General features: G+C 33.1%; 2 protein-coding genes and 1 pseudogene across 2 annotated transcripts; 1 reads left to right on the top strand and 2 right to left on the bottom strand.

The window, feature by feature from the left end:
- The first annotated feature begins 34,634 nt into the window (after positions 1–34,634).
- On the top strand, positions 34,635–35,962 carry LOC125836102 (uncharacterized). The gene is made up of 2 exons (XM_049515181.1): positions 34,635–35,026; positions 35,074–35,962. The coding sequence occupies exons 1-2, from the start codon at positions 34,635–34,637 to the stop codon at positions 35,960–35,962; spliced, it is 1,281 nt and encodes a 426-aa protein (XP_049371138.1).
- A 1,778-nt stretch (positions 35,963–37,740) lies between these two features.
- Positions 37,741–39,271, bottom strand: LOC125836101 (uncharacterized; annotated as a pseudogene).
- A 17,354-nt stretch (positions 39,272–56,625) lies between these two features.
- Positions 56,626–60,938, bottom strand: LOC125836100 (2-isopropylmalate synthase A-like; the record flags this gene model as incomplete). The annotated part of the gene is made up of 10 exons (XM_049515179.1): positions 56,626–56,718; positions 57,240–57,314; positions 57,392–57,425; positions 57,863–57,966; positions 59,144–59,230; positions 59,310–59,402; positions 59,491–59,571; positions 59,915–60,128; positions 60,203–60,467; positions 60,719–60,938. Coding segments are annotated over 10 exons (1,266 nt in total), but the record flags the coding sequence as incomplete, so codon positions are not given.
- Between the last annotated feature and the right edge of the window lie 1,700 nt (positions 60,939–62,638).

The following is a 62,638-nucleotide window of genomic DNA, read 5'->3' as shown; positions in this document are numbered from 1 at the left end:
AAAATTGGTCACTGAGCGTGCCAAATTTGTTCACAACAAATTTTCTTAAGCGCTGAAAATTAACTGCAAGCAAAATAAATAAAAGAAAATGTGATTTTTATTGATGAATCTTGTGAGTACAATTATGTTCTTCTCTTGATTCTTCTCTCCTAAACTTCTTCGTGATTCGAGGGCCTTCAATAGCGTATTTCTCGAATGTAGGATGATGTAGACTTCCTTGAGATGTATTTGATCTCTGGGAACATCGGGAAGCACTTCGTCGTTGCAAGTCGATCTCCGAGAAGAACTTCGTTGACCACTCCTTTAAAGAGCTATGTAGCTGGTGTTGTAGCTTTCTCCAATTGTAGAATGCTTGTTGAAGAATTTTTCTTCCCCCTTAGAATTCATGTTCAATCTCCTATTTATAGTTGTAGGGGTGGACAAGGTTGCTTATGATGGCCAAAGGATGTCATTTTGACACTTGGCGAATTGTAACTGGTTCTTGCCCATTTGACTAGGAAACTACAACTTCATGTTGGACACATGGCATCACCTCGTGGTATTAGATGCCTAGTCACTATGACACATGGCATGGGTTTGAGCTTCAAGATAAAATGGACCTTGGACTTGAATTTAATAAAAAGGATTGATTTATTTTAAAGCCCAAATTAATAGACGAGAGGGAGTTGTTTGGATGATAAGCACCCCTCACTTCCAACCCGAAGGTTGCGAGTTCGAGTCACCAAGGGAGCAAAAAAGGGGTGGGAGCTCCTTGGGAGGGTAAAAAAAAAAAGCCCAAATTAATCATCCAACCCAAATAAACATGGATTTAATCCAAATTTCGTATGAATTAAATCTAATAAAATTTGTGTGTCTACAATGTGACACATACTTTATTCCATCATTTCTACAACATATATACATCTCACTAATAAATTTTTATTCTCAAGTAATCTATAACCTGCTTCAGCGCCAGGCTACTACCATAATATAGATGTTTATAAAAAAAAGACGGTTCTTACTCAAGCCTCGTTAGGCTTCTATATAGGCTTCTACCCTAACTGCAATTGTGGAGGCAACATGCAAATATCATATTTTTCTTTAACTCAATCAAGTAACAATATATTATGACTAATCTCAAGTGTCACATAGATCAATCAAAAGTATCTAGTTCATCAAAGTGCAATAATCAAGAACACTGTAAATCCATAGATTTATCACGCACAATAACAATTGGAACTCATGGGAACCGCCCATATTTTACAAACTCACCGAATATGACTTCGACATCAATAACACTCACCGGCAATGACATCAGCATCAATAACACTCATTGGCAATGACCTCGGTTCCAATAACACTCACTGGCAATGACTTCGGTACCAATAACACTCTTGTCGACAATGACCTCGGCAACAATAACACTCGTCGGTAATAACCCCAGCATCAATAACACTCGTCGGCAATAACCTCGACATCAATAAACATCACAAGTCTCATCACGGCTCAAAAAATCAATAAAAGTAAGCAATTTCACACCATAAGGAAGAGACAATCACCTAAGCAAATCAAGTCCACAATAATGTCATCAAAACATTTCATCAATAATCACATCAGGGTTCATAACAAGACAAATTCACAAAGTATTATGATCAACACATTGCCTTTTCATTTAACCCCTTTTATTCATTAAGATTTATCAAGTGGAACAATGAACCCATCACCTCATTCTCATTACGATCGAACACACACAATGTAGGGAAATACACGATTTTACTAGATTTATAAGGTTTAGGAGATCACTTGCCTTAATTCAATCGACTAGTCAAACCAACACTTGAGTCTTACCCATCTTACCCTTCCGAACAACGTCCAAAACCATACAATCTAATTCAATCAAGTATCCATAATAAGATTTCGAAAATAATAATATAATACCTAATTCAAACACTTTGAAAAAACGGGTCAACACAAACCAAAAACCAAATTCTAAAATTGATATTTAAATCCAAAAACATTTACTTGAAAACATTACCCAAGGCATTTGGAATTCATTGGTGAAATCATTTCGAAAAAGGACTAAAAATGAGTCCATAATCACCATTTCACTAAATTCTTGGATTCTTGAAGAAAATCTCAATTAATCATTTCAAACCTTGATTTGAACACTTAAATTCATAAATAATAATGGGTAAATGAAGATTTAAGATTAGGAATCGTCACCCAAATAGTTCTTCTCAAACATCTTGTTCAAAGGCTACAACAAAGCTCCCAAAACTCAAAAATGGTGAAATGGGATTGAAACCTCGATGTTTGAAAGATATTTTGGCTAGGGGCCCTCCGCGAACACATACCCCTGTCTGCGAAAGCAGATGAACATCTCATAACAGAGCTCCGCGAACGCACCCCTACCTCTACGGCCACGGAGGTCAACACATTGACCTCCCGCGAACACGACCAAGTCTCCGCGAACGTGGGGTCCCAATACACTACCCTCCGCAAACGTGGTCACAAGCTCCACAAACGTGGCGGGTTGACATCGGCAACACAGATCAGCAAATCAGCCAACACAAAATCCTCCGAATGTTGATCAAAGTCAATCCAAAGGCTAAAATTTCACAAATTTTCAACTTAGGTTCTCAAATCCTCAAAAAGACTCCTAATCTGAAATCGATGACTCTCTTAGACCAAATTCCACATTTGGGGACTGATGAAATCGACAGAATTTCATTCCGATACTAGAACTCCAAAAGACATCAAAAATCACTTTCTAACAACTTTATCCTTTCAAACTCAGAACTTATGAAAACCCACAACTTTTTACTCAAAGTTCCAAACCAACTTTCACAAATTAATCAGAAATAACTCAGGATCAACATCGGGAGGGGGGAAATAGTAAACTATCAAAAATGACCAATCAAATCATTACATTCACTTGGGACCAACAATGGTTTTTGAATGTCGAACATGTCCAGAATGTAGGCTTGGAGCGTGACACATACTTTATTCCATCATTTCTATAACATATATACGTCTCACTAATCAAATATTATCCTCAAGTAATCCATAACCTGCCTCAGCACCAGGCTACAGCCTTAATATAGATGCTTATAAAAGGAGATGGTTCTTACTCAAGCCTCTTTAGGCTTCTATAAAGGTTCCTACCCTAACTGCAATGGTGGAAGCAACATGAATATATCATATTTTTCTTTAATTCAATCCTCTTAACGCAGAACATAAATTTTTTTATAAAAAATTATTAAAAACACAACAAACCTAAGTCTAAACTCGTGGTTTAGGAGTTCAATACTAAGAACTTAAAAGATTGAATCCACCTTAGAGTGTTCAAGAAAATTTAATACATCTATTACTGTAGCACAAAACCCTCGGTCCTTGGCATGTATCTCCAAGTTGTCAAGCAATTTGAGGTTGGATAGTTTCATTTAATATGAGTGTTCTTAAATCATCATCGGTTATATTCTGAAAAATTTGATGTAGAGAAAGATAAATAGGTATAAAACAAACATATAACAACAACAATATATATAGAGTGTGATTTCATAAATGAGATCTTTGGTATTTTTGTGGAGTAAAAAGGTTATTTTTGATAGATACTCAGCTCGTCAAAAAAGAAAAGAATTCAAAGTATGAAAATAAGAATATCCAGTAATAAAAAAAAATTAAGTGTTGCACTATGAAAACATCAACAATTTAATTCACCTTTCTCCTCCCAGCCATTGACTTGTCTCCAAAAGAGGTCCTCAAGTTGTTTTTCCTCAAAATTATATCCAAGCTATGACATAATAAAATGAGTGTTAATGCACATTCATATATAACAATATCATAATTTAATTTGTTGAAATATTAGGATATGTATTATACCTCAAGCATTTTGATTTTCAATGCATAACGTCCACTGCACATAATATCAACCATAGTATCAAATTCCTAATTGAACCGTACCAACAATAACATATCCAGTGCAATTCCGTAAATGAAGTATATGGAAGGTAGAGTGTATACACAGATCTTATCCCTACCTCGTAGAGACCTTCGACTTAAGTGAAGCATTTCAAAGCAACATGTAAAAAGAAGACTGATAATAAAATAATGTGTACCTGAGTTTTCCCAATCTAATATCGTGTTCACTACCACGAATAAATCCAACATATTCAGCAGATACAAATTCATATGTACCTTTGTTCTTTAATATTCCATCCTAAATTAAGTACATAGAATAACACACACAAAAAATAAAAAAATATGAAACTTATTTAGTTGAGAACATAAAGCTATTTAATTAGAAGGAAGAATTGCAGTAATATTTTTAGTAGATTTTCTTATTTTAGGTAGAAGTTAAATTATGATTTATTTTTTTTATCAAATACTGCATGTTCTTATTTAATTCGTTATTTTTGTTGTGTCATCCATAGTTTTAATTAAATACTCCCTCTGTCCCAATTTATACGACTTACTTTTCTTTTTAGTATATATAACAATATTATTATATGCATAATTAATTTTTAACAAGTATTATATATATATACATATCATGTTTCTTGTTGTGAATATACGTTTTGTATTAATCCCAGTATAGACACCACCTAGTACTTCCTCTCCACGACATTTTATGGCCATTACTATCTATATAAAATAGAAATAACAATAATATTAATTAGCTAGAGATAGATTAATAATTTCATAGATATAAATATATTAAAGATTATTCTCCCTCACCTCTTCTAGAGAAGCATTTCCAGCTCTTTCACCAATACCATTGATGGTTACATCTACTTGTCTTACCCCTACACAAATTCCCTGTATTTCATCGAGGTATGAGAGTCAAACTAACGATATGTATTTTTAGAAATAAAGTACTTCCTCCATCCATTTTTAATTGTCATGTTGTGTTTTTCGAAAGTCAATTTGACAAATTTTCAAAATACATCGTAGAATTTGATTCTAAAAAAGAAAACCATGACAGTTAAAATTGGACAAGGGGATTAGTTAGAAGCTAACAAATACATACAGCTAAGGTGTTGGCAGTAGCAAGTCCAAGATCATTGTGAAAATGTACTGCAAGGATAGGAAGTAATTGTGTTGTGACTTCCATTATGGTAGAGGAAGTGTATGATAGGAAGTAATGGATAACACAAATTTGGAAAATTTTGGACTGATGAATAGGAGAAGAGTATATTATGGACAACGCTTTGTGATATATGAATTCTTGATAAGTTGAGGTTGATATTTCAAAGGGATAGTAATTTATATAAGAACCAGTATCAGGAGGGGACTGTAAATCATTTTTTCTCTATTATCTGCACAATGCATTTCTATTAATGGTGAGATGCATGGTTTAATTAATGAGGAAAATCAAATCTATAATAGTTATGTTGGAATTCCTCTTCATTTGTGATGCACGGAAGGTTTTTCAGTATCTACAAATTTGAGGATATGGAATTGAACTTGGCCAATCTAGAGGACATGTTAAGATTCAAATAGTTATGTTTTTAGTGGAAAAATATTTTGGAGCTATGTAATTGAAGAACTGTTTTATTTTTGCACCCGATTCGTAGGAAACAGAACACAAAGACGCCTAGAAAAGTTCGTCAGCTGTGATTCGGTTAGCAAGCAATCTTATTGTTTGAAAGAAATCACAACACAAAGTAGGAGAGTTTGACTGCAAAAACAGTGTACTCATACCCTAGGAATAAGGTATATTTTAGTGCATTATCTAAATGCATTTTAATTTTTTATACGGCATATGAACCAATTCTTATATTTGAAAATTCCAAACTCTATTGGAAACATTTCCCAAGTTGTTCTAATGTATCTGAACTGTCAAGCCCCGAGCTTACACCTTGGGCGGGATTGGCACTCGAGAACCATTGATGGCCCCAAGCGAACCCTTGGCCTGACTTACTTACTCAGCGGAAGACTATATGCAATAAGAAAGGAATTCAAATGCTAAACAACTTAACTGTCTCAAACTGAAATCATAATGTTTTGAAAATAAACATTTAACTTAGCCAAAATGGCAACTCAAATCTGAATATAAGTTAATAACAAAATGATGACGAATGATCTAACATCTGACTTACTATCTATGAAGCCTCTAAAACAACTGAGATGGATGTCGGGATAGGCCCACGACATCCTAATGAACTATCTAATACTGAAAGTAAACAAAAGGGATCCTCTGGAATGCAAAGAGGCTCACCAACAGACTCTGAACTGCTCACTGGATCAACGATACGCTGGATGCCGATCCTGGTTACGTGTGTCTGCATCATAATATGATGCAGGCAAACTGGCATCAGTACATTGAATGTACGAGTATGCGAGTTGGAATGTTAAAAAAACATAGGCTTGAAAAGAATATGAAAGGAACTGAAGAACTTACCTGGCTCAACTCAACTCAACATAACTGAACTCATTTCAATATAAAGCAGTTTAAAACAAGTGCAATATAAAGAAAAATTGTTTAAAACATGATGTCAACTCTGTGTGTATGCAAAGATACAAATAAACTGATGTATATAAAAATACAAAGTACTACTGTGGGAGTTTCTCTAACCGACAACCATCACATAAGAGCTATTGTGATGATACAACGATCTCCCTCAAGCTGCCAGCGCATCCTATACCTTGCAACAGGTATAGGACCTGAACTACTAAGTGGATCCACTAGTCTATGCGAAAAGGATTTATCTAAAAAGTATGACCCTTTTCTACTTATGATGGCTACATGGTTTATGGGGTTGTGAGTTGTCTGACTCTCCCCCATATCGGTGCTCAATACTACTCCCAAAAATATAATAATATTAGCTCTTATGTTTAAAAACATACTTCTTCTGTGATTTGAGATTAGTGCTCAAAACCTTAGCTCAAAGGCTATCTTGGAAATCAAAGTTTCCCCTCTTACTTCATTTAGAAAGCGATTACTTTTTTCTGAAAAACTATCTCGAAGGCCCTTGGGAAATCGAGGTTTCCTTTCTTGTTTAAATGTGAAAAATATTTTAAACTATTTGGGAATACATAGTCCCCATATACTTTTGAAGAAATGGACTTCAAACTTTACTCTTTACTCGTTACTCAACTTGAACTTTGAGTCTTAAAACAAAGTTAAAACATTTGGAAAAACTTTTGGAAAACTCTAAGATCTTCTCTTGACTTTGATCTTAACTGCTCTTGACTTGACTCTTAACTGGTCCTTGAATTGAATTATGGATTCAAGGATTGTGATTTGTGATTGGAAAGATCCCATGATGTTTAGGAATGATTTTAGACAGCTAAACATGAGAAAAGACCAAAAATCGATATCTGAGGGTGGGTCCGCTATGCGGAGAAGCTTTTAAAATTTAGTTTTGAAAACGACTTTTGAGGCAGAACGCTCCGTGACAGTTCCGCAACGCGAAATGAAAATTCTCAGATCTGGGGAATGGCTCCGCGATGCGGAGGCAGTGCCAAATTTTGACCGACGAAATTTCTTCTTCATTTTCCAGCTCTAAACCCCATGGGTTCTTTCACCCATTACATAGAGTCGATTAAATGTTCAAAGTACATCAGATTTTACTCAAAATCGAACCTAAAACTACAGATTCGGATCAATCAACTCCTCAACAAATTCAACGAAACAAGAATTTAATGGAACTTCAACAAATCCATCAAGAACTCAATTTCTAAGCTTTCAAGAACTTAAATTCGCTGAAATAATCATGATTGGCGCGTGGGCGAATTAACCCAACGCTATGTGATTTCACATACCTTGTAGGGATCACCCCAACAAAATCCACAAGCCAAACTCGACGATCTTGACGAATCTTGAACGTTCTTCTCCTTTCTCCTCTTTTCTCGTTTTCTTTTCTCTTCTCTCAAAACCCTAACTCTTTTTCCAAAAGCGTAAACTGACTAAGTTCAGTTTAGACCCTAAGTAATTACCAAAAATGAATTAAAATAAAAGGGTAAGGAAAATACCAAACTACCCTTCAAAAATCCGGATTTGGACTTTCCTTAATCCAACAGCCCAACTTCCAATGGGCATAGCTTACTCATACAAACTCGGAATCGCACAAACTTGGAGGCGTTGGAAAGATCATTCCAAGAAATACACACTCATCCTGATCTAGGAGTTATGGCCATTTGAAGTTAACCAAAAACTCTTTTCCTAACTTAAACAATTTTCCAGATTTTTCATTCTTTCCAAAAAATGACTATTTCCAGTTCATAGTTTCTTCCTAGCTATTTCAATTTGCGAGATGTTACATGAACCAAATCCAACTGAGAGGAAAACTCTATCATAAATATTTGGTTTTAGCTCATTAGTGTTCTGTAATTTTTCGCAAAACCAACTGAGTTGAAGTATGCCACTTTCTATTGGAAATCTCCCAAAGGCAAATATTTGAGAACATCAAGTTTAGTGAAAAACTGCTCGCAACGCTTGGTCATCTTGCAGCTGATCGAGATGTACTTTTCTAACAATCTTTTTACAGGCAAATCCCATCTTGTTTTGGTAATTTACAGTTCCTACAGACACTAGATTAGTCAAAAAAAAACTCAGCGGATAATTATCTTAAAATTTACCTCATATTTGTTGGATAGTTATCTTTAAATTTTAAAGTAATGCAGAACTCTTGTATTTATCTCTAAATGTGGCTCAAGTAGTCTAAATTTATTTTTCTACCGGAAGAAAAACCTTATATTTTGTAGATTATTGTCAAGAAAATTAAAAGAAGGTTCTATTTTCTTAAAAAAAACTTGTATGAGTTCATGAGTACATGTTTATCATTCATCTGCTCTTAACCTTTTATTTTTCTTAAGCTAGTAGTCCTTTATTTCATTTATGCAATATCATAGAAAAATGTTTGTGTTAACTTTAAAACGAATTGCGATTTTGCAGCTTTAAATATATATGAAGATTCCCATAACTTTCGGCAGTAACTTGTATTGGATCTGTTCCAGGTCCTAGAAATGGGTCTTATTGTTATCTTTTAGCAGTTTTATAGGAACTTCTTAACAACTTCAGTTATTTGATTTATTTATCTTTTTGGTAGATTAAATTTTTTTCATAGTTGTGTTGTTTCTTTTGAGAATCAGCTAAGAAATAAAAGCTGAAAGTTGCCATTAATTAGCTCTTAAATGGTTTTTGTTTAAGTTTAAGTTGTTAGAGATGACACCACTTGTATTTGTTTAATCATATCTTCAACAAACCTCCTCACATGCAATTTTAGAATTTTAGAATTGAATTTGCATTGCCTGCATTAATCGATTATAAACTGATAGAGATGTACTTTCTGTCCTCTCTAAATGAAATCTATCAATTAGTTTTGCTTTTCATAGTTAATGACTGAGCTGGTGACCTCACGACAACAAACTGCATGCTTGGAACTGTCTGAGTAGATCAGTCATATATGACGCTACTTTCTATATATTGTTTTTAATGACTATAAATGTATTTTGCTAAGGTGAGCGAGCAGCTCCCCAGTTTCAAGAGTTAGTTGCTTCATTCCACATTGTTTTTGCTCAGGTTTGCTCTATGTCTTTTTCCCTGTACGTCTTCTAGGTTTACTGATAGAAGTGCTGATGGTTTGATCTGGAATTCTGTTTCTGTGTTTGATCTTGCCTCTTAGTTTGATTTATTTCACTTATGTGCAATTTGGCGCGTAATTGGGATAATAGCGTATGTTCTATATGTATGTGTGTGAACTGAGTTTGGGACTTTTTTGTTTCTTATGCACTGCAGGAATTTGCGGTAGTGAGGTTTTCTGTGTGAAGATCAGCTCTCCTCCATGGGCTGGACACAAATTAGATTTGAATTTACTCGAAATGGTTGCTGGACCTGACTCTTAAAACACGGGAACTGCTAACTGTTGGTTCTGGAATTCAAAGAGCCTAAGCAGATAAACTAATAGGACATGATCATTTACATTAATATTATTTGATAGAGGATGTTAATTTTTTCTTCTTTATTTTCATGAAATTGATGTCCAAACAATAACGTGACTGATTTATTATATACACGAAAGCAGATTATTGGTTTTCTGTATAAGTGTTTGATTATTGCCTAATTAATTGTATTGAAATTGCAAATATAGAAAATTAAGAAGCACATATCTATACAAAAAGACATTAAGGACCAGCAAAACTAGTCCTTAAAACCTTTAAGCACCAATTGGTCTTATATGGAAGGACCAGTGAATCTAGTCCCTGAAAATCCAGATTCTTAATAGTCGCAAAATCTCTTAAATCAGGGACCAAAATTTATGGTCCCTAAAAGCATTTTGAGGACCAGTTCAAGGCTGGTCGCAAAATAAAATTAAGGACCAGCTTAGCTATTCGACCACACGTCGTCCTAAATGACTTTTAGCGATGGAGGCTATAGGGACGGGGTGGCGACCAGAATTTCCGATCGCTAATGACTCTTAAGGACCAGAATCTCAGTTTTAGGGCCCAGTTTTCCCTTCATTATTGACCATTTTTCTTGTAGTATATATATTTGTATCACTAATCAAATTTTATTCTCAAGTAATCCATAACCTGCCGCCTCAGCACCAGGCTACTATCTTAATACTCGTTCAACTTCGCTTCTTGTCCTCGAGACAGAGTTTTAATGGAGAATCCGCAAGGGAAATTAATGATGTAACCGTTTCTTTAAGAGCATAAATTTATTTAAAATACAACAAACAAAAGATTAAAAAGTACAAGGGGTTCAATACTAAGAACTTAAAAGATTGAATTCACCTAAGAGTGTTCAAGAAAATTTAATACATCAATTAATTAATGTAGCACAAAACCCTGGGCTTGCTACTGCAACATTAGATAAGCTCTTCCATCAATACGTGACATTTATCTTCAAGTTGTCAAGCAATTTGAGGCTGGATAGTTTCGTCTAATATGAGTGCTCTTAAATCATCATCTGTTATATTCTGAAAACATAAATATATGTAGAGAAAGATAAATAGGTAAAAACAAACATATAACAACAAAAATATATACCGAGTGTAATTTCATAAATGAAATTTATGAAGTGTAAACATATAACCTTATTCCTACTTTTGTGGAGTTAGAAAAATATTTTTGATAAATACTTAGCTTCGCCAAAAAGGAAGAAAATAAGAAAATATGACAACAATATAGGAAGAAAACAAAGCAAATGTGAGCAACAGATAATAATACATATTTAAAAAAAATGTGATACCTAAATAATACTATTTTAATAAGGAGAAGCATAGTGGAGGCCATATTCTCCCTACCTTTCCCATACACATAATACGACAACACTCGTAAATTATTAGTATTACTAGACACAAGTGCCCGTGATATATGTTATTTTTTGTCTCACTTTATGTGACATTGATTGAATTTAGATAGTCAATTAAATTTTAATATGATTTTCAAATATTTTAAGTTGTTAATTATTGTAATTTATAATATTTTTACGTAATTTTTAAATAGTATATATTACTTATCTTGTCCCAATGTATGTAGCACAGATAGAATTTCAAAAGTCAATCAAATGTTGTTAATTATTGAGATTTACAATACTTTCTACGTAGTTTCCAAATTAAATATTACATGTTACTTCTTTTGATTATTGTAATTTATAGTACTTTTTACGTAAATTTTTAATAATATATGTTACTTCTCTTATCCCAATGTAGGTAGCACAAATAAAATTTCAAGAGTCAATCAAATGTTGTTAATTATTGAGATTTACAATATTTCTACGTAGTTTTCAAAATTAAATAATACATGTTACCTTTTTTTATCCCATTTTATGTGACACAGATAGATTAGTTTTATGAATCAATCGATTTTTTTATATGTTTTATTAAATATATTTTAGGGATAAGGGTCTGAAAAATACCCCAACTTTGGTCGGATTTGTTGTTGCGATACTAAACTTTCATAAGGACCTATTACCTCCCTAGACTATTTAATACCGTATTTTAAACATATATATTTGTCCACGTGGACATAAAAAATAATTCAAAATTATAGATAGTAATGTGTCCTTTTGAAATGACTCTAAGAATTCTCTAGACTTGGCTCTTAACTTTCCTTGAATTTGAATTTATGGATTCAAGGATTGTGATTTGTGATAGGAAGGATCTCATGATGTTTAGGAATGTTTAAGATAGTTAAACATGTGAAACGATCAAGAAATCATTGCCTGGAAACAAGTCCGCGACACGGAGATGCATTTAAATATTTGGTCGCGAAATAAATTTTGAGGCAGAACGGTCCGTGACTGCTCCGCGACGCGGGGAAGAATTTTGGGAAAAGGTAGGGCAGGTCCGCGATGCGGACTGGGACACCAGTTTTTCCCGACTTTTTCCTTCTTCGTTTTCGAATCCCAATTCGCCTAAATTCGATTCTTTTTCTCAAATCCTCTTTAGTTTCAGATACTAGTACATGAACCTAAGAATCTAATCAAACATCGCTATAAAATCGACAGGGTTCCATCAAGAACTCAACAATCCCATCAAATCGCAATAACTAAAGCCAATTTCAAGAACATATATCAAGAACATCAAACTTTCAACCTTTTGGAACCAATTCACGCTAAAATAAACATGTTTGGCGTGTGGGTGAACGAATTCAATGCTATGAAAGTCTCACATACCTCGTAGGATAGTATCCTTGGCGAAATCCACTAACAAATCGCAAGAACTTGATGAATCTTGAACTTTTCTTCTCTTGAGTTCTTTCTCCAAAAATCCTAGAGTAATTTGGTAAAGCGTAAACTGATCTAATTCTGTTTATACCCCAATTAAACTTCTAAAAACGAAAATAAAAAAAATTGGGCATGGAAAAGACCAAAATACCCCTTAAAATCCGATTTTTACTTTACTTATCTAGACAGCCCAACTTCCAATGGGCATATCTCCCTCATACAAATTCTAAATCGAGAAAACTCAGTGGCGTTGAAAAGATAATTCAAAGATCTTTCCTACGGTATTTGGTAGCACACCTAACTCATCCTGAGCTAGGAGTTATGGTCGTTTGAAGTTGACCCAAAACTCAAACTTAACCTAACTTAAACAATTTTCCAGATTTTTCATTCTTTCCAAAAATGACTCTTTCTAAATCCAGCTCTTTCACTTAGCGAGGTGTTACGTTCGCTCTTCTTAGGCGTTTCATTTGTAACATATTTTTCTTTAGGCTTTTATATAGGTTCGTACCCTAACTGCAGTGGTGGAAGCAACATATTTTTCTTTAAGAGCATATATTTATTAAAAAATACAACAAACATAAGTTTAAACTCAGGGTTTAGAAAGTACAAGGGGTTCAATACTAAGAACTTAAAAGAGTGTTCAAGAAAATTTAATACATCAATTAATTAATGTAGCACAAAACCCTGGGCTAGCTACTGCAACATTAGATAAGCTCTTCCATCAATAGGTGACAAGTTCCTGTATCATATAATACGTTCATTTAACAGTAAATCCTTTGCATAAACAGAAATTATAGAACTATCGTTTTTCAATCTGAGCTAATTAATAAAAGAAAACCAACAAAAAAGAAAGAAAGTAGTAGTATTTACATGCATATCTCCAAGTTGTCAAGCCAATTTGAGGCTGGATACTTTCGTCTAATATGAGCGCTCTTAAATCATCATCTGTTATATTCTGAAAAGATAGATGTAGAGAAGATAAATAGGTAAAAAAACAAACATATAACAATATATACCGAGTGTAATTTCATAATGAAATCTATGGAGATTGGAGAGTAGGATATAAGCAGACCTTGTTCCAACTTTTATGAAGTAGAAAAGTTATTTTTGACACATACTTAGCTCGTCAAAAAAGAAAATAATTCAAAGTATGAAAAAAAAGAAAATATGACAACAATATAGGAAGAAACAAAGCAAATGTGAGCAACAGATAATAATACATATAAAAAAAAACAATGTGATACCTAAATAATACTATTAATAAGGAGAAGCGTAGTGGAGGCCTAAATGTCGGTATTATTTTCTATTTTGATTTAATTTTATTTAAATCGTATTCCGGAGGACCATTTTGTGTTCTTAAAATTTAATGTGATACATATATATATATATATATATATATATATATATATATATATATATATATATATATATACGTTTAATTAATAAAATCAACCTCAAGAGGTGAGTTTATATTAAAATAATTATGTATATATATATATATATATATGTGTGTGTGTATATATATATATATATATATATATATATATATATATATATATATATATATATATTTATGTTTAATTAATAAAATCAACCTCAAGAGGTGAGTTTATATTAAAATAATTATGTATATATATATATACATATATATATATATATATATAGACACACATAGATGTATATATATGTATGTATACATTTACATATATTATATGTTGATGTGTAGTTAAATTATAGATGTTTAATTAATAAAATCAACCTCAAGAGGTGAGTTTATATTAAAATAATTATATATATATATAGATATTTATTTTTTTCTAGAATGATAAAATAGGGATATTCTATATTAAAATAGGGAGCATAGTTTTCTTTTTCTTTTTATCGTTCTGTATCTTGCATTAATTCTATATTATTCTATATATATATATATATATGTTTAATTAATAAAATCAACCTCAAGAGGTGAGTTTATATATATATATATATATATATATTTAAATTTATTAAATTTAACTTCTGTTGATATGTAGTTATATATATACATATATGTATATATATATGTATACATATATACATATATATTTAAATTTATTAAATTAAACTTCTGTTGATATGTAGTTATATTATATATATATATAAAATCAACCTCTAGAGGTGAATTTATATTAAAATAAATTAATAAATACCAACCTAAAGAGGTCGGTATATTTAAATTATTATTTTATTTAAATAATATCGACTTCATGATGCCAGTATTTATTAAATATTTTTAAATATAGATAACTATTTTTAAAAATATCGACATCCCGTGGTCGGTAAATTAAAGAATTCTCTTAAAAAAAGAATGACAATATAAGTCTTACTCCTAAACACTAACTCTCAAAACCTAAGTCCACTTTCACTCCCCACTCCAGACCCACCCCCGACCCACCCCCATCGGCGCCGATCCCCACCCATCCCCGACCGGCGCCACGCCACCATCCCCGACTGGCGCCACGCCGCCATCCCCGACCGCAGCCACCCACCTTCGCAGCAGCAGAGGACGTCGCGGCAGCTGCAGAGGAAGTCATGCCCAGCAGCAGGAGGTCGCGCGCCTCCATCCCGACCGGCGCTGCCTCCATTCCGACCGGCGCCGCCTCCATCTCGACCAGCACCTCCATCCCCGACCTTCTTAATGAAGGTGAATTTTTAGAACCTCCATAATAGATTACTTTTGTTTCTATTTAGTTGAAGTATCTCAAAATTAGAGTACTAATATGCTTAGTTTTATTGATTGTTAGTTTGATTGATTGTTAGTTAGTAAGTGAATGATTTAGGGTTTTTGATTGTTAGTTTGTGTTTGTTGATTGTGAATTGAAAATTTTAATGTTAGGGTTAGTGTGAATTAGGGTATCTTAGGATTTGTTTGAAATTCGGTATTTCTTAAGTTAATTACTTTGATTTTGGAATTGTAAGATTAGATTGAATTAGGGTATTTAAGGAGTTGTTTGAACTTGGGTATTATTTGAGTTAGTTTGAATTATTATTGAGATTTTAGGACTAATAGTTTGAATTTGGGATTAGGAATAGCTAGCTAATTTGAATTTAGGATTTTAGTACTAGTTAGATTTTGGGATTTTAGGGCTAGTTTGAATTTGTGATTTTAAGATTAGTTTGAATTTTGAATTTAGGACTAGTTTGAATTATTATTGAGATTTTAGGAATACTAATAGTTTGAATTTGGGATTTTAGCACTATAGTGTGATTTTTGAATTCTAGGAGTACTTTCAATTTGTGATTTTAAGACTAATTTGAATTTGGAATTTAGGACTAATAGTTTGAATTATATTTGATATTTTAGGACTAATTTAATAGTTTGAAGTTGGGACACTAGCTAGCTAGTTTGAATTTAGAATTTTAGGGATTTGAATTACAACTTAATTAGAACTTATAATTAATTATAACTTGAATTTACTATAAATTGAACTTAATTAGGAATATGAACTTGAAATTATAACTTGAACTTGGAACTAATTAGCTTGAATATATAACTAATTAAGTTTAGAAATTATATATGAACTTGAATTGAAACTTGAACTTATTAAAACTTGAGAATATATATATATATATATATATATATATATATATATATATATATATATATAAAACTAATATTCTTGGATATGAAGTTTATATTTAACTAATTTAAGAACTTTTCATGCTAGGCAACTGAGGAAGCTCAACATGTAAAAAAGTTGATACAGGACTATTTTGCTTCTTTCATCAAAGTTGGAGATAAGGTTGCTGCTTCTAAATTTCTCAAGTTCAAGTACAATTGTTTTGAATAATGTGTTTGTGTCCATCTAGTATTAATACTTGGCTTTAATGCTAGTAATTATAATTGATTGTTTGTTAGTATATTATTGTTTTTGTTTGTTGGTTGTGTAATTCAGTTGTTAATTTGATTTGATTATTGTTAGTTAGGTATAGATAATTGAAGATTTTTATTTTAAGGTTTTTTTAAAAAGAAATTAGGCATTTTTAAATTGGGCATTGTTAGTTAGTGAAGAATTAGCATTTTTATATTTTAGAACTAGTTTAAACTTGAGAATATGTAATTTGAGGTTAAATTGAGATTTTTTTGGATTTGATTTTAGGACTAGTTAGTAAAGTGTTAATTTGAAGTTAGAAATTAGTAATTGAAGTGTTATGAGTAGAAGATGAATGTTTGAATGTCATGAACTTAATTAGAATTTGAAGTTGAACTTAGAATTTGAACGTGAACTTAGAACTTGAACTTGAACTTAGAATTTGAAGTTAAACTTAGAACTTGAACTTGGAACTTGGAACTTGGAACTTGGAACTTGAACTTGAACTTGAAATTAAAACTTGAACTTAGAACTTGGACTTGAACTTGAACTTGAACTTGAACTTAGAATTTGAAGTTAAACTTAGAATTTGAACTTAGAACTTGAACTTGAACTTAGAACTTGATGTTGAACTTGAACTTAGAACTTAGAACTTGAACTTGAACTTGAAATTAGAACTTGAACATGAATTTAGAACTTGAACTTGAACTTAGAACTTGAACTTGAAATTGAAATTAAAACTTGAACTTGAACTTAGAACTTGAACTTGAACTTGAACTTGAACTTGAACTTAGAATTTGAAGTTAAACTTAGAATTTGAACTTGAAATTAGAATTTGAACTTAGAACTTGAACTTAGAACTTGCACTTGAACTTAGAACTTAGAACTTGAACTTGAACTTAGAACTTGAACTTGAACTTAGAACTTGAACTTGAACTTGAACTTAGAACTTGATCTTGAACTTGAACTTGAACTAGAACTTAGAACTTAGAACTTAGAACTTAGAACTTGAACTTGAACTTAGAACTTGAACTTGAAATTAGAACTTGAACTTGAAATTAGAACTTGAACATGAAGTTAGAACTTGAACATGAACTTAGAACTTCAACTTCAACTTGAAATTAGAACTTGAACTTGAACTTGAACTTAGAGCTTGAACTTGAACTTGAACTTAGAATTTGAACTTGAACTTAGAACTTGAACTTGAAATTAGAACTTGAACTTGAACTTAGAACTTGAACTTGAACTTGAAATTAGAACTTGAACATGAATTTAGAACTTGAACTTGAACTTAGAACTTGAACTTGAACTTGGAACTTGAACTTGAAATTAAAACTTGAACTTGAACTTAGAACTTGTACTTGTACTTGAACTTGAACTTAGAACTTAGAACTTAGAACTTAGAACTTAGAACTTGAACTTGAACTTAGAACTTGAACTTGAACTTGAAATTAGAACTTGAACTTAGAATTTGAACTTGAAATTAGAACTTGAACTTGAAATTAGAACTTGAACTTGAAATTAGAACTTGAACTTGAACTTATAACTTGAACTTGAAATTAGAATTTGAACTTGAACTTAGAACTTGAACTTGAAATTAGAACTTGAACTTGAACTTGAACTTGAACTTAGAACATGAACTTAAAATTTGAAGTTGAACTTAGACTTGAACTTGAAATTAGAACTTGAACTTGGAACTAATTAGCTTGAATATATAACTAATTAATTTTAGAAATTAGATATGAACTTGAATTGAAAACTTGAACTTATTAAAACCTGAATATATATATATATATATATATATATAAAACTAATATTCTTGGATTTGAAGTTTATATATAACTAATTTTAGAACTTTTCGTGCTAGGCAACTGAGGAAGCTCAACATCTAAAAAAAGTTGATATAAGACTATATTGCTTCTTTCATCAAAGTAGGAGATAAGGTTGGTGCTTCTAAATTTCTAAAGTTCAAGTACAATTGTTTTCAATAATGTGTTTGTGTCTATGTAGTATTGATACTTAGCTTTAAATTTAGAAATAATATATTTGGTAAGCATAAGTACCAACACTAGTTGATCCTATTGATGACAAAATTGATTTTCTTGCAAGATCGATTTGTGTCCATCTAGTGTTGACACTTATCTTTAAATTTAGAAATAATATATTTGTTAAGCATAAGTACCAACACTAGTTGATCCTATTGATGACAAAATTGATTTTCTTGCAAGATCGATTTGTGTCCATCTAGTGTTGACACTTAGCTTTAAATTTAGAAATAATATATTTGTTAAGCATAAATATCAACACTAGTTGATCCTATTGATGACAAAATTGATTTTCTTGCAAGATCGATTTGTGTCCATCTAGTGTTGCTATTAAGCTTTAATTTAGGAATAATGTGTTTGTTAAGCATAAGTATCAACACTAGTTGATCCTATTGATGACAAAATTGATTTTCTTGCAAGATCGATTTGTGTCCATCTAGTGTTGCTATTAAGCTTTAATTTAGGAATAATGTGTTTGTTAAGCATAAGTATCAACACTAGTTGATCCTATAGATGACAAAATTGATTTTCTTGGAAGATCGATTTGTGTCCATCTAATGTTGACACTTAGCTTTAAAAAGTTGTTAAGTTGTTTAAATAAGTTAAATTAAATAATGTGGTTTTGTTGATGGATTTAGTTGTTGGAATTAAGTCAAAACTAATGTAGTTAAAGTTAAAAAGTTGTTAAGTTGTTTAGATAAATTAAAATAAATAATGTGATTTAGTTGGTGGATTTAGTTGTTGTATTAAGTCAAAACTAATCTAGTTAAAGTTGTTATGTTATTTATATAAGTTAAAATAAATAATGTCGATTTAGTTAGTGAATTTAGTTGTTGGAATTAAATCAAAACTAATGTAGTTAAAGTTCAAAAGTTGTTATGTTGTTTAAATAAGTTAAAATAAGTTGTTATGTTGTTTAAATAAGATTGCAGCAGCAAAGGAGGTAGAGAACAAGAGGTATGCAGCGCTTCAGGCCCAACTAACTTTTCTTTTTGAATTAGGAAATATTCTTCCTCCATGTCCAGCTAGCAGTGATGGATCTGATCAGGAGGGTGATGAGAATGATAAGGAGAGTGAGGGTGATGAAGAGTAGTTGTATCTATTTGACATTTTAGACTTCTATATTTTTAGAATTGTTTAATTTGATAGTATTTTAGTTTATTTTGAAGTTGGATGAAGTTTATTTTGAAATAGTTTGTATATGTTGAAAATATTGTGTTGTTTTGGTTGGATGAAGTTTATTTGGCTTTGGGTTGTTTTAGTTGGATGAATTTTATTTGGCTTTGGGTTGTTTTGGTTGGATGAAGTTTATTTGGCTTTGGGTTATTTTGGTATAAATATGCAGGTGGACAACTAAAAATTGCAGCAATTTGCTGCCTGTTTTGCAGCAAAAAACCGACCTCCGGAGGTCGGAATTTCAACATTACAAAAATAAAAAACCGACCTCCGGAGGTTGGAATTTCAACATTACAAAAATAAAAAACCGACCTCCGGAGGTCGGAATTTCAACATTACAAAAATAAAAATACCGACCTCCGGAGGTCGGAATTTCAAAAATACAAAAATAAAAATACCGACCTCCGGAGGTCGGAATTTCAACATTACAAAAATAAAAATACCAACCTCCGGAGGTCGGAATTTCAACATTACAAAAATAAAAATACCGACCTCCGGAGGTCGAAATTTCAAAAATACAAAAATAAAAATACCGACCTCCGGAGGTCGGAATTTCAACATTACAAAAATAAAAATACCGACCTCCGGAGGTCGGAATTTCAACATTACAAAAATAAAATACCGACCTCCGGAGATCGGAATTTCAACATTACAAAAATAAAAATACCAACCTCCGGAGGTTGGAATTTCAAAAATACAAAAATAAAAATACCGACCTCCGGAGGTCGGAATTTCAACATTACAAAAATAAAAATACCGACCTCCGGAGATTTGAATTTCAACATTACAAAAATAAAAATACCGACCTCCGGAGGTCGGAATTTCAACATTACAAAAATAAAAATACCGACCTCCGGAGGTCGGAATTTCAACATTACAAAAATAAAAATACCGACCTCCAGAGGTCGAAATTTTAAAAAATGAATATTCCGACATAAAATAAAAACCGACCTCGAGAGGTCAGTAAATACTGACCTCCAGAGGTCGGTATTGAATAGCGACCAAGCTTTTTCCGACCTAAGCTGGGATGTCGGTTTTAGGTCGGTATTTCAGGGAATACCGACCTCCGGAGGTCCGTATTTATAGGTCGGTATTCACTATTTTTTTAGTAGTGTCTATCCCAATTTATGCGGCTTACTTTCCTTTTTAGTCAGTCCCAAAAAGAATGATACATTTTTATATTAAGTAACAATTTAACTATAAAATGTCTATTTTACCCTTAGTGGAATGATTACGGCCATTCTAATTTCTATCATTCATTTTGGACCACAAGTTTTAAAAGTTTTCCTTTATTTCTTAAAATGGGACGAAGGGAGTACTAATAATTAATCACATCTTTGATGAGTGTGACGGTCTTTCTTAGATCCTACGTGAATGTAGAATATTTTGTGCACTGAACTGTCTTTTTATAATTATTATTTGACTCATATATAGTTATGTATGTTAATTAGAAGATCAATTAGTTGGCCTAATCATCATCTCCAAATTTTATATAGGTACTTTTCCAGCAAAACTTTAAGCTAAACTATATTAATGTTTAATTAATATTAATATTATCATCATCATAATATTGTAATAATGGACCAAAAAATTAATGAATTTTTAAGAAAAAAGATAATGAGGTTTAATTAGTTTTTGTTCTTAATTAGTAGGAGGAAATCATGACTGTCTTTAAATGATTTAATACTAAATAATTATAAAACTCTCAAATTAGGACATTTCTCTTATATGTCTTTTGAGAATAACATTGAGACACTTTTACCAAAAAAAAAAAAAAACTTGTCAAATTTCTGTCCAAATAAGGCAAAACAAGAAAAAAAAAGGTTATAAATTAAATATTTGTAAATCCAAATGATTAGTAGTCACTCTGACTCATACTATTGGTAGTGCATGTTATTTAATTTTATTTCATTCATAATTAAGCTACCTCCCAAATTCCACATATCAATTATCATTTCATTAAAAAAATAAAATATGAACCTCCCTAATATACTTCCTTTGTTCCAAAAGTAGTTATCGATTTTAAATAGAGTTTTCGAGTTTGAGTTTTGATAAAAAAATCTGGTATAATATTTTTCTCTTTAATGGTTCATACGTAAAACGAGTGTGAATTAATTGATACCCTAATTAGTCAGAATTTTTTGTGAAGAGAGTCAAAATATAAAAAAGTATAATATATATACATAAAAAGATTTATTTATTTATATAGTGTAATTTTTTCTAGTCAAATGTAAAACGGATATCGGACGTCGAGAAAAAACTTTTAAGAAAAAAATAAAAGAAGAGAACATAGTATTTGTCCAATTATAGAAGTTTTTTGCTTGTGATTAGGAGGAATGAGTTTAATTTAATTAATATATATGTCATGAACAAATTAAAGAGCAGCTAGACAAGAAACCATGTTTTCTTTAGAGTTGTTTTCCTCCTTCTTAGTTTTTAATTTAACTTTTATAATAAAAAATACTGTTTAATTTATTATTATTTTTATTTATTCCTTTCTTAGTTTTGAACCTCACACAATACACATCTTTCTTAGTTTTTAATTTAACTTTTATAATAAAAAATACTGTTTAATTTATTCTTATTTTTATTTATTCCTTTCTTAGTTTTGAACCTCACACAATACACAAAAAGACAGATTAATTAGAATAAATTAATTAACATTAATTGGATTAATATAAAATAATTAATTAAAGGGTTATACATGTGGAGTAGTGGAAAGTGACTTAGCTTGACCAAACAGTAAAATTGACAAATCATATGCACAACAAACAAAGACAAAATTATTTTATTTAATAAGCCTTGAGTTTTGTCATCAAATGATAATAATTTTTTTAAAAAAAAAAATAATTGCAAAATGCAGACATCCATGAGCCTTGTAAGGCTGATGGCGGCAGAGCCTTACAAGGCTAAAAGTTTGTTGCACCTTACAAGTCACATGGGTATCCACACATTGCAGTGGATACCCTAATTTAAATAGAATTGAACGGCGTCTAAATTTGTTGCCCCTTTTAGTTTGATAACTAATTTTGTTGCCCTTTTGATTCCGGACTCGCACAAAATGGGGGGAGGGGGTTGATTGAAAGTCTACATTGTATGCAACTTACATTTAACTTCAAAGGGATGACCTTCCAAAAAATAAAATAATTAAAAATTAGGTCAACCAGATTTATTTAGATAATTATAGGCTTAAAATCAAGGGATCCAAGATTTATTTCCGTTTATTAGAGTAAACTAGTAAATTAAACCGCGCTTCGCGCGGAAATAATTTTTTTAAAAAATAATCCTTTCAAAAGACTTGAATAAAAATATTTTAATCACAAATCTAAATTGATAAAATTTCAAGAAAGCGTGTTGCTACTAAACTAAGCTGTTGTTGGGGAACTCCGTATAAGCGATTTTCCGCTTCTGCCTTTCTATGCTTTGAATAATAATATTTTAATCACAAATCTAAATTATCAAATTTTAAGTTTCTTAGTTGTTTTCTTTCATAATTTAGTTTTCATAACTTATCTTGATGGATTAAGTTGGGTTAATAGTTGATTCTTCCACCAAAAGGTTAGTGGAAGATATGCATATATGTGGCTGCAGCTTAACCTCAGTTCCTCACAATATATAACCTCAAAAAATAATAAAAGGTTATCCTCCCTCACCATTTTCACCAATGCCACAAATAGAACACGTTTTCAATACTTAGAATTGGTACATCTAGTAAGGGACCATTATAATTAGCTTACCAAAATATCCTAAGAGCTTTTGGATTGTGGTCTTATTTTAGCAGTTTTATACTCCCTCCGTCCCATTTTATGTGGCACTTTTTAAATTTCGAGATTCAAATAAATCTATCTTTGACTGTAAATTTTTCATAGATCTTTTAAACATTTTGAATTATAAATCATTGTGAATTATAGTACTTTTTATGTAGTTTACAAATATATAAATTTCATTTAAAAAAATTGAAGATTCTATGCGCAAATTCCCGGTCAAACTTAAATTGTTTGACTCTCGAAAAACGAATATTGTCACATAAATTGAGACAGAGGGAGTAGTATTTATTTTTATTTTCAAGTTAAAATAACAAAATAAATCAGAAGTCACAATTTAAAAATCCTAATAACTTTTATGACTAAGTGTGCATTATGAACATATATATGCTAGCTGGTATTTTTTCTGTTTCATTTTATGTGACACTATTTAACTTGATATAAATTTATTTTTTAAAATTAATATATTTCAAGTTACTTTTGCTATAATGTAGAAATTATTAAACTATAGATATTTACATTAAAAAGATGGATCTTACCCCAACTCTAGTGGCGGACACAACATGCACATACCATATTTATCTTAACTCAATACTTCTAACGCGAATCATAAATTTATTAAAATTACAACAAATAAAAGTCTAAACTCACGGTTTAGAAAGTACAAGAAGATCAATACTAAAAAGTAAAAACTTTAAAAGATTAAACTTATAAAATTAAAATGTTGAATCCACACCTTAGAGCCTTTAAGTAAATTTAATACATCAATTAATGTAGCACAAAACCCTTGGCTGTTGCAACATTAGATAAGCTCTGCCATCAATAGGTGAGAAGCTCCTGTATCAAATAATATTTTCATTTAACAGAAATCCTTTGCATAAATAAATATTATAAAACTAAGTTAATTAATTAAAGAAGACCAGTAAAAATAAAGAAAGTATTATTTACATGTATTTGTGTAGTCATCTCCAAGTTTTCAAGCAATTTGAGTCTGGATAGCTTCATTTGATATAAGTGCTCTTAAATCATCATCTGTTATATTCTGAAGAAAAACACAAATGTAAGAAAAGATAAATAGGTGAAAAACATACAATAACAACAATATATACCTAGTAGAATTTTATAAGGTTTATGTAGGATAGGATATACGTAATCCTTACCAGGGTGGAGCTACACTACTGTTAAGGTGTCATACTTTGTCTCTACACTTCTCCACGTTAGTAGTATTATTTGGTAATCGCGTTATTGTACGTTCTTCTATATATATTACTATATGTCCAGATTAAATCATAGTTTTCCTTTGTACATTATTTATTTCGAAGAACAATTGAGCTACTCATGTCCAGATTAAATCATAGTTTTCCTTTGTACATTATTTAACATAATGTATATACGTACTTATTTTCCTTTTCTTAATTAGAACTTATCACTTAGTTCTAACTTCCAATTGCACGCCTAGCTACTTGTAAAAATGTACTTATTTTGTTAAATTAGGTCTTGGATTTAATTCTTACATCACATTCATAAATCGAGCATATCTTTATTTCCACAATAGTTCGATTTCTCGAGAATTCATACAAAATTTGATTATGATATCATGTTAAATTAGATTTTAAATCTAATTTACCCTCAAAACTTAAGCTCAAAAGAAGAAGAATTGACCAAGCTTTATAAGTTATAAGGAGGCCCATAGAACCACGAAAGTTTCTCCCTTCATCATATTTTCTATCACCCCATGACACACGTAATTTAAAAATGTACCCACTCTTGTTCTCAGTCTTGTGAATGGGTAAAAAGTTAAAAAAAATATTTTGTGTAGTCTTTCATTGAAATATCTTGTGGTATATTTTTGTTTGCTAGTGAAAATCAAGTGAAGCATAAAATTGGAATTAAAAGATGCTTGAGGCATGAATTAAAAACCTTCTTACTTAATCTTTCTAAGCCAAAATTTTTAGTAATATCTACTTGCAAATTGTCGAAACAGTACCCGTATATAATATAAAGACTGATGATATTAAGGAATTGGAAATATGCCCGTTGAAATGTCGCGGTGTAAGGTATTTAAATCAAAATACTTTGTCATCTGACTAACCACCCCTATTATATCCTAAGGCATGAATATAAAAAGCCATGAGAAAAAGTAACGTTAGGAAAAGCAAAGGAAGCAAATTAACATGATAAATGCACTACAAAAACAACAGACATCTTCAACTATTGTTTAATTGGGTTATGTACAAATGAATAGGAATAGTAGTTTTTTTGTACAAAAATATATAGATTGATGAGTCACACTTTCTTTTAAAAACAAATAATCATCATTTGCAAAAGTAAATTTTAATAAATTCCAGTCCCTTAGTCCCGTACTGGTTATCTATCTATCTCATATTCGCAGAAGTAGAAATTAACTTGCTTAATGTCATTATAATCTAGGGGCGGATCTATGTTGACCTTTTCGGGTGCGCGAGCATATTGAACTAACTATATTTTTATAGAAGTTTGAAGTAATGTAATAAAATTAAAGGATGAGCACCCATGTAATAAGTAGTAAAATGGCGTAGCGGTCAGAAGTGGATGCTTAAGGTTCATGTAGCTTTTATTAACAACAAATTTTTTTTCCTTTATCCAAAAAAATATTTATTATAGTTTTGTATTTTATTTTTTTTGCTATTGTGCTTAAATATAGTTAAGGAAGTATTCACGATCTTAAAATCTTGAATCCGCTACAGACATTTATAATAGTGAAGCCTCAGTGAAGCACTATATGGAAACCTATATACTCCTAATCATTTGGTTACTATGCACTATGTCGATACAATAGGTAAATGAGATTCAATAAAAGAGCTAGCAAATACTAAGAAAAATATAATTTTTTCATGCACAGTAAAATTTCTTCATGTGTATTCAGGGACTAAGCTAGACTTTCGATTAAGTTTGAGTGAATTCAATAACTTTGATCCAAACTCTATATTTGTCTTAAGAAATCTATCAACTCTATACAAATTATTGATTTAACTAAACTCTAATAACATAAAAGAATTAAAATTCCAAACTCATAAACTTTAAATTTTGACTACGCTCTTGTACCGTGTATTAGAAGAAGCCAAACATATATATATATATATATATATATTGCAAATGTGGATTGCCCATAAGATATCATAAGGGAGAAATGCTACATTCAATTGTTGAAATCATACAATTTAAAAAGCAAAAGAAAAGAGAAGGAGGAATCATATTGTAATCATTTAAAATTTATTAAGTATAAATTCATAAATGATTCGAATTATATTAAATTCATGAATATATTAGTCCATATATGTCACGACCCGAGTCTACACCATGGATGTGGCCGACACTCAAGAGCCATTGTTGGTCTCCAAGCAAACCCTCATCCTGGCTGACTACAAGTGGAAGACTAACTTAAGCATGCAAAAGCTTAAAACTGAAATAAAAGTTCATGAACTCAACTTTACGAATCTTTAACTCAAAAGAAAACTCTGTATAATAAAATATATACAACTTGCCATAAAAAGGCATCTTTAGTCTTCAAAACATTTAACAAAATAAATGAAAAGACTTCTGAAACTCTACTGTCTATCTATGAAGCCTCTAACTGATAAAGATAGAAATCGGGACAAGACCCACGACCTCCTAACAACTGATATAACTGAAAGGTAAATGAAATCCTCCGAAAGCAAGGAGGCTCACCATAGCTAACTCGAACTCCTGGATGTATCAACAAATCTCCTGTTGATGATCCTAAATACCTGTGTCTGGATCATGAGAAGATGCAGGCCAAATGGCTCAGTACGTGGAGTGTACAAGCATGTAAGGGGAATTCTAAAACATAAACATAAGCTTGAATCTTGATAGAAAGAAACATACTTACATTTTCTCAACTCACTTAACTCAAATGAATACTCAAGGATACTCAAAACTACTCAAACTTACTCAACTCAGAAGTACTCAAGGATAAGATACTCAACTCAGAGATTATATACTTGACTTCAAATACTCAACTCATGAATACTTAACTGAACTCATTTCAATATAAAGACCTGAACTGCCTAGTGGATCCACTAGTCTATTGTGAAAAGGGTTCATCTAAAAAGTATGACCCTTTTCTACCCATGGTGACTACATGGTTTATGGGGGCTGTGAGTTGTTTGAACTCTCCCCCATATCGGTGCTCAATACTACTCCCAAAATATACTAGCTCTTTATGTTTTAAAAACATACTTCTTCTCTGATTTGATATTAGTGCTCAAAAACTTAGCTCAAATGCTATCTTGGAAATCTCAGTTTCCTCTCTTTCTTTATTGTGAAAGCATTTATCCTTTAACTGAAAACTAGCCCAAAGGCTCTTTACTGAAAAACTAGCTCAAAAGCTCTTTACTGAAACACTAGCTCAAAGGCTTTTTTTTGAAAAAATCTCAGTTTTCCGTTCTTATTTAAATGTGAAAATATTTTAAACTCTTTTGGGAATACATAGTCCCCATATACTTTTGAAGAAAAGAACTTCAACTTTACTCTTTACTGAACTCAAAACTTAAGTCTTCAAACAAAGTTAGAACGTTTGTAAAAGACTTCTCAAAATATGGTTCATGCCGAATTATGGACATGAACGACTCAATGCAAGGTTTTCAATAACCATAGATAGAACTCAAATACTTGGAACTCAAGAACTTCAATGATACTACTCATTTCAAGAATGATCAACTCAGAGGGTTCATGTGGAATTATGAGCATGAACTACTCAACTCAAGGACTCAAAGATACTCCTCATCTCAAGATACTCAACTGATGAAGTTCATGCGAAAGTTATGAGCATGAACGACCCAACCCAAAGACTTCATGGGTAACAGGTAATAGTCCAATGATTAGAAATATAATCTCAAAGTATTAGAAACTTATTACTCAAGACTTAGAACTTGAAGATACTACTCCTCTCAAAGGTACTCAACTGATCGAGTTCACGCGGAAGTTATGAGCATGAACGACTCAACTCGAGGTCTACTTAATAATATGGAACTCGTGAATACAACTCTTCTCATTCTCATACTTACTTTCTCAGAACTTAGTTCAAATTAATAGTTGATCTCGAAGGATTCAGAATTGAACTCATAAGCTTTTCTTGAACTTTACTCTTAACTTTCTCTTGAATGTGAATTATGAATTCAAGAGTTTGGTTCATGACATGGAGGATCTCATGATGACAAGGTAGACTCATGAATACATTATTTTCATCCTCATACTCACTTGCTTGAGTCTTAAAACAAGTTACTAGAAGTTATAGAAGACTCCTCAAAATGACTCAAAGGGACTTTCTTAGAATGTCCAAAAGAATTCTCAAAACTTAACTTTTAACTCTACCTTGAATTTGAATTATGAATTCAAGGTTATGATCATGTTAGGAATGATTTTAGGTGTTTAGAAGTAGCTTAGAGTAGTTAGAATCGAAAAGGAGTGAAGGTGCACTTTAAACAAACTCAAACGGGGTAACTGACGACAAACTGGGTGGGGCAGGCGACCCAGGCGCTATTGGTAGCGCGGGGCGCCAGCCCCTAAACTTTAGAAGTGGGTTTGGGGCGCTCTGGCATGCGCATCGTGCCAGGCCCCTAACCCAGAAAATCTGACGAACTTCTTTGCTCGTTTTCTCACCCTAACTCACCTAGAATCGAACGGTTTCTTCCCCAATCACTTAGAATTGATTACTTAACATAAGTACACACTAATATACTCAATACATCCCTTAAAACACTCACTTTGATCTTAAGAAATCATCAAAAACCCAACACAACAAGAAAGAATGATTACTTCAAGCCTCGTCTTTGAGTTTCATCAAGTCTACACTCCGACAAGTCTTGAAGCAGGGGGTATACATTGAAATTTTGTGGGACTCTACAAGATGTGTTCAATTCGAGTTGGGACTCTACTAATTGTGTTCTACTCAAATTAGGATTCTTGGAGGCTACTCAACCCTAAACCCTAGTTTATGCCTATATAATGGGTACTAAATTCTCTTAAAATGCATCTCAAAAATTCCATAAAGAGATCAAAACCTTGATATATTCTACAAAAAACATGGAATATTCATATAGAGGTCAAATTTAAATCATCCTAGTTCGAGAAATATGCCACTAACAGCCCTTGAATCATGGATAAATCTTAGGAGAGGAGAATCAAGGGAGGAACATAATTGTATCCGCTATCTTGATGAATAAAATTATGTTTATTCAGATTTTATTTTTGTGGTTTATTTATTTTTCGTATGTTTAAAATTTGTTGCAAACAAATTGGCACGCCCAGTGGGACAATCTCTACCTCTCATCTCAACTTTTCAAGCATCAAACAACATTGAGATGACTTCCATGAAGAACAACTCTTGATCAACTGCCTCTAAGGCCACTAGCTCCAAGTTCTCTACTGAAGTTGAAGGAATTCTTGATGTTACCTTTGGAAGTTTCGGAGCTGTTACGAGAAACAAAGCTGCTATGCTAGGATAACAAACACTGCAAGTGTCGTCTGTATCAACTCCTGTTTTTGGGTCTTCAACTCCAAAAAGAGCAAGTTCCTCCACAAATGCTTTGGAATGAGGAATCAGCATTGCTTAAAAGATCAAGGAGACATTGGATCTACTTGAGCAATCTGGTTCCAAGAATTCTACCACAAGGGAGAACTATGATTCAACTAATGAATCATCTCCATATGCATCGCGTAACATGAGTCCGCTGAATATTAAGTTACGCGACAATCCATGCTACTCTCCTACATCACCCGTGATCATGTAAACAATGGTAACTGCTGCTTCCTCTCTTGAGGAACAACTCGCAAATTTGACAAAGTTGGTTGAAGGATTGACAAAGCATGTACAACACTAAGAGTCTCGAATTGATAAGTTGATGGATAGGATGGAAGGACTTTTAGATGGAGAAGCGATTCATGCGCTTAGAAAGGGTGTTAAAGTTCAAGAGATCAGAGATCCTGCGAAAAAAACACTACTTGTTAATGAGATGCCAGTTTATTCTGAAGGAATGATCCCACTTGATCGCTTGAAAGAGTTTATTAAAGGCACTATCAAAGATAAGTATGAAGTCTCCACCAAGTCTTCTCACATGTATGCCAAGCCATACACTGCGAGGATTGAAAATTTAAAAAAAATCCTGCTAGTTATCAACCTTCTAAATTTCAACAGTTTGAGGGTAAAGGAAATCCAAAACAACATGTTGCACACTTTGTGGAGACATGTAATAATGCTAGAACCTATGGAGACCATCTCGTCAAACAGTTTGTCCGCTCTCTAAACGGAAATGCCTTTGATTGGTACACAAATCTCAAACCTAATTCTATTGATAGTTGGGAGCAACTAGAGCACAAATTTCTCAATTGTTTCTATAGCACAAAGCATATGGTGAGCATGGTAGAACTCACAAATACTCGCCAAAGGAAGGATGAACCGGTTATAGATTTCATAAATCGATGGAGGAATGCGAGCCTATATTGCAAGGATAGGCTTAGTGAAGCTTCTGCAATCGAAATGTGTATTCAAAGAATGCACTGGGAGCTTCTTTACATCTTACAAGTAATAAAACCAAAATCCTTCGAAGATCTAGCTACTCACACTCATGATATGGAGTTAAGCATGTCCTCTGCTGGAAAAGATATGACGTATGTCCGAGACCCTTGCAAATGAGCGACAAGAAAGAACCCAAGAGATGGAGTAAATTTATGCCTAGAAATGACAATAAAAAATCCATAGAATGTTAATGTGTCGCCTGCGAAGATCACTACGAATGAGGGCATGAAGCAAAATGTGAGAACGGCTTTCCAAGCACGTTCAAATCAAAAGTCGACACTAAGGGAGATGCAAGAAAAACAATATCCCTTCTTGGATTCTGACGTTTCTGAGATTTTTGATGAGTTGCTCGAGTTAAAGCTCATTGACTTGCCAGAGATGAAGCGACCCAATGAAGCTGGAAAAGCTGATGACCTAAATTATTGCAAGTATCATAGACTTGTGAGTCATCCTCTCGAAAAATCTTTTGTCTTCAAGGATAAAGTGATGTGATTGGTTAACGAAAAGAAAATTGTCCTTGATAATGAGAAGACTAGTTCTAACCAGATCTCTATCACGTTCGGCTCACTCGATCCGATCCAAATATATATCTCTGAAAAGCATGAAGAAGAGTCATTTGAGCAGGAAGTTGATATAGATGGTGACGAAGGCTGGATTCTTGTAACTAGGCGAAAACGCAACAAGTGAAGCTTACGAAAAGAATCATCCGAGCAACCGATTAGAGAAAAAATGGTGAAGAAATTGGAGAAGCAGAAATCAATCAAACGCCCAAAGAGGGAAAAGGTAGAAGTGCATCACTACCAAAAACTCCGACGTCCTGTGACTCTAGAGGAATTCTTACCAAGTTCGTTCGACATAAAGTCTACTCAAGACAATGTCGAGACATCATGTTTCAATGTTGATAAAGCATAAATAATGAAGGTGCCTCCTACTGACAAAGAAGGAACAATGAGTGAATACTCACCAAAAGTGTCTCCTAGTGACGATGAAAAGACAACAAGGGAAATCTCGTCAATGATGTCTCATTCACCTTCTGAAACACCTATTGAACCTTCTTCCCAAGAAGCACATGCATGTGATACAAAAATTACATTTACAGATAATGATCTTTTATTCGGTGAAACACTACACAATCGTCCTTTGTATATGACGGGTCATGTGCTAGAGAAGAAGATAAATAGAATCTTATTAGATGAAGGATCTAGAGTCAATATTCTGCCTATCCACACATTGAAGGAACTCGGCATCACGACTGGAGAACTTAGTGAAAGTCGTTTGTTGGTACAATGATTTAATCAAGGGGATAGAGGTCCATAGACTTTATTAAATTAGAGATCCACATGGAAGATTTGCGATCAAGCGCATGGATGCATGTGATCGACGTAAAGACGTCATACAATATATTACTTGGCAGACCTTGGGTACATGAGAATATAATTGTCTCATATTCTTACTATCAATGTTTGAAGTATCTTGAAGGCAGGATTGAAAGAAAGATAGTTGCAGATGATAATCCTTTCACCGAAATTGAGACACACTTTGTCGATGCGAAATTCTATTTGAAAAGTTATGTTGTTAAAGGGGCCAAATCTAATGATGTAAAACCAATCATGTTTGATAAGGTCATAAGCAAAAGAATTGATGCAGCAGTTGGAAAGGTAAACGTTGACACTAAAGAACTTTGTCCCATTCTTAATGAAGGGAATATCATGTCTTCGAAGAAGAAGCTGACCTCTAGACTTTGCTATGTTACAAAAGTGAAGAAAGAAGAAGGTCAATCATCTAACCTTCAAGAAAATGTATTGAGAGGGCTAAATCTTCCTATCAGATGGATTGATGCAATAAACTTATCTTCAAAGTTGCTAGAAAAGTCAATCTCTCAAAATCAAGTGCGAGATGTGGCGCTCCCTACAAAACGCACAAGAGAAGGTTTTGATCCCAATGCTTACAAGTTATTTGTGAGGGCTGGATACAACCCTAATGAGCCATCAATGTTAGGGAAACTTGTATCAGAAGATATAACTAGGCAAGCACGTGAAGGCCTAGGCTATAGCCAACCGCCGCCAATTTGCATTTCCATAAGAAGGGCAAGCAACAACCATATAACTTTTGAAGATGATGTCGCTACTCCCAACAAAAAGCCTTTCGTCTTTAATCGACTTGGAGAATCGACTACAAGAACTTCTGTGTTTGAGAGGTTATGTCCATTGAAGAAAAACAAGAATCTGAGAAGTTATTTAAAAGTTACAACGCCTGCTTCACATTTGGTTCGAAAGGATTTCAAAAGTTTAATTCCTTCTAGAATGAGGTGACGAGTGGAACTTGTAGTTTCATGTAAAGAGGAACTCAAGGCAAAGGTTCACACTGTGGTTTACACCAAGGAGTACGAGGAAGATGAAGAATGTGTAGGCTCCTCAAATCATATTACAATCCAAAATGAGTACGATTCTTTGCCTCAAATGAAGATTGATGAAGAGTTAGAAGCTATTGTCTGGTATTGTCATATATCTGTCAATGACAATGATCCTTTAGAAGAGGAAGATGTTGGAGATGCTCCACCGAAACTTGAAGAAGGAGTAAAGATCACAATAGATCCTTTGAAAGAAGTTAACCTTGGCAATGATGAAGACCCAAGGCCAACTTACTTGAGTGCCTTTCTAGAAGTTGATGAAGAAATCGCTTATATGAATATACTAAAAAAATAGAGGGATGTCTTCGCTTGGAGTTATAAAGAAATGCCTGGATTGAATCCTAAAGTAGCGGTCCATCAGTTGGCAGTCAAAAATGGTTCTCGTTCTGTTAAGCAAGCTCAAAGACGTTTTGGGCCAGACTTGGTTCCATTGATAGAAAATGAAGTAAACAAACTCATTGAGGCAAACTTGATTCGTGAGGTCAAATATCCTACATGGATTTCAAGTATTGTTCCTATAAGGAAGAAGAATGGTCAAATTCGAGTATGTGTTGACTTTAGAGATCTTAATATTGCATGCCCTAAAGATGAGTTTCCTCTTTCTATTTCGGAGCTGATGATTGATGCCACCACTGGTTATGAGGCGATGTCATTCATGGACGGTTCTTCTGGCTATAATCAAATCCGCTTGGCTCCAAAGGATGAAGAACTCACCGCATTTTGCACGCCTAAGGGTATTTATTGCTACAAAGTGATGCCATTTGGTTTAAAGAATGCTGGTGCCACATATCAAATGGCTATGCAAAATATATTTGATGACTTGCTCCATAAAAATGTTGAATGCTATGTTGATGATTTGGTGGTAAAGTCGAGAAAGAGGGGTGATCATTTGAAAGACTTAAGAATGGTATTTGAGTTGCTCCGAAGATATCAACTAAGGATGAACCCATTGAAATGTGCCTTTGGAGTTACTTCTGGCAAGTTCCTTGGCTTTATTGTGAGACATCGAGGAATTGAAATTGATCAAGTCAAAGTTGATAATATCGAAGATGCCTGAGCCTCGAAATATTCATGAGTTAAAAAGTCTCCAAGGAAAGTTAGCCTACTTGAGGAGATTCATCTCAAATCTAGCGGGAAGATGCCAACCATTCGGTCATCTCATGAAGAAAGGTGCTCCTTTTAATTGGGATCAAACATATAGCGATGCCTTTAAAAGTATCAAATCGTATCTAGCGAAACCTTTGGTTTTGGCAGCCCCTATACCTGGAAAGCCATTGATACTCTACATTGCGGCACAAGAAAGGTCTGTTGGAGCCCTGCTAGCTCAAAAGAATAGTGAAGGCAAAGAAAACTCTCTTTATTACTTAAGTAGAACGATGACACCGAATGAGCTGAACTATTTGCCATTTGAAAAGTTGTGCTTGGCACTTGTCTTCTCAATTCAAAAGATGAAGCATTATTTTCAAGCGCATGTTGTCCGCCTCATTTCTAGAGCAAATCCCATCAAGTTTGTTATGTCAAAACCTGTCCTTAGTGATCGACTAGCAAGATGGTACCTCTAATTCCAACATTTTGAGATTGTGTACATCCCTCAGAAAGCTGTGAAGGGACAAACATTAGCGGATTTCTTGGCAGACCATCTGATACCCGAGATTGGGAATTAACCGATGATCTTCCTGATAAAGATGCGATGTCTATTGAAATTCAACCTCCTTGGAAAATGTTCTTTGATGGGGCTGCACATCGTGGCGGAGCTAGCGCTGGCGTAGTGTTCATCACTTCGCAAGAAGAGATTCTACCATTCTCCTTTACTTTGAAGCAATGTTGCTCTAATAATGTCGCTGGATACCAAGCGTTGATACTTGGACTTGAGATGGCCGTCGACATGAAGCAATTACACTTACAAGTCTTTGGTGACTCTCAGTTGGTGATCAACCAACTCTTGGGAAATTATGAGGTGAAGAAGCCCGAATTGCGTCCTTGTCATGACTATGCTCAAAAGTTGATAGGATGGCTTGGAGATGTAACCCTTCAACATGTGCGTAGAACGGAAAATAAGAAAGCTTATGCATTGGCTGTCCTGGCTTCAACACTAACCCTCCCTGATCAAACACAAGTTACTATTTGTCAAAAATGGATAGTACCACCGCCACATAAGGAAAAATATATAGAAAATGAGCTTGAGCATATCGTTGCCGTTTCTGAAGCCGTAAATGAAGATTGGAGACAACCCATTATTGACTACATGTGTTATTGGATACTTCCAGAAAATCCAAGGAGAAGGACTGACATTCATCGTCGTGCACCTCGCTTCCTTTACTACAAGGACACATTATATAGAAGATCATTTGAGGGTGTACTATTACGATGTTTGGGAGAGGAAGAAGCAATTCAAGCTCTGCAAGAAGCACACTTAGGAGTATGTGGATCACATCAATTTGGACCGAAACTCCACTTTCACATAAAGAGATGGGGCATTATTGGCTAACCATGGTGAATGATTGCTTAGATTATGCTCGGAGGTGCGATGCTTGTCAATTTCATGCAAATTTCATACATCAGCCACCTGAAGTATTGCACCTAACTATCGCATTTTGGCCATTTGACGCTTGGGGATTGGATGTTGTGGGACCACTACTAAAATTTTCTGGTGGACATTTGTACATCTTGGCTGCAACAAATTACTTCTCAAAATGGGCTGAAGCAGTTTCTCTTAAAGAAGTGAAGAAAGGGAATGTTGCAAATTTTATCTGAGTGAATATTATCTATCGCTTTGGCATCCCTCGTTACATAATAACGGACAATGGCAAGCCATTTGATAACAAGTTAATTAACAAAATTTGTGATCTCTTTGGCTTCAAGCAACGTAAATCTTCTATGTATCATGTTGCCGCCAATGGTCTTGCTGAAGCATTCAATAAGAGTCTATGCAACCTCCTGAAGAAAGTTGTCTCCAAGTCCAAACGGGATTGGCATGAAAGAATGGAAGAAGCTTTGTGGGCATATAGGACAACATACCGCACACCAACTCAAGTACCACCATATTCACTTGCTTTCGGAGTTGAAGCAGTCCTGCCACTCGAGCGTCAAATACCTTTCTTAAGACTTGCTATTTAAGAAGGGCTCATTGAAGAAGAAAATGTTCGATTGTGTCTTGCTGAGTTAGAAGCACTTGACGAAAAGAGGCTAGAAGCCCAACAAAACCTTGAATGTTATCAAGCTCGTCTATCTCATGCTTTCAATAAGAAAGTTCGCTTGAGGTGTTTCCAAGTTGGAGACTAAGTTCTCGCAGTAAGAAGACCCATCATTACTTCACACAAGTCTAGGGTAAATTTACCTAAAAGTGGGATGGACTGTATGTTGTACAAGAAGCATATTCACATGGTGCTTACAAACTTGTTGATGCAGATGGCGCAAGGATCGGTCCTATTAATGCAAAATTCCTAAAGGAGTACTACCCTTGAAGTAAGATGATGCTCTTTAAGGTACGAGCCTAAATTGCATGTCACTCCTGGCCTGCAAGAGTATAAACTGTGTACGACACAATGAAAAAAAAATCACTCAATCCCCCAGAACTACGTTGTGACTTGATCCTCTTCACCGAGGTACGTAGGCGCTTAGAATATATCCTAAGTTCGGTTGCATGAGTGTCAAAAAACCACATGTTCCCACTTGATCTGTCACATGAAGTGATAAGTATTTTGTTTTATCTTTTGTCTCATCAAATTGAGAGATGGGGGCAAACCCTTATGAAATATGAGCTTCTTTGACAGTAGGCTTGAAGTCTTTAAATTTAGACAAGTATGCAAGTTGAAGTATTTGAATCCTCTATTTATACAAGTTGAAGTCTTCAAATCCGACAAAGTAATATGATAAGTCCTACAAGTTTGCATGTTAGACTCTTAAATCAACCAAGTTACAAGTCAATGTCTTCGAATTCTATGAATTTACAAGTTAAGGCCCTAAAACTTGTTACGAGTTGAAGAATTAAATTCCACAAAACTGATAAGGCAAGTTTGAATGTGCAAACTTAAAAATGTGGAACTTGCACTATATTCATTCTTATTGGCATGCAAAATAAGGAATGACTTTGAATTACTAAAAGCTTGGGATCAAGAATTAAAGATCAAATTCAAATTGGATTATGCAATAAAAATGCATGGTATGAAAAAAGAAGAAAGGAAAGAACTTCATTACTATAAAATTGTCTAAAACATCAATCAAATGCTAAAGAAAACAAAAAAAGGGAAACACGGAAAAAAAGGCCTAATCTAAGCGTAACTTGTAGTTAGTCAAATCTTGATGACTAGCCTCCAAGCACTCTCTTTTCTGTTCCAAACGAATTGAATATTCAAGCGTTAATGAAATCATATTTTCATACGAGAATATCTCATCTTCTGTAGCTAAAATCTTGGCTTGAATCTCCTCAACCTTCTTTCTAGCAGCTTTTAAAACAATTTCAAGTCCCTCTCGCTTTCCTTGTAAAGTTGCTAGCTTCCGCTTAACCTTTTTTAGTGATTTCTTGTTAGAAGAAACTTGTTTTGCCTTCTCACCCTCTTCTACTTTGAACAATTGGAGACGCTCTTTGGCATTGGAAATCAACTCCATCTTCTTATCTTCATGTGCCTTGTCAACAAAATTAGAGTGTTCTTGATCATAAGAAGTAGCATGATCAAAAAGAGAATCTACCAAACTCTTCAATGGTGAAAGATCTAATAAATTCATCTCACTCATCTCCTTGAAAATCTCATAAATATCATCTTTGTAAGATGAAATATTGTCTAGAAAAGTTCTGGAAAGTTTTCCACAAATCTCTTCCCAAAGACCCAAGATGTACTTCCTTTTGTAGTTGAACACGACACTTTTTCCTTCAAAGACAGACATAGCTCCATTACTCTTTGGAAGAACTCGGGAAAGCTCATTTGAATTAGGAGTAACCCTTTTAAAGTTTGGCCACGAGAAGTAGATAATGTCTTTTGCTCTTGCTCAGTATTTGAAATTGATTTTGGCTTAGGTCTTGATATTGCAGTAGACTCATCGCTAACTTGTGGCATCTCATGTGGCGATCCTAGTGGATGTCCGGCAGCGTTAACCTACAAGTAAAAATGGTGGATTAACCCTTTTAAAGTTTGGCCACGAGAAGTAGATAATGTCTTTTGCTCTTGCTCAGTATTTGAAATTGATTTTGGCTTAGGTCTTGATATTGCAGTAGACTCATCGCTAACTTGTGGCATCTCATGTGGCGATCCTAGTGGATGTCCGGCAGCGTTAACCTACAAGTAAAAATGGTGGATTAACAAAGTCATTTTATTAAAAAAGAAAAAAGTAAACCTTGTCACTCTGAATTGTCATTGATCTTGAAGGACTATCGACACTCTGAACTTCTACGACTCTTAAATCAACAACTTCATCCCCGGATGGTTCAACCCTTTGCCTCTTCCAACATCGATCCTTGCTAGTTTTGCTTGTTTCTTGAAGGTCCCGTTTACTAGAGAAGAGAAATTGGGGACATTTCTCTTTATCCGTAGAAGTATGAACTACTTCTTTCTTATATACCTTAGAGGAGTTAAGTTTCTTACTTTGATGTTGGGGAGCAAGTGGTGTCTTGACTTTTGAAAGTGTCTTCTCGATATCTTGACTTTTGTCTTCTAAAAGGGTAACGAATAACTTTCCCCACCATAACATCCAAATTATCCTCAAGAACCATTCCATAGGATCTCTCCCACCAAGATGAATATTGGGTAGTATAAAGCTTCTTTGCAGAAGTTACCGCATGAGGAAATGTCGCTTTAGACATAGTTGCACGTGATATGCAAATGCGCCAATATCTAAGGCCTTCATCGAGCGACTCAGCACGAATATCATTTTCTAAATAGCCAGGAATATCTTGATGAAAACCAAATTAGCGACTAAATCGGTGTGGACTATATGGCTTAATGACAAAGGAACCTCCCCTCCTCAATGGAAGATAATTAAAACGAAGGCTCATAAAATAAGGTAGCTCCAACTCTAGTGTTTTTCCATCATCAATATAATAAGTTGGGTAAGGCCTACTAAGCATGGTTTCATTCCATACAATGCTTTCCCCCGATGAACACGCTTTCTTGCCTCATCTTTGTCAAAGTACTTTGCAGTACCTTCCCCAGAAGATACCACCATTCGTGGAAGAGAAGGCCCACTAGTAGCGGATAGTGTGTCTTGAGATAATAAGCAAGCCAATCATAAACATAGTGGATGGGAAAACATACTCTTATATGATCTAACTGTGAATAAATTGAAATTTTATTAAGCTATGATATATGCTTGCTAAGGTCGGAACCGCAAGGCTACCCTTTTACCGCTCGCCATTAAGCTTGCTATTTTGAAAGTTTCAGGCCGAATGAAATTCCCTTCTTCAGATGGAAATACAAAGGCACATAACCAACATGACAAAAAGGCCGTCAGATAAGTCTCATATTTTTGGTGTTTCGCTCCAAGCTTAGAAAATACCATCTCTTGAGTACTTGACCATGCGATTATCTCAGTAGGTATCTCACCGGTTGGATTATGAGTAGATGACAGACGTCGAGATTCTTCTCTTTCCTTGGGGGAGCTAGCTCATATTTGATATCTTTCTTGCACCAAAATTGTATCCATTCATTAAAAGAGACCCTCATATTACCATTATTTTTCTCTTTAAGACGATGAAAGGCAACAAACATACACTTACAAGTTCAAGGAAGAAATCTTTCCCTCTTGTCATCCAAACTTGTAACTTCCGTGGAGTTAGGTATCACTTCTTCGTAAGGGACTCCGCTAATTGGCAAACCACCTAGAATATGCAAGTCCCAAAGAGATATGGATGTTTCTCCGGTAGATGTAAGTAATGTATCTGTTTGAGCGCACCAAGCCTCACAAAAGGCTTGTATAATATTGGAGTTCCGATCATAAGTAAAAAGAGAAGCAAATACAGCATCAGAAATACAAACATTGTTTAGACTTTACCCATTTTTGCTTAGACATCTTTTGTCCATTCCCAGTATCCCGGAATGCAGTGATATTCACCTTCAAGCACACACCATATTGTCTCCCCAACGTAGTTTCTCTAGAATCATGCGGCGACCTAAATTTGAAAGAGTGCTCGCGATGTTTGTACGTTGAGGATTGGTTTCTCAAGATACCACGCTTTTGAGGCTTTATTAGATTTGTGATCGTATTTGGATGTCCAACTTCTCATATAAAGCGTATTCCTCAATTGTGGCCATGGATCAACATAACGATCAACAAAAGAATCCTGGACCAAAAATTTAGTCTCCACTGTACTACCCTCTGTTCCAACGATGAGATATTTGAGTTGAGAAGATGGGCAAGTATAATCTTTGAAGAAAACCATTGTTCAAAACTGCAAAAAAAAAAGTGTTAATATTTACTTATGATGATGCATGAAAGAAGATAAAACTTGAAAAAAAGGGGTGGTTAAGAAGGGGCGAATAATTTAAGCATTAGGGATCTTGAAAAAGCCTCAAGTTAGTGATCTTCAAGGCGGGGACATTAAACACATCCCTTCACACCTTATGCTTAAGTATTCGGGACCTTGTAAATCCTTGAGAGTAGTATTTTTTTTCAAGGCGGGGGACATTAAACACATTATTCTAGTAAAGCCTCAAGTTGGTTAAGTATTCAGGACCTTGTAACGCCTTGAGAGTAGTATTTTTTTTAAGACGGGGACGTTAAACACATTATTCTAGTAAAGCCTCAAGTTGGTTAAGTGTTCGGGACCTTGTAACGCCTTGAGAGTAGTATTTTTTTTCAAGGCGGGGACGTTAAACACATTGTTCTAGTAAAGCCTCAAGTTGGTTAAGTATTCGGGACCTTGTAACGCCTTGAGAGTAGTATTTTTTTTTTCAAGGCGGGGACGTTAAACACAATATTCTAGTAAAGCCTCAAGTTGGTTAAGTATTCGGGACCTTGTAATGCCTTGAGAATAGTATTTTTTTTCAAGGCGGGGACGTTAAACACAGTATTCTAGTAAGCCTCAAGTTGGTGATCTTCAAGGCGGGGACGTTAAAAGCATCCCTTCACACCTCAAGATCAAACTCTTGTGTTGTGATAAAGCTCTCCATTGTGTAGCCTCCGCAAAATACAAATATTGCTACAAAAAAAACACACACACACAAAAAGGGTGATGAAAATCAAAGGGAAAGGAAGAGAAAATTACCCTCTACTGCCGCTTACGAACCGGTTCCAGGCAAGAGCTTGTTGGTTGGTTGGTTGGTTGGTGTTTAAATTATGAAGAGCACACCTCTATTTATAGAGTTGAAAAGGTGATGATTTAGCTATCCGTGTCCAAATCCAAGTAGGAGGGATATGAGGTATCCTAATAGAAATACACTAGGTTTATTTATTTTTTATTTTTTAAAAAATAATAATTTACCAAAGAAAAAAACGGTGGAGTGGCCAATTTCAATACGAAAAGGGATTTGTTGGTGATAACGTACTCTCCTAGACTCCTATTACATGATGACATTGATTTTTCTCCAACTAGGTTCACAAACCCAAAATAAATTGTTATAATTCTTAAAGAATGAGCTGGCCAATGTAATGTTGATTATTATTACAACTGCATGCCCATCAAATGCTCTTAAATCTTTGGTAATCATCCAATTTCGGCATACAAGAATTACATATATAAGTTGTTATTGATCTCAATTAAAATATCAAGTTAATACTTCAAGCCTAGTCTTCAAATGATAAAATATTTTGACTAGACTTGAAGCAGGGGCATTTGTAATCATTTAAAATTTATTAAATATAAATTCATAGATGATTCGGATTATATTATATTCATGAATATATTAGTCCATATAAATATTATGGATTAATATAATTGAATTAATTATTTAAATCCAATGAATATGGATCTAATTAAAGTCCAAATTAATTGATTTGGGCTACAATAAATGAGCAATTTGCTAAGCCCAAATCCATCTCATCCTAGAGGCCCATTTTTGGTGCCACGTGGCAAATGACGTGGCATGCCAAGTCAAACAAGAAGCCAATAGAATTAAGACATGTGTCAAAGATGACAAGCCTGCTCCATAAATCCCATATGCCATGTCACTTAAATCTGATTGGCCAAAGGGAATCATGTTCCAATCACAACTCCTCTATTCTAAAACTATAAATAGGGGTCCTCATAATTCAGAATAGAAAAGAGAAAATTCTAAACAAGAAGCTAGAGAAAATTTGTGGTACAAACGCCTTCAAATTCTCTATAAAGCTACAAGTTTAAGAATTCAAGCATTCAAGTTCAAGAACGATCAAGATCAAGACCATTGGATTCAAGAACAAGCTCGAAGCCCTTGAATTCAAGTAAAAGTCAAGATCAAGATAAAGTTCAAATTCATCGAAGATTCAAGAACAAGCTTTAAAGCCCTTGAATTATATTTGAAAAGGCGAATTCAGAGGAATCATAGAGATTGTAACACTCGCACTTTAAACCAATAAAACGATTGTTGCTATAATTTTCCGTTCTTGATTATTATTTTCTCGACGCGAATTTTATTGTCTACACATACACAATTGCACATGCAAGCATTTATGCCTTCCCTTTCCGTCAGCTTATTTTTCTCTTGCATAGAAGAGAAAACCTTAAATATCAAACACCCAAAACACAATCTTTATTGTCTGTTACTTTTCCTTTGTGATTTGTGATTTAACGTTGAACACTCTTTGGCACAATTTATATGCAGATAAGATCACCCAGATTAATTATAAAAAATGAAAAGGCATGAGTTATCGAAAAACCGTGCAATTTAATTAGAAAATTGAAGTTTTTCATTTAATTAAGTAATTATCTAGGCAGTTTTAAGATTGTTATTAAAATAAGATAAACAAAAACAAACAAACAAAAAAGTGAAGAAAAATTCAAAAAAAAATAGAGAAAAAAGATAAATGCAAATGGAGGTCATAGAGAGGTGCCACATCACTTTCTCTATGTTTCTCCTTTATATATTATACATAGATAGTTTACGTTAGAAGTTAGAAGTCACTCCTAAAATCGTCTTTTTATTTGTTACAAACTTGTTAAATAAGTTATTTTTGTAGACGTTGAAATTTTGTAGGGTTCTACAAGAAGAGTTCTATTTTAATTAGGGTTCTTGGAGGCTACAATACTCTAAACCATAGTTTATGTTTTTATAAGGGGTTATATGTTGGAAAACTATATGCACAACGGAAGCATACCAAAATTAGACGCTTACATGAATAATAGATAACCAATATATGCTAGAACACGTATAATCATGCTAGAACACATCAACTTACTAAAATTTAATTCAAAAATTACTTCTTGAAGCGTGAGCACATACTTTCAAGCGAATCCACAATCCACTAGTTAGACAACAGTTCCACGGTCTTCTACAGTGATCCCAAGTTCACATCTGAACTCACTCAATACTTGGTTGGGCAATTATTGTATAGAAACCATCATCTTTTTCTAGGTTAGAAGAATCCCTACTTATAGTGATTTCTTCTCAATCCAAAAAGAAAAGAAAAAAAACCACGCTTTTCTTGAAAAACAAGAAAACACACATTACTCTTCCCTTTTCCCTTAGACATAGGATTCTGAATTCTAGTTAAATATGAGCATGGTAAGGACCACAAAATTAATTACTGAGGCTTCCAATTATGGAAATAATTCCAAATAATTAATTTGAATTATTCTTACCATAATAAATTATAAATCTTCCACTAGAAATTTGTAATTGCACTCCACTATATATATTTCAAAATTTCCCATTAAACACTTATATAATTCCCCATGTTAAGATTACATATACTAATCAATAAATTAAATTACTAACAAATTTAATGATTAATTTTCTTTAGAGCATTGCTTAACTTATTTCATGTGTCAGATTCAAAATCCAATTGTAAGGTTTGACACGATGAAAACTTATAAGTTTCTGAAAAAGGCATATCATCAATCTCTATATTGAGACATAAATTTCAATTAAATTATTATTTCACCAATATCTATTATTATCATCCAATCTACCGGACATATTGACCCATCTCAGAATCTCACCTTTTAATAAATCAAAATGATAATTAATATATACAGATCATAATAGTTGTATCAAGATTAAGAATATAATAGTTATATCATAATTAATAAATCATAATAGTTATATCAGGATTAAGAATATAAGTATATTTAATAGTTTAGAAAATATTCTTTTGTCAGTAAGTCTAAATCAACTTTATACTTATAAGAACCGATGATTTAATCCTCTGTGTATAAGTTAAAACTCTATATACTAAATCATCTACTATATAAGTAAACAGATACCATAAACTAATATATGATCTATTAAAACTTTATTAAAACTGAATAAATAATTATTCTATAATAAATACTATATCTAAACATATGGTTAATAATATATATATATATATATATATATATATATATATATAATCGCAACATAATATCCATGATGAGAATTCAGTAATTAATTTATAGGGAAAACTACATCAAATACCAATTAAAATGAAATTAATTACCCGAATATACCTCACCTTAATCTAACTACAACAATACCCATTTAATAGTAAATAATTACCCGCATACCCAATTGATAATTCTTAGCTATTACTTTATTATTTAAGTTTGTTTCCTATTTATCATTTCTTTATTTTTTCCGTTCCCCCCTTATGCCTAACTAATTTAATTACTTTATCCTTTTAGCTTCTTATTTTTTATTGATTGTTTTCTTTATTTTATCTTCTTCCTTTTTTTGAAAGATAAAAATAAATAAATATATATATCTATTATGACCAAACGACCACCTCACATACACTAATACTAAAGGAGAGACATCAATTAGATTCACTGATTATAAATATACAGATCAAAAAGAAATAGAGGAAGATTTAGAAGAAAATGAATCAACCATTAATATGGAAGGTATGAATATTCAAAATATAAATGAAGAAGACTACGAAGTAGACTTATCAATAGCAAAGGCTAAAGAATTACATCAAGAAAATAAAACAACTTTGTTTAAATGTAAAGGTTGTAAAGTGGGAAAAATAGATATTTCTACAGTAGAACAACATTTTAGAGAATGCAAATTTAGAATAGATAATTATGGGTATAGACAAAAAGAAAACACCCAAGAAGAAAGCGATGACGAGACAACACACAGTCTAAAAGAATTCATGGAAACCGCCTCTTCTAGTTCAAGTCCCTTTCAAAAGACAACCCCCATAACACCAGTAGAATATACTATAGGTAATTTACCACGTCATCGGGTATATAGGCAAGACCCGACAACAGAACCAGAAATGGTTAGACCAATAGGAATAAGAATGCCAATAGAAGCCCCTATCAAGCTTCAAGATGGAGGAGATAGAGGTAAGATATTAAATATAGCAGCTCATGATCCTCAAATGTGGAACTCAGTAATAGATGTATGGAAAGGAATAGTAGTAGCAGATTACATACATCATTATAGTGAAACAGATGCAGAAACTATGTATAGATACATGGAAACCTTTTTAGGAGAATCAATCAAAGGAATGTGGGAAGCATACAAGGTAACTTACCCTCAAGAATTCCAAGAACTAGTAAATATGGGACCAAATTCGTATAATTTCACTAATAAAATACACAGCCTAATAACAGGAGAAGACCCTAATAGCGGTTTAGTAGTCTTACAAAAAAATGCATTAATAAAACTAGAACAACTTAGCATTACAAATTGGAGCCATATAAAAAACTTTTTGAAAGACTATTTTTACTTATGCGCTATAAGCGGCAATGCATTTGATCAAAGCTTGGGAAAAAAGCTTTTTAACAAACTCCCTGGAGCCTTAGGAAGAGAAATAGAAGAAAGATGGGGAAAAAGAGAAGGAGTTATGCAAAATTCAAATGCTAATTGGTCTATTGGACATAAAATACAACATGTTATGGAAATACTACAAGAAAAGTGTACAAATATACAAATACAAAAACAATTAAAGCAAAATGAGACTGATTTTTGCAAAAATATATACACACACAAAGCTATAATCAAAGTACATCAAATAAGAAATACAGTAAGAAATATCAAAATAACCAAAACTACAGACCAAGAAAAAAGTATTATCTAAGGAAACCTACGGCAAAAAAGCCTTATCTAAATAAAGATAGACATGTGAGAAAACATAATAATAATAGATTCTATAAAAATAGACTATCTTGTTTTACATGCGGAAGTGAAGAACATCTAGCTAATACTTGTCCAGAATGAAATAATAGTAGAACAAGAAACTCCCAACTTATAGAAGATTTCCAAGAAACCCTGATAAATGTAGATGAATACATGTCAGATAACGAAAGTATATATTCAGTAATAAGTATAGATGCTTTAGAAGGAAGACAACACGACTCGTCTGATTCAGAAGAAGAAACTTTAATAAACGAAATTGGATTAGAAAAATTAGACTTGAATATCAAGGATTTTACATTTGCCAATATACATTGCGATCACCAATTTTCCAAAGGGAAAGGTTTAGATAGCCAAAAATGCTTTAATTGTACAGGATATCCCAGTAAAGACAGAAGAGCTAAATGTACGAATTGCTATATAGAAGGATGCCTCATGTGCATCAATAAGTTATTTAACATTAAAGTTATAGACCAGACAATAAGTATAAAAGAAAAAACATTAATGTCTCTAGAAAAAGGATTGATAGTTTAGAAGACAGAATAAATAAATTAGAAAAAGGAAATGAAAAGGTAGAAGAAGAGGTAGAAGAAAAGGAAGAAATTGAGCTCTTAAATGAAAAAGAGGAATACAAATCGTTTAAAAGACTAATTTGTAATGAAGACAAAAAGATCAATACTATCAAAATATTAACAAGAATAAGAATTCAAAACTATGAAATAGAAACTTTAGCTCTAGTAGACTCGGGATGTACAAAAAGTATAATAAATAAAAATATCCTGCCTTCAGAAATAATAAAGGAATTTCCCGAACCACAAAGCGCCATGCAAATGGACGGATCTTCAAATATATATAAAGATTATGTTAGTAATGCTCAAATAAGTTTTTTAAACACATGTGCAGACTTCTATAAACCCACTTATAAATTAGAAAAAATATGGGTTAGAGATTTAAATATTAGGATAGACTTTGTTTTAGGCTTAGATTTCTTATTACATGATAACGGAAGTTGTCTCCTTACTAGAGACGGAGTAATATTTTCTAAAAATATGACTCAAACCTCCATAACAACAGAACCGGTTCCTACAAAATCAAGGTATGTTAAAAATACTGATAATACAAATACATTAAAATGTAATAAAGGAAAGAATGCAACTGTACTAAAATACATGTTATCAAAGAAGAGGAAGACATTAAAGAAATTGAATTATTAGAATTAAGTTTATCTGATATACAAATAGAGAAAAGTTATGACTTAATAGAAATAAATACTGAACTTTATAATTTTAAGAAAGGATTACAACATATAAGAGTCATAAAAAACCAGAAAGACCTAGACGAAGTAATTTCCATCTTAGATAAACTAGAAATAATTGGAGAAAGACCCCTGAAGCACTGGGAAGCCAATCATATAACCTGCAGACTTGATATTATTAACCCGGAGTATACTGTTAAAACTGCTTCAATAGAATCCACGAATGAAGACCTGAGAGAATTTGAAGATCAAATTAAAGAATTATTAAATTTAAGGGTAATAAGGAGGTCGACTTCAAAACATCGGTCAACCGCATTCATGGTGAGAAATCATAATGAAATACTAAGAGGGAAAGCTAGAATGGTAATAAACTACAAAAGACTTAATGACAATACAAGAATGGATGGATATAAATTGCCAGGCAAATCTGAATTAATAAATCGAATACAAGGAAGAAATTTTTTTAGTAAGTTTAACTGTAAATCGGGATATTGGCAAGTTAAAATGCATGAAGATAGCATCGAATGGACAGCGTTTACTTGCCCAGAAGGCCATTTTGAATGGTTGGTGATGCCCTTCGGTTTGAAAACAGCCCCTCCGATCTTTCAAAGAAAGATGGATAATATATTTAGAGACTATAAAAACTTTAGTTTAGTTTATGTGGACGATATTCTAGTATTTAGTAACAACACTAATGAACATCTAGGACATTTACAAACAGTGTTTAAACTGTTCGTAGACAATGGAATTATAATTAGTAAAAAGAAAATGGAACTATGTAAGACTCTTATAAAATTCTTAGGGGTAGAAATTGGAAATGGAAAAATAAAATTACAACCCCATATAGCAAAGAAGGTCCTTGACATGCCTGATAAATTAGACAACACTAAAGACTTACAAAAATTTCTAGGAATATTAAATTATGCGCGAAGTTTCATCAAAGATCTAGGGAAAGTCGCAGGACCCCTATATTCCAAGACAGGAATTCATGGTCAAAAGACTTTTAATATGGAAGACATAAAATTAGTACAAAAACTCAAACAAATGGTTAAAGACATACCAAATTTGGCCCTCCCACTAGAAACCGACTACCCAATAGTAGAAACAGATGGAATCCTAGAAGGGTGGGGAGTAGTACTAAAAACAAAAACAAATATGGAGACAAAAAAAAAGAAAAAATTTGCGCTTATCACAGTGAAAAATACAAAGAAAAAGGAAATATGAGTAGCATAGATGCAGAGATTCTAGCAGTGATATATGGATTAAATAGTTTTAAATTATACATTATTAATAAACAAGAAATTTTGGTAAGAACTGACTGCGAGGCTATTGTAAAGTTCCACCAAAAAATAGTAGGAAAAAATAGTAGTAAAAGAATATGGTTAAACTTTTTAGACGCTACGTCAATTTATAATATATCTTTAGAACATATAAAGGGAAAAGATAATTCCTTAGCAAATCAACTAAGCAGACTTATGAAAACTAATTGCTTGTTTTCAGAATGAGTACAGGCAAAGATAAAGACAAAGCATTCAGTTCAAGTTCAAGTGAGCAGAAAGACATAGACTTGTATCTGCAGACTCTCTTAGAAGGAAATACTTTATTTCAACCACAGACGAGACTAAACATAGCAAGCATAGAAAGAATATATTTTGGGAAACAAAATCTAATCTTTTATCCTCCATCTAATCTAAGTTTCAGGGTAAAATCAGAAACAAATGTAGATAGACCACAAAGATGCTTAATAGACAACTTATGGATAGCCTACAACAAGATCCCTCGAGACAACAATTATTTCATTTCAGTGGTAAATTCATTAAGCCATTATTTTACAGACAAAAATGAAGACAAAAAATTCAGATTTTATGTAGTAGTCCAAGGAAAATTGCAAGGAGTATTCCAGACATGGATGGAAGTAATAGATTCAATTAAAGACTTTCCTACTCCACTTTTTAAAGGATTCAATGATTTAAATGAAGCACTAGATTATGCTAGAGGAACTCTTGGGCCTAATTATTTTATAAGCCCCGCTTTGAGACAGATTTCAAGACCATCTTTGCAATATAACATTCAAAGAGACACAGACAGAATAATTTTCTGCGATCATTGTTCTTCGATGACAGAAGGATTTAAAAGACTCAAACAGACGATTGAAAGACTGGAAACTGAAAAAGGAAAAATGACACGACATATCCACTCATTACAAGAGAGGATAAGGTTTTTACTTGGAAATACCGATCAAATCATACATTTAGAGAGTTCTCCATCTCATTACAAAATGGATAAGACGGGTGTACATTCCCCAACGAATGTAGAAAGAGCTATTGTACCAGCTAGAAGTACAGCTAGTCCCGCTCAAACGGTAGCGGGTAAAGACTCATCAAATCCGTTAATGGTTGACACTTTACCAAAAAGTGTAAGAATTCTACCAGCAAGTTTTAATACAAAAGCAGAAACAAGCAAAAAGACAATGGGATTTCTCCAAAAATAAAATAAAATGAAAAGATAGAAAAAATAATAAAAAACTCCCTTTACAAGTTACTTAAAGTAAAGACTAAGGAGGTAGTACAAGAAAAAATTATACGAGAAAATCCAAAGCCAGATGCAACAAATTCAGACCATGAAGACATAGAAAGTAGCAATGATGAAAATGATCTATCAATAGACCAATTTAATCAGCACTACGACCCAAATGAAGACAATGATTCAGGGATGAGTTTTGATTCCGACGCACTACACAACCTGGATACCTAGAGAAATACGTAAGCAATGACATAAACACAAAAAGACAAACAAATATGTGAGCAATAACATCACAGGCCATTATGATAAAGGAGACACCACTACATATGCACTACTAACAAAACGACAAAGAATGTCCATTCAAGACTCCACTACATATCCACTACCGACTCCACTATCACAAGACAATAAAAGAATCCATTCAAATTTGAAAAAGTTTCAACAAAGCCATGTGACGATGGGGCCCAAAGAGCACCCGGCAGGTGAAGAAAGTTTTTGAAATTTGAAATCCGAACTTCAAGTCCGGATCCACCCCTATAAATAAGACCATTCGCAAAGAAGAAAGACAGAGCGAAGTGCAAGAAGAGCATCGAGTAAAGTAGTTTGTAAGATTGTAAGGATTTTATAGTTTACATATTCCCCTTCCCTTTCAAAAAAAAAAAAGTGTACAAAGTGTGTGAGTGTTTTAATTTTCAAGTAGCTGCAAGGTCACTCGGGGACTCCCGAAAGGGAAACCTCATTCCGGCCATTATCATGTGAGTCGTTATTAGTTTTCTAGATCTTCGTAACTTTCTCCCTATATCATGTAGATATTATTATTGTACTATTGCTATGTATAATTATTTACTATTGCTATGAATATAATGTTTATTTAATGTTTGAATTACTCTTAGTAAATGGTTAGTTCCTTATCTTCTTAGTAACCCCGATGGATTAACCTGTAAATGCCTAAGGAAGTTGAAAGTCCACCATGGTTATGGAACCAAAAGGACTGTGTATCCCAGGGTGTGGTTAAAGAAGCAGGTGCTAAGAAAATGGGTTAAGGAAAAGAGATGAACAGAGTAAAAAAAAAAAAGTAACTTTGGGAGAAATTACATAGATTTAGTACCAAATCACTACTGAACAAGATAACGGAGTAGGAAGAGGGAGTACTGAGTAGGATTTTACAACATAATTTTACAAACGCGGCCATTATAATTTACAAAAAACCTGCTTATTTATTATACTTAACTGTTATACCAATAATATAATCTTAATTGATTAGCAAAAGAGTGTTTTTTCATATATTTTAAAGCTAATATAAATTTCTAAACAGTGTTCCCAAAAACCTATATATATCTATTACTTTATTATTTAACTTTGTTTCCTATTTATCATTTCTTTATTTTTTCCGTTCCCCCATTATGCCTAACTAATTTAATTACTTTATCCTTTTAGCTTCTTATTTTTTATTGATTGTTTTCTTTATTTTATCTTCTTCCTTTTTTTGAAAGATAAAAATAAATGCAAAGATATATATATATATATATATATATATATGATATCATTTGATAATATATACTTTTACAGTATCGTTTACCAATGAGTATAGGGTGTGAACAGGAAACCTAAATGATATCACAATAGTATATATATACACTCTTATAGTATCATTGACTAATGAGTAGGGTGTGAACAAGAAACTTTCATGATACCACAAAAATATATTTATACCCTTATAGCGTACCGGTACGTGGTACCTGATCCAAGTTAGTGTGCCGGACATGACACCTGATACCATATATGCGTGGGTACGTGGCACCAGATCCAAGTTAGTGTGTTGGAACATAACATCTGATCCATTCAACGTATCACAATAACAATCATAATCTACATTCTCACAATCATACAATTAAGAGATGATTCATGACATATAGTTATTCTTTCATAAGCAAGTAATTACAATATCATAAATATGCATACACCGAACATATACAATATCAATTATCACTTATGAACAACGTGCAATTCCACATTCTCAAATACATCAATATAACAAGTCAATGGTCCTCTCATGTAATCCACACCCAAACTGTTAGTGTATCAGTACGTGGTACCCGATCCAAGTTAGTGTGCCAGACGTGACACCCGATCCCATATATGCGCTGGAACCTAGACTCTGATACCAGCTTTGTCACGACCCAGTCCGTCGTTATTAGCACCCACATTAACCCTCCGATGGGATAACCAGTAACACTAATTAGCTAACCAACTTTAATCAAAATACTAAGGCATTTAAGTTATGAAAGCAAGTTAAATGCTAAGAAAAGAACAAAAATAGGGAGTTCCCATAAATTCCAACAAAAGTCTAACAATTAAACAATGCGGAAGTAACACCTAGAACTGAAAGTCAACGTACCAAAACTCTAACAAGAATCATAAGTCTAAACAAGAAAGGTTACAACCCCAAACTAATGCATTAATAACTAACTAGAAAGTCTAAGTCCGAAATGTGGACTTAAACAGAAAGATAACTTATGGCAGCCCAGAAGAACTGGCTCACCCTTGAATTTGAACGATCACTAATTTTCTAAGCGAGGTCTGTCAATAGCCGCCTGAAGATGTCCTGTACTCAACAAAAGAAAGAGCAAGTGCAGTATCAGTACACAACCACAATGTACTGGTAGGATCACGCGGCTATCCCACTAAGTGCAACATACATAAGTAAATACAACATCATAAACATGCAAATACCGAGCATGTACAATATCGATTATCACATTCTCAACAATATACATTTACCACAAGTCATTAGTACCTGATCCAATGTTTATGTCGGAACTTGGCAACTGATCTCATTATGCCGGAACGTGGCAACCGATCCAAGTTAGTGTGTCGGAACGCAGCACCAGATCCATTCAACAAGCCACAATCACAATCACAAGTATATTCTCATAATCATACAATCAAGTCATGATTCATGGCATTCATCATTCATATATCCTCATTTACAATTAATGCAATCAATAATGCAACATTCACATACATATATGTATCATAATGAAGCAAGAACAAACATACACCACACAATCATAGAATTACAACCATCGCCTACCTCAAACAAAGCTTGATGCCCCTAAGAAACTTGATTCTTCCCTTTTTGAATTCGTTCCGCTTGTTCTTGGTCTACAAACAATTAATATAACACGGACATCAATAAATAATAACTAATTACCTGAATTACTAACAATCCCATTAACCTTAGATCAAACCCTTGATCCCAATATCCACATTAGGGTTGTTTCTACCATAATTTCCAGATCAAAACCCTCCCCTATTGTTAATTACCCATTATATTACGTTCTACGGATCGAAAAATGGATTCATGGAGTTAAAACCTTACCTTTAGCCTTAATAATTGTGGAAAACTGTCAAGAAGTCTCCTGGGTTCGTTCCTTAGCTCTCAAGTTTGAAAATTGTAGAATAAAATGTTTTGGGGTTTATTTCCAACTTTAAGTCGCATGTGTCCCGCCTCAGCGGCCTCACCCTGCTACAACGGCCCCGCCCTGGCGGCAGAAATCCCCGCCATATCGGCTTGCACGGAACAATTAGCAAAAATAACAATTCCAAGACCCCATTTGACAACACACCTTCAACCAACGACACTCAGAAACTACCTGTTCATGCCAAGATCAGTTTCGAGAGTTCTACTCACCCGAACTGAATTCCGTAAAGTGGTACGAGTTCCTTAACGTCTTAGCTATCTACTCATGTAATTAAAATCATAATTAAATCACCTAATTGCTATCAGATTTCTCTAGACCTTACTGACTCTGATTTCGTCCAAATCTGGACTAGGTTGGGAAATTCCAAGTTACTACGAAAAAGCTTTTAAAATTTTTCCCCGTTGACTTTCTATAACGACGGGAACCGGTCGTTACAAAACTTTATTCATTTCAACATTCAATTTAAACATTCCATCACAAGCATACCCTTTTCCCACAAAAAATACCCTTCTTCACAATTACATATAGATTAGATTCAATAATCTGTTTGAAGCCTGTTTTATTAAGAAGAAAATTAAACAACAATTTTTTTCTCATGGAAAGAGTATAAAGTACATCCTTCAAAATTAATACCCTTCCAGAAGTAAAACACAATTCGACTTCTCTCGTTCCAAGCACTTGAGTTGTGTGAGAATCACCAAGCATGATGGTTGGGCTCCTCAAAATGAGTATATTGTTTAAACCAGTCTTTATCATAACAAACATGACGGTTTTTGCACCAGAATCAGCCCACCATCCATCAACACTCTCAACCATGTTTATGTCGATAATGACCGCCACAAAAGGTTCTTCGGTAACGTTTGCCTGAGGGTTAGGACCACGTTTCTGGAATCTGCGAAATTGAGAAGTATGTCCACTCTTGCCACAAACAAAGCACGGTCCCTTATCTTGAACTTATTGATTTTGTGCTTGGTTATTTTCACCATTACTTTTTTTGGGAGGTCTACCATTATTTTTCTTGATTTTTTTCTTCTTTGGCTTCAAAGAAGTATTTTTGTGAGATTCAAGAGTAGAATTATTTGAAGTAATTAAATTTACCTTCGTTGTGATATTGCTTTCTTCTGTTTGTAAAAGTGCATCTTGGCCCCCCCTTGCCTCTTCTTCCATGTGGATTTTCACTATCAAGGTATTAAGAGAGGTTTCCATTTGTTTGTGGCGCATAGTTTTTTGAAATTCCTTCCAAGAAGGTGAAAGTTTATCCACTATGCCACAAACAATATGATTATCTCCAATTTTTACCTACTTGGACCTGAGCTCTCCAACAATCATTATAAAGTTTCGAGTTTGGTCTACCACTGATTTATTGTCCACCATTTGGAAATGAAAAAATCTACTAGCCGCATATTTTTTCGCTCCAGCCTCTTCGGTGTCATACTTACTCTGCAATGCTTTCCAAATTTTCTTTGCACTAGAGTAAGTTCTATCATAATAATCATAAAAATTATCAGACGGACAATTAAGAATATAATACCGACACTTGTAAGAATCACCATCGTACTTTTCCACTTTCTCTAGATGAGAAATAGTTTCATCATCATTCATAGAGGTGATGTCAACTTTATTAGGATTCTTGTCGGTTAACACATAAGAAAACATTGAGAAGACTTAAGTAGAAAAGTACTTACCCTTCCATCTCTTAAAATAGTTACCATTCAACCGAAATGGCTTGTTAAGATCTCCCATCTTGACATCTGCATTTTTTTTCAATTGTAGACATGTTGAATCTCCTTAAAATTGTTAGTGAAAAATTACAAAATAACATAATTACAAGATTAAGATTGAAAACAAATGAGATAAAATCTCTTCAGGCTGAGGCACAAATATCTCGCTCTCTTTAAGAAGATTCAAGCCCACTGCAACAAATGTTTTTCACCGGTCCAGCAATAGTACTTCTTGACTTGTCCCCTCCACAATACAACAACCTTAACACAAAGTATAACTCAACAACTTTGGACAAGAGTTGAGTCCAAAACTCCACAAAAAGAACACCTCCCTTCAACTAATAAGAACTCTCTTTTTTGACTAACTTTTTCTTCTCTATATTTTTCTTGTTTTTAAACCAAATGAAGACCACCACTATTTATACTAGAAGAAGTCTTCCGAGCAATGAATAGGAAGATAATGGGGTAGTAAATAGTGAAGATAAATGACCTTAGGAGTTACATAGGTTACAAGGTGTAATGAAAAACAATGAGTGAAATAATGTGAGGGCATCCAATGCCACTAACGTGCAGAAAATGAAGAGTTGCTCAACGTCTAAAAATCCAACGTTCACAGCAACGTTTGTATGCATTAAGAATAGCAATAAAGTCAACCTGTCAAAGGATGAAGTGCACCTCAGAAATGAGGATGTATGGCCACAAATATCTCTTAAAACAATAACCACACTTGTCACTTAAAAGCAAAAGGAAACTGCCCATAACTAACGAACACACTAACAATGCAATTGATGCATTTTATTAATACTAAAATGTCAAAATAACCAACAAAAATTATTAAAAGCACAACAAACATAAGTCTAAACTCCCGGTTTAGAAAGTACAAGGAATTTAATACTAAAAACTTAAAAGATTGAATCCACCAGAGTTCAAGAAAATTTGAGGTTAGATACTGCAACATTAGATAACCTCTTCCATCAATAGGTGACATGTATCTCCAAGTTGTCAAGCAATTGAGGTTGGATAGTTTCATTTAACACGAGTGCTCTTAAATCATCAGCGGTTATATTCTGAAAAGATTGATGTACAGAAAGATAAATAGATATAAAACAAATATATAACAACAACAATATATATCGAGTGTAATTTCATAAATGAAATTTGTGGAGGGTAAAATGTACACAGACCTTATCCCTATTTTTATGGAGTAGAGAGGTTATTTTTGATAGATACTCATACTCAGCGCATCAAAAAAGAAAAGAATTCAAAGTATGAAGATAAGAAAATATAACAACAATATTGGAAGTAACTAAGCAAATGTGAGCAACAGATAATAATAGATATATACATAAAAAAATAAAAACAACGTGATAACTAAATAATACTATTAATAAGGAGAAGCGTAGTGGAGGCCATTTCCCTACCTCTCCATACACATATATAGTACGACAACACTCGTAAATCGTAAATTTTTAATTTTTTAAGTAAGACATCAATAAATTGGAAAATTAAATGATATACAAGCTGAAAGAATATCCAATAATAAAAAAATTAAGTGGTGCATTATGAAAACATCAACAATTTAATTCACCTTTTTCCTCCCAGCCATTGACTTGAATCTCCAAAAGAGGTCCTCAAGTTGTTTTTCCTCAAAATTATATCCAAGCTATAACATAATAAAATGAGTGTTAATGCACATTCATATATTATAATATCATAATTTAATTTTTTGAAATATTATACCTCAAGCATTTTAATTTTCAATGCATGACGTCCACTGCACAAAATATTAACCATAGTATCAAATTCCTGATTGAACCGTACCAACAATAGCATATTCAGTGTAATTCTGTAAATGAAGTATATGGAAGGTAGAGTGTACACAGACCTTACCCCTACCTCGTAGACACCTTTGATTTAAGAAAAACTTTTCAAAGCAACTTGAAAAAAATGACTACAAAAATGAAAACAGTAACAACAACGAAATAAAGCGAAATGCAAAGCAGTATGCAAGAAAGAACAGTAATGCAATAATCGAACCAGATGGATATCAATAAAAAAATCTAAACTATTGAGATGGTTTCAAAAATTGTAATTTTGATTATATAAAATTAGATAACTAAGAAATAATACGATATATAATAATCGATCGAACTGAATCATTAAGAACTTCAGGAGCATGATAAATACGTAATCTAATAAAATAGTGTGTACCTGAGTTTTCCCAATCTAATACCATCATGTTCACTAGCACGAATAAATCCAACATCTTCAGGAGATATAAATTCATATGTACCTTTGTTCTTTAATATTCCATCCTAAATTAAGTACATAGAATAACACACAAACAAAAAAAATTATTTAGTTGAGAAAATAATGCTATTTAATTAGAATACGGTAGAATTGCAGAAATATTTTTAGTAGATTTTGGGAAAAGGTAGAAATACCTCCCTAAACTATGACCCAAATCCTAGAGACACACCTTAACTAAACTAAGGTTCTATTACCCCTCTGAACTCATTTTTTTTTTGTAATATTATACACCTTTTTGGCTTACGTGGTATCCAAACATCTCCCACACGCCTAAACTGCATGGAGTCACAGGGTGTGCCACATAAGCCAAAAGGTGTACAATATTATATATAAAATGAGTTCAAGGGGATAATAGGACCTTAGTTTAGTTAAGGTGTGTCTCTGAGATTTCGATCATAGTTGAGGGTGGTCAGATGAACACCCTTCGTCGAAAAATTATATCATGTATATAGGCAAAATATAGTCTAATATCTGGATATTTATTAATTGAACACTCTTTGAAAAAGAAAAGGCAGATGGTCCAGCGATAGGGACACTCGTTCACCTCATAGAGGTGTGGGGTTTGATTCCCACTAGCTGCATTTTTTAATACAAATCTCTTTTTAAACAAAAAAACCGAAATTTTTGTGCAGGTTACTCATCGGTAAAAAAAAAAAAAAATTTGTAAACCCACTACGCTAAAAAAAAATATCGACTTTTTAAAGGTTGAACACCCTTGGCGAAATTTCTGGCTCCGCCACTGCCTGTGCCTTCTTCCGTAGATTTTCTTATTTTAGCTATAACTTAAATTATGAATTATTTTTTTTAATGTTTTGTTCAAATACCACATGTTCTTATTTAATTCGTCATTTTTGTTGTGTCGTCCATAATTTTAATTACATACTCCCTCTGTCTCAATTTATCTGACTTACTTTTCTTTTTAGTCAATCTCAAAAAGAATGACACGTTTCTATATTAAGCAACAATTTAACTTTAACATGTCTATATTACCCTTAATGAAATGATGTTATAGCCACACAAATTTTTATCATTCATTTTAGATCACAAATTTTAAATGTTTTCCTTTCTTTCTTAAACCTGTATCGAGTCAAACTACCTTACGGTGGTACAGAGGTAGTACATTTTATGTTTTAGTTGATTGTTAAAACAGATCTTGATAAGTACATTAATTAAATAGTTCACCTGATGAATTCCACTTTCATGAGTAAAAGCATTAGCGCCAACAATGGCCTTATGTGGTTGTAGCTTAAGCCCACTATACTCCTCTACCTGCATATATATATATAACAATATTATTATATGCATAATTAATTTTTAACAAGTATATATATAATATATATATATATACCATGTTGCTTGTGGTGAATATATGTTTTGTATTAATCCCAGTATAAACATCACCAAGTACTTCCTCTCCACGACATTTTATGGCCATTACTATCTATATAAAATAGAAATAATAATATTAATTAGCTAGAGATAGATTAACATTTTATATATATAAATAATTAAAGGTTATTCTCCCTCACCTCTTCTAGAGAAGCATTTCCAGCTCTTTCACCAATACCATTGATGGTTACATCAACTTGTCTTACCCCTGCACAAATTCCCTGAATTCCATCGACGTATGAGACTCAAACTAACGATATTTTTAGAAATGAAATTTATATAATTATTACTATCTCCATCCATTTAAAATTGTTATAGTTTTCTTTTTTAGAGTAAAACTATAAAAAAAATTGACTATCATTTTAAAATGTATTTTTTCATTATGCAAAAAATAACAATTTATAGTACTTTTCATATAGTTTTTGAATATCTATTTTTTTTTTTAAATATCGAATTAATATAATCTAATTTAACTTTGAAAATACGTAAAATTGACTTTCGAAAAGCATAAGATGACAAATAAAAATGGATGGAAAGAGTAGTTGGGAATTAATGAATACATACAGCTAATGTGTTGGCAGTAGCAAGTCCAAGATCATTGTGACAATGTACTGCAAGGATCACATTTTGGATACCTAATGTATTGGTTTTTATGTCAACAATAAGTTGGGCAAATTCATTTGGCAAATTGCATCCAACAGTATCAGCAACACAAATGCATGTTGCACCAGCTTTAATAACTTCTCCAATAATATGATAAACAAACTCCTTATCAGATCTGACAAAAATAATACAAATTCAACTATACATACACCATATAGTAAAAATATAAATATGACAAATATTACAAACCTTGTAGCATCTTCCAAGCTAAACCTAACATGCTCGAACCCGAGACTTCTGGCATAAGCCACCATGCTCCTTGCTCTCTCCACAACTTCTTCTCTATTCATATTCAATTTATACTTCATATGTATATCGCTCGTCGCGATAAACATATGAATCATAGGTTTATTTGCATACTTCAAACTCTCCCAAGCTTTATCGATATCTTCCTTAGTAGATCTCGCCAAACCACAAATCATCGGTACATATCCCTCTTCATCTATGTTATTACCTGTTTAGCCATAGTATAATTCAATAATTAGACATAATTCACTATCATATATATACTATTATTTGCTAAATACACGCGAATCACAAGATACATGTATATGTATGTATCCGTAGTGATTCACATGTATCTAGAATACTAGATACATATGAGAGAGGCGAGGGAGATTTGCTATGTATCTTAGATACATGCAAATCCACTTGGATACAGTACTATTAAATTTTAAATAAGATGGAGACATAATTAAAGATTACCAATTTTCTGTGCTACCAACTTCACAAGGTCAAACTCAGCCTGAGAGGCAGCTGGAAAACCAACCTCAATAACATCAACACCAAGCTTAGCCAATTGAGATGCAATGTCCATTTTTTGTTTAATGGTCATGGATGCACCCGGGGCCTGTTCTCCGTCACGAAGCGTCGTGTCGAAAATTGTAACATAGTTAGGGTCAGATAATTGAATATTTGAGATGGGGAATAAACATTATTCCTTTTGATTGGAGGCATAAAATTGAAGACACTAATGTTTTTAGAATGTAATGAAATGTAATTGTTCAAGGAATATATTGTAGAATTTGCGTAGAGTGTAGTCATTTTTTTGTAAAAAAAAATTGGCTGAGTGAATAAGATAACTGGGCTGGTTGTGGGGTTTTATAGAAATTTGTAGGCTTAGTGATTATCACTTTCCTTCGAATGGATACATATTAATCGAGCTTCAATGTAAGTATAAGATCTCGAATAGAAAACAAAAAAAAAAAAAATTGTAGGCTCAATGGTATTAGCGCGAAGTCAAAAGTTTAGTAATGAATGTTTAAGATTTAGTATATATATTTATAGATGAAAAATAAATTTTGATCTAGTTATATATAATTTTTCAACAAATGATTTTCGACTGGCCACCCATTACTAGGCTGTAGCTCCGCCCCTAATGCCACTCATATTGAGATATAAAATTAGGGAAAAATTACTCGATATGAAGAACATAAATAAAAATAATTAAAGAAATCACAAAAAAAAAGTATTTCGTGTTTAAATGATACATAAAAAAAATAGAGTTTAAGGGTGTAAACGGACAAGGGTTAAGATAAACTATATAATGTCAAAATAAAAAATGAGAATAAGAATGAGGATAAGCTTGAGAGGTTGTGTATGTGTTTGGCCAAATTTTTAATAGAAATGTGTTTGGTGTGAAAAGAGAGTGGACAGGGGGGGGGCTATTAATTTGAGTTGAAAAGATTGGACCCTAAAATAGACTACCGAAACTGTTGTTATATGTCATCATCATCATTCTAAATAACGAAAACCATGAAAAACCAACACGTAGGTCAGCCAATAAAAGGTACTTATGTAAATAAATCAAAAAAGAGGGCTGCTTTTAACCCCCAATTTGTTCTATTGAAAAATTATTTTTAAAAAAATTCTATGTGTGATGGTTCTTCGGACATTCCGGGGTATTCCCATCATTTTCCATTGGCTTCATTCTCAGGAAATTCAACTGTCTCCAATGTTGACACCTATTTCGTACCTCCGTCCGCGGCTGCCACGTCTTGCATGCTTCTCTTCTACATATGTTAATCTGCAAAGCTTCTCTACTGTTATGTGTCTGTGTTTGTTTCGTTCGTTGATTTATGTTTTGGTCGATGTTGTATTCAGCCTTAGTTGTTTCCTTCTGTTTTGCTGATTTATGTTTCTGGCGATGTTGAATTTTTAGGTCAAATTGTTACCTTTTGGTTAAATCTAATGTTATTTTGAATTGGAGGAATCTAAACCTTCGTGCTGCAGTTTTATGTTTGTGACTTCTAACTTTAAGTTATTTTTAGGTTTAGCAAGTGTTTGAATAACGTAAAATCCGTTTAAAAGCGTTTCTTTAGAGTTGAAAAAATTACCATCGACTTTGTGAAATCAGGATACCCTGAAAAAGGGCTAAGAAAGAAGCTTAGGATATGAAAGGGGTGTAACTGTTCTTCTTTCAGGCTCAAAATAGTGGTTTCTTACTTTGAGCCCGATTATACATATGAGTCTATATATTTGCCACTAAATGGCTCAGCTTGATCTGGATAAGTTGAACGGAGTAACTTATTTCAACTGCAAAAAAAATGGCTGGTCATCTTTGTTCTTTACATATTTCTCCTTTACTACTTCATGGAACTATATGGTAAGAAACTTTATTACCTA

Source organism: Solanum verrucosum, unplaced genomic scaffold (genome assembly GCF_900185275.1).
Source record: "Solanum verrucosum unplaced genomic scaffold, falcon-dt-bn FXZP01000208.1, whole genome shotgun sequence".
Lineage (NCBI taxonomy): Eukaryota > Viridiplantae > Streptophyta > Magnoliopsida > Solanales > Solanaceae > Solanum > Solanum verrucosum.
Note: the sequence above shows the minus strand (reverse complement) of the source record. Positions and strands in the feature narration are given on the sequence as shown.

What these genes read in the sequence shown, in the direction of transcription:
- LOC125836102 (XM_049515181.1), top strand. Translation starts at nt 34,635, where the DNA reads ATGAAGAAAGGTGCTCCTTTTAATTGGGATCAAACATATAGCGATGCC. An exon ending in AGTGATCGACTAGCAAGATG is followed by an intron (nt 35,027 to 35,073) that starts GTACCTCTAATT and finishes TCCCTCAGAAAG; the next exon opens with CTGTGAAGGGACAAACATTA.